We start from the raw sequence: 70,345 nt of genomic DNA, 5'->3' as shown, positions 1-70,345 counted from the left end.
CATGATGGTGGAACAATGCTCAGGGCGTGGCAGGAGCTGAAGGCTCACATCTGGAATTGTAAGCACAAGGCTTTGTAAGAGCAAACTGACAAAACTATGAGGCTTTGAAACCACAAAGTTGGCCCCAACCCCGTGCCCCTGTCTCCAGGGCATACTTCCTCCCACAAGCCCATAGCTACTAAAGCTATCCAAACAGTGCCACCAGCTGGAGACCAGGTGTTCAAACATCTGAGCCATCCTCATCCAAACCACCAAAGGGAAGGCGTTGTTAACTTGGATGGCTAAGAAGTTTTTGATAAGCAATGATATTTGAGAAGTCACTGGAGGTACTAAGAGAATTTGCAGGCCTCCATCTGGGGAAAAATCAGTTCATGGTTTGAGCAACACCCAGGAAGGTGTGGGGAATTCCATAGAGGCCAGGATGAGAGGGGAGGGAAACCTGGGGATCTTCTGGAGCATGTGAGGAGAGAGGAGGGACCGGTCCTGCAGACCCAAAGCTGCAGGATTTCCACAACACAGGGCAATAGCGGGATAACCAAGAGGAGTTCCAGTGAGGGCCCAGCATCAATAGTGTAACAGAAACCAGAGGCCTCAAAATAGACCAATGACTCTTTGCAATGAACACTTGCAAGGAAAGATATATGGATAAAGAGTTTACTGTGTGACTCACTATGTCACACTACAGCTTTCGTGACAAGATTGACTTCCCTCCCTTCTCTTCCTTCTTTTTTTCTCTTAAATTTTATTTTATTTTAATTTATTTTGGGAGAGAGATTACAAGGCCAGAGGGTGGATATAAAGGGACAGGAGACAAGTGGGATATAGATACGGAAAACTAAAGACACAAAGAATGCATAAAAAGAAGGACAACACGACACAAGAGCTGAGATCAACTGTGGGCTGCTGAAAGGATGATTTCAGAATGCAAGTGCAAGATGGTTGGCTTCATGGTCATTTCCTGGGAATGGGAGTGCTGGGAAGTCACAATCTGGATGTATTTTGAAAGTCTGGAAGAGAGTTTGTGTTGTGAAAGGCTGTGTGTATGTGTGAACTGTGCAGACGAGAGCCTGAGATGCCAAGAAAGACATTATAGATGTCAAATATGAAAACAAAGCAACACAAAAAACCCGGCTCTGCCTCTCAGTGGCCATGCTTGCTCCATAACCACTTTACCTTTTAGTTTCCTCCAGGATGAAACTGGCCTTGGATGGTTCTGATCATGTGGAACCTTAGTGAACCTATTGAATGAGATGTTGCTTCCTCAACATCTGGTACCCAGCAATCGCCAAACTAGTCGCCATTATCAGCCGTTTGATTCCTACTCAAGCCAAAAGCAGAATACGATGTCACCAGTTACCAGGCTTGCTTCAGAGCAAGGTTAGGGCAGATGAAACATGCAGACTGTGCTCCTTGCATATCCCCTGTTCTTCTCGTCTTCGTATACTTGAGTCTTTCTGAAAGAGTACACTCTCAGCACAGATCGGTCTTCAGTGGTCCAGACATGGCCACTGTTTCTACTGTGGTGTAATTTCCCCAAAGCCCACCACTTCTAAGACACTGTTAGTGGATGACCTGTCCCTTGTGGATGTACCCTGACTTTACCAAGAATTCAAGTATTTCTATGAAATCAAATTATAGTAGCATCTAAAACTGGTCTCATTTAGACATTTGGGGGAGTTTAATCAACTGTATTACTTTATTTCTAGTAAACTAAGCTTCAGGGCATGGCTGTGCTCTTTAACATAAAAACCTGAAAGAATTTCATTTTCCTGAGGATTATTTGAAAAAGAACATTTTATATTGCATGTGTGAAAATCTCAGGAGCATCTACCATCTATTTAGCAATTACTACAGCAGCTACCATATTAGCCATTGTATGCTGTACAACCTCATTCAGTCCTCAGCGTGACCTTTACAAGCCCTATTATGCCATCCTGGCAGGAGAGAGGCAGACCCCAGGAACTGCACATGCTTTGGTGGTGTTGTGAGACCAAATCCCAGAGAGATGTAAATAAACATCTACCCACTCCAGATAGGACACTGGTGACCGACCAGAGTAAGGATAACCCTATGAGAACCCAACTTGGTGAACCAATGAATCTTACTGGGGTTGCTTACAGGAATATGGGGGAGCTGTTGCTTATAGATGTGAGTCATTTCTATGGAGTTTTGAGTCATCTCTATGGCTCAAATACAGCTGCATCACCAAAACCGCCCTGTAATATGGATGACAGTTCATGTCTGCTGGAACCCGGGAGCGCACTGCACAACTTCCAGGCCGTTCAGTGGGTCTGAGCCCCTTCCACACAGCTCAGCTGGTCTCTGTCTTCCAGGCAGCTTAGTCTTCCTTGGTGTCTCCTAGGCAGCTCTGCTTATCAGAGTGCCTCTCAGCATTCCTTACTGCTTGCTTAAGCTGGTGGAGAGAAAGGCCTGTGCAGCTGGTCCCTTGCAGGGACCTCCTGAAGCTTTTGAATTGCTTACTTCCTGACTCCTAAGGAGCCTCCCTTTAGAACAACCTGAGTCTTGAACAGCTTTCCTTCCAATGTGGAACTTTTTCTCTCAGAGGAAATTGCTACAGGACCACTAGTGGCGCAAACTCACAGGGGGGGGGGGGGGGGGGCAGGGGCAGACTTCTCTCCTCCCTCAGACCTTGTTTCCATGTGTTGGCGTGATTGGTGGAGACGTGGCTTGCTCGTTTTCTTCGGCTTTACTTTGTCCACTGTCCACTACTGTGTAAACGATGGGACTTGTTTAACTTCCACTGTATTTATTTTTGCTTTCTGTTTACTGATCCACTCTTTGTCCTCTGGTGACTTCAAAACCCTTGGAGTAGAAAGGACTTAAAAGTGACCACAATTCCTAAGTATATTCTGCAGCTCACAGGGCTTAAAGGCGGCCATCGCAAAAAAAAAAGGAAAAAAAAAGTCCTCTGGGCCAAATCAAGACTTAAGATAAAAATATTTTGACCTTTTTTTATTATTAGAAATTTTCTATTCATTTTACATACTAACCACAGATCCCCATCTCCTCCCTCCTCCCGCCCCCCAGCCTTCCCCCCTAACCCACCCCCCATTCCCACCTCCTCCAAGGCAAGGTCTCCCATGAGGAGCCAAGCAGAGTCTGGTACATTCAGTTGAGGCAGGTCCAAGCCCCTCCCCCTGCACCAAGGCTGCACAAGGTGTCCCACCATAGGCACTGGGCTCCAAAAAGCCCGCTCATGCACCAGGGATGGATCCCAATCCCACTGCCTGGGGGCCCCCTAAACAATTCAAGCTGAAGGACTGTCTCACCTATCCAGAGGGCCTAGTCCAGTACCATGGGGGCTCCACAACTATTGGTCCACAGTTCATGAGTTTCCACTAGTTTGGCTGGCCGTCTCGGTAAGTTTTCCCATCATGATCTCGATGTCCCTTGCTCATAGAATCCCTCCTGTCTCTCATTGATTCGACTCCGCCTGGCACCCGCCTGTGGATCTCTGCATCTGCTTCCATCAGTTACTGGATGAGGGCTCTATGATGACAGTTAGTGTATTCACTAATCTGATTACTGGAGTAGACCAGTTCAGGCACCCTCTCAATTATTGCTAGTAGTCTAAGGTGGGGTCATCCTTGTGGATTCCTGGGAACTTCCCTAGCACCCTGTTTCCCCCTATTCCCATGATGTCTTCATTTATCATGGTATCTCATTCCTCGCTCTCCCACTCTGTCGCTGTTCCAGCTCGAACCTCAATATTTTGACATTCATTGAAAATAACCCCTAACCCTTTGAAACTAGCTCTAGTGAGCAAACTGCAGGAAGGACAGTGGGGACATTATGAAAAAGAAAATCATTTGCTTGTTTTTCCCAGAGGGCTCAGAAAAGAAGGCCCCTCCCCCGTGAAAATGAGGTTATTGAGACACAAAAGAATCTCCTTGTTACTCAGTGCTCAGTGCTGAAAATCTTTGCACTCCAAGGAAAAGAATTTTTTCAAAAGGAGTAAAGATGCCGTTCGTTGGGGATAATGAATCAAGCGCTGGCTTTGGAATCTGAATGAAAAAACTGCTGAAGCAGAATATGGGCAGCTTCTGGAACATGAGTTAAAATGTGAGCACGCAGAGGCCTCCATTAGCGTGCTGAGCTGGCTGCCCATTTGCTTTCTCATTCAACCCAACCCACAGGTAAGTCCCAGCCCCATGAGAGCCATGCTGTACATTCAGATGAAAGAGAAGCAGGAAATTGACATGTGAAAGGCAGAGAGCTTCATCTCACTATAGCCCCATTTCCCAGAGCTGGAGTTGAAATAGTCTCCAAGCCAATGATTCCACGAACTTAATCATTAGAAAGGTTAATTAATATCTGGGAGGATTCTTTGCTTCTTCAAAAGAAATATCCACCATTATTTTTTGTTGTATCTAGTATCTAGTGTTTTAAACTCATGCCTGATTACCAAAACTATGAAAAGTAATTTTATGAAACAGTTAAACACTGAAGTCTTCATTAAAATCTCTTAAAACATTTAAACAATAATTAAAAATCTACCATGATCATTTCTTTTGAATAGTCTTAAACTACAAAATTGAGAAGCAAAATAAACACAGACAAGTGAAAATAATGTTTATTTCTATATTTATACTTACTTTGCAAACATTAAGACCCTGGATTGCTTTACTCGATGTCTTCATTATTTGATATGTCCCCATTATTTTGTTTGACATTTTTGACCTACCCCTGCTTTCCAACCTCCTTGAACTCCTCAGGGTGTTGATGCTCCAAGACTTGGCAACCAACCAGTCAGTCTGGGCTGCGAAATCTCACTGCCTCTTCCAAACTGAAAAGATTATAAAACTGTCAGGAAGCTCTCTGAATGCTTTGTTTTTATTATTTCTTTATCTGGACTTTATAATTGAAGTCACAATAAGTTTTCAATTTCATGCTCTCTTCTCAGTTTCTAACAGCGGGGAATCTTCTCTCCGTGTACTATTTAAAACTTAGCATGTTCACTAAAAGTCAACTCAGCCTGCTCTGTAGAGCTAGCTTGCTATCAAAAGCTCGAATATGCTTTATTATAATTATATTATTAGAAGTACTCCTATGGTTTCCCCTCCAAGAAGACAACACACAGCGCTTGCTCAGTTGTTGACTCCTGTGCCTTGTTAGATTGCCTTACTTCTACCAGCAAGGATGCTTTTCCTCTTCTACTTGGTAGTTGTGTGAACCACCATTATGATCCATGTGGGATAATAACTGACCTGGCAGTTCAGCATACCTAAACATACCAAAAGTTCATAGCCACTCTTATATTTCCCAAGTCTATTTGGTTCTCTCACACAAAATAAGGAAGTACATCATCTCCTATATGATTATAAATTCATAACAAAACCGTTATATCTACATATATGTAGAAATATATGTCTTTATATAGTATATAGAGATATTCTCTCTACTAATCAAAACAGTAAAACAAAGCACATACCAATATTCTTTTCTTCTCTGTTAGAATTTTTTCCTTTATATTGACTATTCTGAATTTTCATGGATTGGTCACTTATTTCCTTTCATTCTAATCAAATTATCAAATTGGTCAAAAAAAAGTCACATTAAGTGTCCTCATTTATTCTTTAGCCCTATGCTCAGCATCCTAAAAAAAAAAAAAAAAAAAAAAAAAAAAAAAAAATCTTGCTTTCTGGAACTACAAGATGCTCTTTGCACAGCCTGAGTTTTCGATCATCTAGGTCCAGGTTTGGAATCAACTGCTTTCCTAGGTACCTGGTGTTTCTCTACAAGAGCAAAGAAACCCTAATGTGTTACAAGGACATGTGACTTCAGTGGGCTGCTGTTCCTGGCCACTTTTGGTATTGGAAAGTATATTCTTTAATTTAAGATCTTAAATTCAATCACCTGTTTCCAAAATGGTACCACAAATCTTTGCATATTTCTTAAAGACTGACACTTCATTTCAGGAACTCCTATCTGAGCCAGCTCATACATCTAGGTCATGTGTGCAGTTGCTAGGGTATCACACTGCCAGCATCCCTCCCTTAACCGTATCTTACAATCTGGTTGTTGTCCCTAATACATTATCTATTCAAAGGCTAAAGCCTCCAATCTTTCTATTGCTTTTTCTACCTTCTAAGTAAAGGAAGTATCTTTGTGGTAAGTCAAGAATGTTCAGAAATCCTACTTTAAGTGTAGTTGTATTTCTGATAGATAATTTACAAATCTCTTCTGCTCATCAAAGTTCCTGATCAGGGAAATGCCCACAAAGAGGTAGTCTTGTCCCTCAAACAGGGCTTAAGAAGGTTGTAGTGGGACAGACTCTCGTTCACACTTCCATTCCTAGAACAGCATTCTGAAGGATCCCTCCATTGAACAGCAAAGCCTCAGCAAGTCACTTGCTAGGTGCACGTCTGGAAGGTGGCCATTCTTCTCTACACCTCTCTCCTGGAAGACTTTGTGTGGAAGTATGGAACACTAGCCGCCTCCTTAAATAGGACAAACCTACCTCCTCTGAATTGTACTCTGCTGTACAATTGGTACTCAAGTAGTTCCTGTAAGAAATAACCTGAGATTGGGAGAGCCTGCCAGCACCCGATTGGACTAAGAGAGCCTTTATTCAGTGACTGATGGAGGTGGATGCACTCCAGGAATCCAATCAAATGGAGAGAGGAGGGATTCCACAGAGAGGAGACCATGATGGGATGATGTGCAGAGATGACCAACCACACTGGTGGAGATCCATGAACTGTGGACTAATGGCTGTGGAGCTCCCATGGGACTAGACTAGGCCCTCTGGATATGGGAGACAGGTGTTTAGTTCAAAATGCTGCATGGGCAGGCTTTGGGAAGCCCGTTGCCTGAGGTGTGGCACCTTGAGCAGCCTTGGTGCGGTGGGAAGAGCTTGGACCTGCCTCAGCTCGGTGTGCCTGGCTCTGCTGACTCACCATGGGAGACCTTGATTTTGAGGATGTAGGGATTGATCGAGGGTAGCTTGGGAGGGAGGGCTGGGGGTGGGAGGAGGTGGGATCTGTGAGTGGTATGTAGGGTAAGTAGAAAATTTCTTAATTAAAAAATTTATATATATAACCTGAGGTTGGATATCATTCCTAAGACCTCACAGTGGTATCACTTTTACTTTCAGTAGGAGGAAGAGACATTGAGAATCAAATGAATACAGCTTAGGAAAGGCAGTATTGGCTAAGAACGCACAGTTTCACTCCTGAGTCCTGATTCTTAGCTTTACTTCTTTGGTTTTTGTCGTTGTTGTTTTGTGTGTGTGTGTGTGTGTGTGTTTTTCTCAACCTTTTTCATGCCCTAATTTCACATTTATAGATTGGGCTCCCTGAATGGAATTTATTTTCCATTAACCCGGTCAATGCACATTCTATTTAGATACAAACCTAGCAACAGCAAACCCCTATTTTTATATTATAATTGATAGTCACCTAGGAACTACATGATGCTTCAAATCTATGCCCATTAAGCTTATACATCAAACACTCAACTTCTCCTCTTGTTCACCTACAGCTTCCCTCTGGCCTCTTAGGCATGAAATCATTGTCAAATCCATTATCACACTACAGGCTTAGACTAATTGTGTGGATTCCATTCCTTGGGGTTGCTAGCTCTGAAAGGTTGCTGAACTCCTCAGCACCTGGCCACCAGCACACACAATCTTCCCAAGAGGATATCTCACTCTTGGTTTAAATTAACCATTTCCTATTACCCTGTAAGTAGGTACCTTTCAGCACCAATGTCCCTTTCACCAGTAATACCGTGGTCAGATTGGACATTCGTGTTGATGTAGTCAGAGTGTGTAAATAGAACACAAAACATATATGCATACACACGCATACCTGGATATGCATGCAGGTATACATACACATACATACATGAAGTACACACATACATACATGCACACACATATGAGTCAACTTTTGGAAGACATAATTAGTATATGAAAAGGTGATGGGAAATAAAAATAAAGGTATAACTCAAGGCAACATAAGGAAAGATACATACATGCATGAATGCATGTTTAGTACTACAGATGTGTGTGTGTTTTCTTCCACATACTAAAAGTTGTCCTGAATATCACATTTTTAGAAATTTAATTTGAGCACATTGCAATTTTTACACATTCAAACTTTTCTTTTTACACATTCAACTTTTACAAGCAACTTTAACATTTGTAAAAACGTCTAGGTCTGCCTGATGGGAATTGACTTAAGGTTACTCAGGCCTTGAAGAAGCCTCAGGCTCCCCTCTCAAGCACATAAATTTACATCTCTCAGTCAGCATTGCTCAATGTTACTCAGTAGAGATATTCACTAGGCTTTCAAAATAGAAACCATTTTAAGAGTCCTTTGAATCTCATTTTGATGTCTTAATTAATACTTCTTGTTCCTAAAATATACCTTAAATTCTCATATATAGCAACAGCACTGAACTCCGTGATGATGAAAAATGAGACACCAAAGAATGATTTCTAGATGCCTCAATGACATCTGAACAGCATGGACAGAACAATCCCAGCCTGAGTTATAGAATTCCACTCTGTGTCGTCTTAAACAATCCCTTCATTTTACTCCTAAGAAGTTTAGATGGTTCTTTGTAGGAAATAATGGACATAGCTTTCAATTAATGAGAACATATTTCATTAATGAGCTCTAATTCTGGAATCCTTCACTAACCTCAGAATCAAATATAAAACTCCTGGATTAGTAGACAATGAAAAAGTGTGAAAATTATCAGTATCCATCTCATTTCTGAAATAATATTGGCTCCATCTGGTGGCCAAAGTAATAATTTCTAGTCTCATCTATGATTTTAAAAAAATGCTTTCTTTAATAGAAAATGCCCAATTAGATAAAGATACTGAAGAATTTATAATATAAATTTAGTATAGAGAACATTAGCATTTCTACTTATGATGAGTCTTTTCCATGGAGAATATAAATACTCTGGCTTTTTACTGCAATTTAAGAAGAGGCGAAACTCTAGTATAAGAAACTTATGAGACTGCATAGTCATCTCAAAACATATTTAATATCTCTGCTATAAAAACACCCAAAAATCTATTAACATTTTAATCAAATTATTGTAATTATAATCAACTTATTGAATATGTATTGCCGATAAAAAGGTAAAGCCCAACATAAGCTATTTAATAACTGAAGAAGCCCATGGGATCAGTACTGTATTCTCATTATTCTCTAAAGTAAGAAACCCCAATGAATGAGTGCACTGTTCTTAGAGGGAGGGGAAACTCACTTCACTTAATGCTGTAGGTCTTCCCTAGAGTTCTGTGGAACCTGAAGCTTCAGGCTGAACCTTCTGGGCTGTGTCTGCCTGTCTCCACCTCTCCCAAGCTTAGTGACCCAAGCAGCCATGTCAGGCTTTTAGTCGATACTGGAAATTCACACTCAGGTCTGCATACTTGCCAGTGAACCATCTCTGCAAACTCAAAGTCATTCTCTCTAACGGTAATGTGGAAATAACATCGTTGGATCATTACCAAAATGATTCTACAGAATAAATAACAACTGAAACTTGATGCCTGCCTCTGAAATCCACTTCAGTTGTTCATTTCTCACTTTCTTCCCTTATAGCTAGCTGGTCCAGTAATGTTTAGAAGAGCAGGGCACACCCCACCCCCTGAGAGGCAGAGCTATGTGTTCATCCTTGACATCTCTACCAAAAAAAGAAAAATAAAGAAAACAATGGTTATGAAGAAGATGTGCACATGCCTAGCACCCAAATGAACATAAGCAGTGCTTTCTATCCGATTGTGTGTGTGTATGGAGTTTCAGTTACGTGCTCACCTGGTCTTTTTGCTTTATGAAAACGGATCTAGGACTTTTAAAATCTGTTTCTCGTCTATGAAGCTCTATGGGTACGAGCTGATGAAGACACTCACCAAGAGAAAAGGGTCTTGTCTCTGTTAGACCTGAGGAAAAAACAACCTTTCCACGACTGTGATTAAAGCAAGCTCTATTTAGAAGTGCACGCACGAGGGACTGGCCAAAGGACTGCCCCCCCTCCCCTGCGCCCAAGTCAGGATTTCAGAGAGCAGCCCCTCACTGGCTTTTGAGATCCATTTTATGGGGGAGGAGTTAGGGTTGACAGACAACAGCTTTTGAGATAATTGGCTGTTAGCACCTGGACAAAAGAGTAGGGGACTTGGGCTCAAGGCTGCCTGTGGGGTAGATAAATGCAAGAACATATCACGTGATAGGGGAGTTATCACAGTTGTTCAGGGGCTTAGCAAGGCAAAAGGGGTGGGTGTACATCATGGGGTGACAAGTTCAGCCTAGGTTGAAAAACATGCAGAATATTTATTGGCCCAGGGAACAGAAACTTTATTCTTGTAAGGTCTGGAGACTTCATGACAATGCGTAACAACGCGGCTTCTGTTTTGATTTTGGTCTCCTGATCACAGGTCTCACACTCAGCAGCTTCCTGTTCCTTTCATTCCCAGCTTCTCCGGGACCTCCCTTCTGAAGTTCTGGCAGTACCGGTGTCCAGTGTCTGCTGTGCACAGTCCTCGGTAGTCCTCAGGCAGTAGCTCCTACCTGCAGTTCTCCAACCCTTCCAGATTCTTTGTGGCAGGAGGTCTATAATTCCTATAGGATTGTGACATTGTGACATCTGCCATGTCCAGTTCCTGAAAGGCAAAGTGACAGTGAGACTAGAAAGCTCTTGTTCCCCAGTATGTGCTTTTGTTGTGGGGTCCCTCCTGGGAGTCAGTTGTGTGACAAAACTTTTCCCGGGGAAATGCAACACACACACACACACACACACACACACACACACACACACACACACACACATCTACTCATGCCAAATAGGGAGCCCACCACAGGACAAAGTGCAGATACCACCACCAGAGTTTTACTGGGGTTATTTACAGGAGTCGGAGTGAGAAGTTACAGAAGCAAAAATGACTCAAAGACAGCTGCATCCCCAACACCCACCCCAGCACCAGTGACAGCTTTCACAGAAGCTGGGGAACCTGGAGCACACTGCACAGCCTGTAGGCAGTTCAGCAGGCTGGAGAGGGTCCTTTCGGGGCGCCTCAGTTGGTCTAACCTGTTCCACACAGCTCGGCTGGTTTCTGCTTCTTTCAGGCAGCTGGTCTGGTTCCAGAGCCTTCCTTGCATCTTGTCTTGTCTGCGTAGGACTCGCGGCTTTTATTACTTATTCTGACAGGGAGGGACCTAGTGAATCCTGTCAGTTTCAGGGACTGCCTGGAGCTAATTTGAGCAGTTTACCTTCCTTTTTATGGAGCTTCCTTGCAGGGTGGAATGTTTAAGTTTCCGAGGAAACTGTTACACAACAGAGACCTCCTGGACAACTTGCCTTGGCTCTCTGAAAGGCGTTTCCCAAGCAAGTGCTGTTGTGTGACACCATAGTAACTTCTCTTTTATCCAGTGAGCCAAGACATGAAGCCTTCCCAATGAAGCTTGGGGAGCCCTGCCCCTTGAGCTTCCTGACTCAATCCCAGTGCGCTGAGACTGCTCCTCAGACTCTGCTTCTAGTCTTGAGTCTTTCTGATTTGTACTGGCCACCCCTTGAATACTAACCTCTGCCATAGTTAGGATTTCTTTATATTAAATGTTCCCTATTAAATCTGTTGTGTGATTGTCCTGTTTTAACTGGGCAAACACTGAGAGATCTCTCTGCTTCGCAGTAAAAATGTTGTGTAAAGCAATCTATTACATGTAGACACTAGTTATAACTCGCTGATTCTGTGGCACAGGTGGTCTGGTCATACAGTTCTGTGTCCTGCTAACTTTTCTAGACATTTTTTTTTTATTTGAAGAGTAGAAACTAATGCAAAATCGATAAGATTTGTGCAAACAGCACTGGTTTGTATATGTGTGTTGTATATGTATGTTTTCAGAGAAGGTTTAAAATAAGGTATTTGTACTTTGAAGATATTGCTTAAACATTCTAACTGTAATTCCGTATTTAACTATTCACATACAGGTGTTTTCCTTTATGGGTTTGGAGACATCTTGACAATAAAGAGTATGGGCTGTACCAGAGATGGTAAGGCAGGATGATTGTGGCAGTCATTTTCCATATGCATACTAGACCCTTTACACTCAGCCTGTTGTTTGTGTGGGTTTGATAGAGTCCCAGACCTCCATCCTTCCAATGCCAAACCTAACTCCAGAAATGGGGACTGGACACAGCCTGAGTGGTCGGTCCTTCCTTCCTCTTCTAGTGACAATTGGTTCAAGAAGAATAAGTGAAATTTTCTGCAGGAATTTTGAGAAAGAGATGGTCTCAACGTGGGGGTTCATGAGCTGTTAAGACACGATCCTGAATGTACTAGGTACTGTGTTTGCCACTACGTAGGGGAAAACTGTCTGCCAAAACAGCAAACACAGAAAAGCGGAACCAAAAGGTACAAAAAGACTCTTAATGATGTCATTTGACAACTTACCTGCTTTTGGCTGCAGATGCGTGAAGTTTTCAGAAAAAATGAAGCAATAAGCATCCTAAGTTAGTCTGATGTGATATTCATAGGTCACAGACCAGAGTGATTCATCGATGGTGTCAAAGACCAGGTGAGAACTTCATTCAGATACGTAGCGAGCCTGTACTGTGTAAGCAGCACTCCGTGTGTGTTGGACCACGGGACGCAAAGTGATCAAATCCAAAGAGCACTTGGGTGAAGGCTGATGTCATGTCACTAAAGTCTTTAAATAATCAATAACACAGCTACCCGACTCTGGCGATTTTTCTTCAAACATTTTGAAGAAACCCTGGATAAAATAGCCAAACAGTATTTTGTACCACTTGCTACTGTTTTTTGGTTGGTTCTTTTTTTTTTTCCTTTCCAGTCTCTTACCTCCTTCTTATCTTTTACCAGCTACAAATGGTACTGAAAGAGGAATCAGCCTGCAAAGTCCAGCTTTGCTCTCCACCAGCTCGGAGCCCAAGTACCGCTGCTGAAAACTTGACGTTGCCCGCTCCTCTCCGTGTCTCTCTTACAATATCAGCGTTCTGCCCATGCTGACAGGTCTCATGTCACACAATATGACTGATTAAGGGATATATTTTTAAATTTCATCACTGTCTTTATTTTTTTATTTTATCTTTTTTTCCAATTTTTCCAGACTGCTTGTCACCTGCCCCCAGATCCGTGAGAGGTTTGTAGAAAATACAAAAAGCCTATCTTAAAGGAAACACACCATGTGACATCATGACAAAAGCCAGAAAATTGTGTGTTCTCGTGGCCATGCCACTCTTCCCTTGGGTCCCCCCTTTGTTTTCTTTGCCTGGGAGAGTGACAGACAGAAGGGCCTGGCATTTGTCACTTCATGTCAGCACCATAGTATTTAAACCTCTTTGTAGGCTTTTGTTTCCAGCCAAAATCTTTCTGGAAATGTGCCAAATATATATTGACTCGAATAAGTATAAAAGATCAATCCTTGCTGTCTTGTTTGAAGCCAAATATTGCTTAATTGTAGCCTACTGCTTCTGTTAATTTTTATAGAAAAACTTGTCTTTCAATGTTAGAATTTTTCTCCTGCACACCTATTTCTATTTGTCATAACAATCATTTTTGTGCCCTTGTCCATAAAATTGAAAACTCAATGCCAGTATATTTTAAAATTCTATGATAATACACTTTTCCTTATGTTTTCTCTTTTTATCAGGGGGAGGGTGGATGGACCTTATCATATACCCCAGGATGATCTTAAAGTCCTGGGTTAAGACAGTTCTCCTGACTCAGCCTATGTTTGGTTTTGGATTTTGGAGACAGGACTGCTCTGTAGTCCAGGCAAACTTGAAACTCACTGTATAACCAAAGCTACCCTCAAACTCAGCAATCCTCCTGCCTCATACTCTTGAGTGCTGTGATTCAAGAATAAGGTATCTTGCCAACAATCTGCAGATTTTCTTCTGTTATAATAAAAGGTTGTCAAGTATTCACATTAAAGCATGCCACTAAAATTACCAGGGTGAAACAACATACACAGCTGTGAGGAGCAGTCCCTCTAGTCTGAGGCAGGAAGACCATGAGTTCAAGGCTAGCCTATATCAAGATCCGGTCCTACCTGGTTTACAGGACAAGATCCTTTCTCCAAATTTAAAAAACAAAACCTAAACAATAGTGTGTGAAAATGGAGAAAAAAAACAAACAGAAAACAAAGTCAACTGAAGAGACCTCAAGATAATTGTATTAGGAAAAAAAAGGTTAAGTATAGGCTAAGCACAGTTAGCCTCAGACTTCTAAGTAGAAGGGAGGGCTAGAAGCTGCACCAGTATGTTCTGGTAAAGGAGAATAATAGAATAAAAGAAAATACACAGAGCAGATCTTATCAACAGAGAATAGGTCTAGCATTTGATCATCCTGAGCCTGGGATCAGTGAATATGGTAAATTCTGGAGACATCTGTCTGCTGTAGAACCCTAGAACTCTGCAGCTCTAGTAGTTGACTTGATATCTACAGCTGTATCTCTCAAAAAGAGTGGTGAATACTTGGGAGGTCATTGTGGTGGTTTAAATAAGTATGGTCTGCGATGGGATGTTCTATATGCTGTGAATGTGTTGCTCCGATTGACTGATAAATAAAATGCTGATTGTCCAGTAGCCAGGCAGGAAGTATAGGTGGGATAAGCAGACAAGGAGAATTCTGGGAAGAGGAAGGCTGAGTCAGGAGATGCCAGCCTGCCATCCAAGGAGCAGCATGTAATGGCACACAGGTAAAGCCACGGAACATGTGGCAACATAAATTAACAGAAATGAGCTGAGTTTAAGTGTAAGAGCTAGTCAGTGGTAAGCCTGAGCTAATGGCCAAGCAGTTTTAATTAATATAAGCTTCTGTATGTTTACTTGGGTCTAAGCAGCTGCGGACCGGGTGGGACACAGGAAAACTTTCAGCTACAATGGTCCCCATAGAATAATGTGTTTGAGTGCTTACCCATAGGGAGTGGCACTATTAGGAAGTATGGCCTTGTTGGTATAGGTGTGACCTTGTTGGAGGAAGTGTGACACTGTGGAGAAGAATTTTGAGGCCTCATATATGTTCAAGCTACCCACAGTGTGGTACACAGTCTCTTCTGCTATCTGCAGATCAAGATGTAGAACTCTCAGTACCATGTCTGTCTGCATGCCACCACACTTCTTATGATAACAATGTTGGATAAAGCCTCTGAAACTGTAAGCCAGCCCCAGTTAAATATTTTCCTTTATAAGAGTTGCCATGAGCATGGTGTTTCTTCACAGCAGAGAATACAACCTGAGACTGTCTTGAAAGGTCCTCTGCTTCTGAAGATCTTGATACTGTATTTGCCTCCCAGACTCCCAATATATTTGGAAGACACTACCCAGCTTGAGCATTACCTGTTGCAAGGGTACAATTTAAAGAGTGTCAGGGGGATGACAGTACCTGCCCAGCCCACAAACCATTTTATAAGTTAGAAAAGGAAGGAATACTACCAATTCATTCTCCAAAGCTAGCATTACCCTACATCAAAACATGACAGGAATACAAAAGAAGAAGAATAAGACTATATAAGAGAAAGATCATGAGCCCCAACACTGCACAAAGAACTACAGACAGCTAAGGAAAACTGAGAGTGAGAGAAATAGTTTTTCCCAGGAAGTATCCAATGCCAAATGGTCATTCCTAAAAACATACATGCAACATTAATCAGACTGAGAAGTTTATAGTTTATACATATATAATTATACATGTAACAACAATTAATGAAAAAAGAGGCTGTGGATTTGAAGAGGAGCAAGGAGAGGCATATGGAAGGGTCTACAAAGAGGGTAAAAGGAAGGGAGAAAATGATGTAATAATCTCAAAAATAAATATTTTTTTTAAAAAGAAGAGTCCAATTTCCATGGTGAACATAGAAAAACTTTTAACAAAATTCTTAGAAACTAAATTTAAGAATTTAGAAGACATTAAGAAGATCATATACAGAAATGCTATGATTATACAGCATATGTGCTTGTTTGAATGTAATTGCCCACATAAGCTCATAGGGAGTGGCACTATTAGGAGGTGTGGCCTTGTTGGAGGAAGTGTGTTACTGTGGAGGCATGTTTGAGGTCTCATATATGCTTAAGCAACACCCAGTATCTCAGACAACTTCCTGTTACCTGCGGATCAAGATATACAATGCTCAACTCCTTCTCCAGCATTATATCTGCCTACATACCACTATGACACACCATGATGATAATGGACTAAGCCTCTGAAACTCTAAGCCATCCCAAGTAAATGTTTTTCCTTTATGAGATTTGCCTTGATCATGGTGTCTCTTCACAGCAATAAGACTAACTTATTAGCAATAAGACTGACTAAGACAACATACATACATTTAAAATGTATACTATAACACATAGACATAAGGAAAGGAATTGTATGACCATTGTCTTGGTTACATTTCTATTGTTGTGATAAAACACTATACCTTACAAAAGAAAGAGTTTAATTTGGCTCATGGTTTCAGAGCTTTAGAGTCCATGATGTCAGAGTGAAGACATACCTGAGAGTGCACATCTAAATCTACAACCATGAGGCAAGAGAACACTAGGGATCTCACCAGTCTTTTGAAACCTCAAAGTCTGCCCCTAGTGACACACCTCCTCCAACAAGGCCACACCTCCTAATCCTTCCAGAACAGTCTATCAACTGGGAACCAAGTATTCAAATATGACCTTATGACGGCCATTCTCATTCAAAACACTACAATCATATTGTTTCTTAATGATAAGATCTGTTTCTTAGAGGCAACAAAAGGAAGGATCCTATTTTCTAATCCAATCTGTTTGTATCTTTTGATACAGGAACTGAGATAACTAATATTCAGAATTACTATTGAAAAGTATGGATTGATTCCTGACATTTTGTTTTTATTTTAGAGTGTTTGGTAATTTCTTAGACTTCCTTTGCTTAATGAGTATTAAAATCACTTTTTTTTTCTGCTGAAGCATCAGGAATGTGTTTATCTTTCTCGTCAGTCCAAAGTGTTCCCTTCCATCCAGTATTTTCTGTAGTATTGACTTGGTGGTCACATTTCCTTTATCTTGTTTTTGCTTCCCTGGAATATATATATATATATATATATATATATATATATATATATATATATGTAGAGAGAGAGAGAGAGAGAGAGAGAGAGAGAGAGATTCAGATATGTTAAGCTGGGTTGGCAATTATATATTTCAGAGTTTGAAATGTGCCATGATACACCATTTTAAGGTTTCAATTGAAAAGTCTGTTGTTACTCTGTTGGTTCTGCCTTTCTCTCTTGCAACCTTTAAATACTTTCTTTGTTCTGTACTTGAGTGTTGTCACCATCTGATGTTCTATATATCTGAATAAAATTCTCTTTTCTGACATTTCGGAAATGTTCTTCTATGATTTTGTTATAAATATTGTCTATACTTTCAGCATGAAATTTTTCTCTTCTGTGTACACAGTTCATGGAATCTCAAAGTTCTTGCATGTTCCACCCATATATTTTAAAGATTTAACATTAATCTTGACTAACGGTTCCTCTACCTTATCATCACACAAATCCTGACACTCCGTCTTCCACATGATCTACTCTATTGCAGAGGGTTTCCACTGAACTTTTTGTAACTGAAGGTGCCTCGGGAACCACTTTCCACATTGCACTCAACATAATGGAAGCTTTTAATAAAGAAAACTACTATTTTAAAAATACTGCTGGGTGGTGGTGGCGCACGCCTTTTATCCCAGCACTCGGGAGGCAGAGGCAGGCAGATCTCTGTGAGTTCGAGGCCAGACTGGTCTACAAAGTGAGTTCGAGAAAAGGCGCAAAGCTACACAGAGAAACCCTGTCTCGAAAAACAAAAAAAAAAAAATTAAAAATATTATCTTCTGGGTTTTTTTTTTTTAGATTATAATGTAATTGCATCATTTCCCCCTTCACTTTCCTCCCTCTGATCCCTCCCAGGCAATCCCCTCACTCTTTCTCAAATTCTTCTCATTCTTTCTCAAATTCATGGCTTCTTTTTTTAAATTGTTGTGTATATGCATATATATATATATATATATATATATGTCTGAATACAGCCTGCTCAATATGTATAATGCTAATTATTATTTGAACTATTATGTTTTTCATTTCCATCATAATTTCTGTTTGGTCCCTCATCAGTATTTTTACCTCTTTATTGAATTCTATTTTCATACCATGAATTGACTTCCTTATTTCATTTAACTTCTTGTGTTCTCTTAGACAATGGTGTATCCTCTTTTAAGTGAACATATTCATAATCATTCTTCTTAATTCTATGTCTGAATTTTTATATAAGTTGTTTTCATCAATGGCCATTGCTACCAGATTGGTAATTTTATTCTTTTATTCCTCTCTTATATATTACATCCCAACTGAAGTTTCCCCTCCCTCCACTCCTTCAACCCACCCCCACTTCCTCCCTCCCCCAGATCCACTGCTCCCCCATTTCCTGTGAAAAGAAAAAGCAGCCCTTCCAGAGATATCAAAAAAACATGGCATAACAAGTTACAGTAAGTCTAAGCACCTCCCCTCATATCAAGGCTGGACAAAGCAACCCAGTGAGAGGAAAAGGGTTCTAAGAGCAGCCAAAAGAGTCAGAGACAGCCCTCACTCCCACTGTTAGGAGTCCCACAAGAACACCAAGCTATACAACCATCACATATATGCAGAGGACCTAGTTCAGACCCATACAGACTCCCTGATTCTCACTTCAGTCTCTGTGAAACCCATGAGCCCTGCTTAGTTGATTCTGTGGGTCATGGTTTGGTTTTTTTGTTGTTGTTGGTTTTTTTTTGGTGCCCTTGAACCCTCTGGCTCCTATAATACTTCCTCTCCCTCTTCCATGGGGTTCTCCATAATTTTTGGTGCAGACATCGTCATGGTTTTTCATGTTACTTAAATTTTGGGAATGGGATCTACTCATCTGGAGTTAAAGGATTGGTTAAGACACCCCCACACACATACACCCCTATTGCTGTTGTTCTTTTTCCTTTAATTTGGGACATCTCTCTTTTCAGTGAAAGTGTTTGCAAGGTTAAGGAGAGACAAGATTGTAGCGGGGTCATGGTGATGTATTCCTCCACAAGACTGGTGTCCCTGGTCCTAGGCTCTATTTCTAGTCCAACTCTGTAAGTTGAGGACTCTCTGCAGCAATGTCCCTATTCCGTGGTTAATACAGTCTGCTGATAGACTAACAGTTAACCACAAAGGAGACGTTTGTTAAGTACTCATTGTTTTAGGGAGTAGAGACCCTGATAGTACCATGATTTTTAATATGCTGTTTATTGTAGGCATGAGTGGAAAAGAAAAGAAAAGAAATATAAGTAAGCAGTCACAGTAAGACTAGTGATTAGTGTTCAGCTGCTAAATAGGAAGTGGAAGAGGAATGGGAATGATGGAGGCAAAGGAAAAATGGAAAGGAAGAAGAGATATGGGAGTTTTGGTTAATAGTAGACTAAAAAGGCAAGGAGCAGAGAAAGATACTCAGATATTGTAAACAATGTCTGCCTCTGGGCTTTAATAGAAGTATCCTGAAGAGGAAATATATAGTGTATGAGAAAGGAAGAAGAAAAGGGAAGGGAGGAAAAAAGAACAGAAAAGGAAGAAAATGCAAAGCGTTAAAAGGCATGAGCAGACAGCACTGCCTTGCTACATTGACCTTGAGCATTATCGAGATCAGGAATAGCTGTAAGGGGAATGAGAGCTAGGCAGTAATATATGATAATGAAATCCCTAACCTAGTGGTGTTTCTCTTCTCCAAGCTGCTACAGTTCTGTTGTACTGTCTTCCTAAATTTGCTCCATGTTGACTTTTTACCACTTCCATAATTCTTGGGGATTCCCAGCAACACTTTTGTGTGAACATTTTTGGGGGAGTGGGATGGGGATTGGCTCTGTTTTGTGAGTGCAGATAGCTGAAATGAATTCTGCTATATGGATATATAGTGATATAGATGATAGATAGATAGATAGATAGATAGATAGATAGATAGATAGATAGATAGATATGATATGATATGATATGATAAAGAGATAGATGGATGATAGAAGACAGAAGGATGGGTGGATAATTAGGTAGGTAGGTAGATACATACATACATATATAGATGACAGATAGGTGATACATAGATACATAAATATGTAGATAGATAATAGATAGATAGCCACTTTTGTTTTTTGAAATGGATCTTGTCACTAAACCTGAAGATGATCAGAACAGCTGGCCATTGATCTTCAGACACCCTCCTGTCTCCACACCCCCAGCATGGGGTCACAAGTGCACTCCAGCATACCTCTCTCTTTTTATATGGATTCTAGGGATGTAAACTCAGGGCTCCATGTGTAACAAGTGCTTGATTTAGCAAACTATCTCCACATTCCCTATGGCTTTCTAACTGTTCTGGCCTCAGCTGAAGAAATTCAATCCTGGGACTTCCAGGCTTCCCTGCTCTTGTTCTAGAGATCTCCCCAGCCTCACCACCTTTCTATCTCTTGACCAAAGCAGGTCCACATTGGCATGTTTTGGTCCATCCCATGGGGTTTTATTTAAGGAACAGTTTCCAAATTTAAAGTGATAAGGTGCTCAGATGCACTTCAGGTCATCTTTCTGCAGCATGCTTTCTCAGCATCACTTAATAATTCCCCCAGAAATCATGAGTCAAATTCATTACATCTATTTTACCACCAGGAGGAAAATAAGATTTAAAAAAGCACTTTGTGGGAGGAAAAGAGGAGAGAGGGGTGGGGAGAGTTGGGTTTTGAAGATGTTAAGGTGTACATTTCCAGCATGTTCTGAAAAAAGGCAGTGATTCAGGAGTCTCAGAAGGAGGAAAGACAGAACAGGAGTGGACAGTGGGATCTGATAGGAAATCAAGCTTTAGAGATCTCTAACAAAGAGAATGAATCAAGGTTCTGGATGCAGCAATGAGAAGGAAGATGTTTGCCTGCATCCCAGAAAAGGCAAGAGGGATGTGAGAGAAAATGTGACTTCTGGGGAAAACTATACCAGTCAGAAAAAATGGCAGAATTTTCAGAAAAGTGGTGAGGATATGGAGTTGTGCTGATGACTGACAAAGAGTTCTAGAAGGCATGGTGGGAGGATTTTAGCAACTGAGTGGAGGTAAGGAATGGGGGGTCACAAAAAGAAGATGCAGAGCCATGGGGGTAGCTGAATGAACAGAAATATGGGGGTTGTAAGATTTTTCTTTTTCCTGATGGCTCTATCAGAGCTATGAGTACTAAAAGAGGAATAAAGGGTCTTGGAAAACCCAGATAATTAAGATTTCCACTTGAGCCTTAATGATGGCATAATTGAGTCTATAGAATGATGAACTTACACTAAATCCTGCAAACCACATAGAAACTCTAGAGAGGTAGATCCTTTTGAATGAAGATATGAAGATCCAAGAGGCTGTCCTTACTCTAAACATTATGTCATTCCTCTGACATCTGCCAGTACAAACAGAACCTGAACTTAACAAAATATGGATCCAAGTGGTGAAAGAACTGCCTCTCAATCTCCTTTCAAAATTTTCCTGGTTAGAGATTCCGACTGATCCAGTTTATATCTGAGTCTAATTATCTGTGACCAGAGTCGGTGGGTACCGTAGGCTTTGTTGTATAAATACCACCAACAGGTCATCGGGATTATGGAGGGAGACAGGAAAGGTGTCTGTCTACTGGCAGATGCTCTAAAAGGTGAGCAGCATGGGTTTGATTAAAAAAAAAAAAAAGAACTTGAAAAGATGACTTTAAGACTAACATCGGTCACTGTATGGTGACAGACATAGAATCATTGATGGGAAATAGCACATGGGATTGTCCAACTTTTTTGCTGGCTGCTACTTGGTGAAAAGTTTAACAGCATTGAACCTTCAAAGTCTTTCCCTTCCCTAACCTCCATGAAGCAAAGTGTTATTACTGAAGAGGAATTAAGATTCTTGTGATGTCGGATTGAAAGAGAAGAGGGAGAAAGATGACCTGAAAGTGCTAAAAAGCTTTTGGAGGAAAGAAATATTCAAGATACACTTGTGTGTACTCCCTGTTATTTCCTGGTGTTTAATAATTACAAGAAAATGATGTCAGCCGTTTTGAAACATTCATGGTCACTGGGTATTCTTGTACTGTGACACCAAGCTCCGGGCACATCAGGTGGATTGTGACTTCAATGAATTCCAAAGTCTTGGGAGGTAAAACCTGAATCCTTTAAGCAAGAAGACAACTGGGCACCTAAGGACAGACATCTCATGCATCTGGACATGCACACTTGGATCTTGGGTGGTCAGGGTCAAACAGGAAATTACATACCTAAAAACACGATAGAGTTAAATTAGTTACATGCACACCGAAGGGCAAGCAGGCTCTGGTAGACTAAGCCCCATGAGATTCAGCACTGAAATGCACAGAAAGAAGGAAGACACACTAAGTAGAAATAGCAAGAATTGTGGGATTTTGTTTGAAAGAAACCAGAGAAGAGTATTCCAGGAGCAAATCATTTGAGTCTTAAAGAACTCAAGCCGTACAATTTGCATCCTACACAGGATTAGCATGCATGGGTATACCTTTGGTGGGTATCTGGGCAACCGTCTCCTGGGGAACTCGTCTTAGAGATAGTTGGCTCTGTTGCTGAAACAATTTCTTTGTTATAGGTGGTCTTAAGTTCTCAGTGGGTGTGGGAATGATATTATCTGCAAAGGGGAAAATGGTTTTAAGGAGGAATTTTTAAAATTTTCTCCTTTTGTACAAGTGCATACATACGTATACATATATATGCAGGCATACATATAAGCAGAATTAAAACCTTATTTTGCAGAAATGGTATGCAATGATTAAGGAAAATAAATGTTCAAAGTTTCCTTAATTAAAAAAATTTGTTGAAAACATCAGTATGTGTTAATCTGCAGTTAACAGTTAATTTCCTATGTAGGACTTCAGAATAAAATAGTAGATTATTAGAAACTGCCCTGTGCAATGCAGAGGGGAAAAAAGACAGGGTAAAAAACAAGACTGCTCCTATGAGAGGAGGTGAAGAGAAAAGCAACAAGCCTTGGTGAGATACTCCACAGAAAAGCATCCAGGAGCATCCAACTGAAGTTCTGTTCTCTCCTGGATGAGGATGCTGCATAAAGAGTTATCTGGAGGAAGTCCAGCCAGGGCCTGGATGCACCACACGTAGAGATGGGTGGAGCAGTGTGGCCAGATAGCCTGACGCCGAGGCTCTCCACCAGCACCCTGGAGCAAATAGCAGAAGAAACCACCGGGACCATTGCCTGGGCCCCGCGACAACATGATAAAGGGGGAAAAGATGCCAGACAGTCTCCTCAAGCCGTATCAGTCAACGTGCTGTCCAGAAAAGGAATGCCCAGCCACTAAGGTGAGCCTCGTAACCAGCCCCCAGTGTCAGTCTCAGGAAGTCCCACATGGAGACCATGAACCCCAACACAGAAAGGAGGCTGTAAATGGCAAGTGGTGGGGTGTGCGGGGTCTGAGACTAGGGAATTCCAGCAGAAGTGGAGTCCCACCCGGGATTCTCTGGCTGCAAGAGGGACACACCCACTAAACTAGTGTGAATTACTGAGACTCTGGCCCTCATCCCACCTGCTAATGCCACTACAAAAGATGGTGGGAGGGCAGGGGGAAGCTTAGTTCATCCCAACTAGGCAGCGATACTGACTGAGAGTGTACCTTGTATTTCATTGTTCCTTGTGTAGTTTATTTTTGTTTGGACTTTAGCAGCTTGTTTAATTGTTCTGTGTCAGCGTGTATCTCTCTTGAATAGGCTTTCTCAACTAACCTTTCTTCTCCATACCTACTCTATAATAGTTTCTGTATATTCTATGCAACCTCTCACCCATACACTCCCTGTTTTCTTTTTACTCCCTCTTTTTCTATTTTTTCCAATCTCCTCCTCACTTCACTGCTTAATTACTAATATACTGACTCCTAAAAAAAACTATGTTGCATCTTTCCAAGTCAGCGCTGTGGTGCCCTGTGGCCGGACCTTATCAAGAACAGGAGTAAAGATGTACACGTGTCCCCTACTGCAAGTTAACACCAGGACGTCTGTCTACCATCGGCCTAACAGTAGTTGGGGGATACCCTAACCACACAGGGAAAGACACGGATTAAGTGACGGCATCTCATCAGAAAAGCTCATGTAAAATAAAATAGTGTGAGAAAATGTGAAAAGTCAAAACTGGAAGATGCATCTATCAGACAAGGGATTCATACCTAGAACATATACACAACTACAAACGTTAAATACTGAACGGCACAGTTCTCCCTATAAAGAAATAGGATAATAAAGTGGATAGACAGTGGTCATACTTATGGAGGTTTCTAAGGAACACTGAAAATAGATCCATATGACTCAGCCATACAACTCCTGGGTATATAGTCTAGTCGACAGATTCTAAGATAAATACTAAGTGCATTCTCACATATGTGGGACTTAGAATTTAATTTGTTTGTGTGTGTGTGCGTGCGTGCATGTGTGCGTGCGTGCGTGCGTGCGTGCGTGCGTGTGTGTGTGTGTGTGTGTGTGTGTGAAGGATGTATGAGTCATGAAACTAGAAAGGGGACCATGGTTAGGAGCACTGGCTGCTCTTGCAGAGGATGCAGGTTCAATTCCCAGCTCCTACATGGCAGCTCACAACCATCTGGAACTCCAGTTTCACAGGAACATATATCCTCTTCTGGACTCCCCAGGTAGTGCAGGCATGTGGTACATATATACATACAGGCAAAACACCCAATTAAAATTTTTGGTGGGGCATGGTAGCACGAGCCTTTTATCTCAGAACTTGGGAGACAAAAGCAGGTGGGTCTCTATGAATTACAGGCCAGCCAGAGTTGTGTAGTGAGATGCTGTCTTAAAATAAATAAATACTTTCATCATCCATGATATGGAAAATTACATACACATTTATCAAATCATCTCTCCTCAAGACTTCCTTTATCTGCCAGTGAGTTGTTAAAAAGCATCCAATAGAATCCAGTCCTTAGTGGGGACACATAGGCAGTGGACAGAGCTCCCTAGACTAAGGACACTGATGAGGCCCAGCTTCAATCATAACACTGAGGACCGGAGAGAAAGCCCACCTTCTGGCTCTTGTATTTCAAAGAAACTTGTTCAACTATAAATGCTTATGATTCTGGGTCAGGTTAGTATGATAAGATGCTATGTAGTTCTTGTAGAATATAAAGTATTTTAGGATTATTTTCCCAAGGATCTGAACATGAACTCTTTAATGCAGTCTAATATTTTTAAATATTGTGCCACACTCTCCTAAGTTCTGATGCTAAGCTAAGCTGAGGGATGTTGAGACCTTGACCTGCTTTTCAGCCTTTGGCACCAGAGTTAAAAACTGTGCTTTATGAAGAACTAGGAACTGACAGATAAAATTTGTCATTGTGCTAGGCCCATGATACACTTCCAATAATATGCTGTCTTCTTTTGTTTAAGGAAGTTGAAAATGAGGATAACAAAAGCAATGGCCACTTAAAACAAATCACAATTCCAAAAAAAAAAAAAAAAAAATTATCAGTTACGTAAGAACTGAGCTGTGCCTTTGATGCTGTTGTGTTGTGTTTAGTTTTAAGGAACTGTTCCTTCATGGGGCTAGTGAGGCTTGTCCCAAGCACAATAGCTAATCAAGTGGCTGGATTTCAATCACTTTTATTCTCAAGTTTCCTCTTAATTTCAGGGACAATTATGATTTTACTTCCTGTCTCTGTTTATGCCCCTTTCCTGCATCAAATTTTAATTTGTTCTTCTGATATGCAAAGCACTTTTTAACTATGAAAAATAAATTTTACAGATAAAGTTTTCCTCATATGAGTAAGAAGAGAGGAAGAGAGGAAAGGAAGGAGAAGGGACGGAGGGAGGGAGAGAGGGAAAGATGGAGGGAGGGAAGGACAGAGGGAGGAGGGAGGGAAGCAGAAGAGAGAAAGGGACTCATAATGCCTGCAAAGACAACAGTTAAAATGTCTGTTCACAGAAATAGGGGACTCGCAACTCTGTCTGAGGGGAAAGATATTATTTGGAAATGTATGCACACTGGGAAAGGGCATCTCACATCACTTATAAAAATATGACTAAGCAGTGAGGGAGTTGTCCAGCTGAAGAGACAGTGAACCCAGAGACATCACCTGAAACCCAGGGCTCAAGCTATGAACAGCATCATAAATGGGTAGAAAGTTTCAAGTCATTGTTACTTTGAAAGCAGAGTTTGTTCTTGGCACTGAGAAGCCACTAAACACTTCCATGTGTCGAGTGATGGGATCAAGGCCAGTTTCTATAGCAAGTATTAAGGCAGCAGCCCCTAAGATAAATTTGGATAATGAAATATTGGCAATAGAAAAAGAAATTAGAAAATAAATGCACCAATATATATAATGATGCAAAAAGAGCCTAAACAGGGACCAGAGGACAAACAAGGATTGGAGTGGAGGGAAGGACAGCTGTGGTTACAAAGAATGGAGGAAAAGTCAAGGCTTCATCAATAGACTACAAGCCATCAAAGAGTAAAGACTTCTAGTTGAGCTGACAGAGCAAGATGCCAAGTAAAACATTCCTTCTTGTTTCAACCACCAAGCACACCCAACCATAAAATTAAATCTGCAGCTGAATTCCAAGTCAAAGTTGGTGACAGGAAGTGAATGTAAAGCCTTACCAAAAGATGGGATCCTTCCAGGACCAATGGTGACACTATCCAGAAAGCTCACTGGGAGCCGGATCTGGACTGCTGATGCTCAACAAAGAATGAGGCAGCTACCCCGTGAGCAAGATGCAAGACAGGGATAGGGAAAGCTGCACTGCTAAGCACTTAAATAACTTCAACAGCACACCAATATCCCAGAGCCAGGGTAGAAAATATTTACCTGTGAATGGTAAAAAAACAAAACAAAACAAAACAAAAAAGAAAGAAAGAAAGAAAGAAAGAAAGAAAGAAAGAAAGAAAGAAAGAAAAACACTGCTTCAAAAACCCTCCAGTGAAAAATCCCAATGCTGCAAACACAAATCACTCCAAGTTTCACACACACAAACCCATGACAGAGGTTTCAAAGCACATAGTCCAGTGGATCACTCAAGAGAGACTGATGGGAAAACCACACCTGTGAAAAAAATGCAAATGGTTCCAGTAAGAGAAAAGTTGTCAGTGAAGGGGCAGTCAAACCTGAATGACCAGGAAAGTGGTAAAAAAACTTCCATGGGAAAAGATCTTCACCAACCCTACATCTGACAGAGGACTGATATCCAGAATATATAAGGAACTCAAAAAATTAGACATCAAAATGCCCAACAGTCCAATTAAGAAATGGGCTATAGAACTAAACAGAGAATTCTCAACAGAGGACACTCAAATGGCTGAAAGACATTTAAGGAATTGCTCCACATCCCTAATCATCAGGGAAATGCAAATCAAAACAACTCTGAGATACCACCTTATGCCTGTTAGAATGGCTAAGATCAAAAACACTAAAGACACCTTATGCTGGAGAGGATGTGGAGCTAGGGAAACTCTTCTCCACTGCTGGTGGGAATGCAAGCTTGTACAACCACTTTGGAAATCAATATGGCGCTTTCTTAGAAAATTGGGAATCCATCTCCCCCAAGATCCAGCTATACCACTCTTGGGCATATACCCAAGGAATGCTCAACCACACCACAAGAGCACTTGTTCAGCTATGTTCATATCAGCATTGTTTGTAATAGCCAGAACATGGAAACAACCTAGATGCCCTTCAACTGAAGAATGGATAAACAAAATGTGGTACACAATGGAATACTACTCAGCAGAGAAAAACAATGACATCATGAGGTTTGCAGACAAATGGATGGATCTAGAAAAAATCATCCTGAGTGAAGTAACCCAGACTCAGAAAGACAAACATGGTATGTACTCACTCATCGGAGCATACTGGATGTGGAACAAGGATGACTGGACTGCTACTCACATCACCAGGGAGGCTACCTGGAAAACAGGACCCAAAGAAAGACACGGGGATCGCCCAATGACAGAGAAATGGAATGAGATCTACATGAACAGCCTGGACATGAGTGGGGGTAGTGAAGGGCAAGGGTCGAGGGAAAAAGAGCTTGGGGGAGCGGGAGATCCCAGCTGGATCAACAACAAAGAGGGAGAACAAGGAATAGGAAACAATGGTAAATGAAGACCACATGAGAATAGGAAGAAGCAAAGTGTTAGAGAGGCCCACAGAAATCCACAAAGATACCCCCACAACAGACTGCTGGCAATGGTCGAGAGACAGCCCGAACTGACCTACTCTGGTGATGGGATGGCCAAACACCCTAATTGTCATGCTAGAAACCTCATCCAACTACTGAGGGATCTGGATGCAGAGATCCATGGCTAGGCCCCAGGTGGATCTCTGGGAGTCCAATTAGCGAGAATGAGGAGGGTTTATATGAGCGAGAATTGTTGAGACCAAGGTTGGATAAAGCACAGGGACAAATAGCCAAACGAATGGAAACACATGAACTATGAACCAATGGCTGAGGGGTCCCCAACTGGATCAGGCCCTCTGAATGGGTGAGACAGTTGATTGGCCTGATCTGTTTGGGAGGCATCCAGGCAGTGGGACCGGGTCCTGTGCTCATTGCATGAGTAGGCTGTTTGAAACCTGGGGCCTATGCAGGGTTGCTTGGCTCGGCCTGGGAGGAGGGGACTGGACCTACCTGGACTGAGTCTACCAGGTTGATCTCAGTCTGCGGGGGAGGCTTTGCCCTGGAGGAGGTGGGAATGGGGGGGTAGCCTGGGGGGAAGGTGAGGGGGGCCGGAGCGGGGAGAACAAGGGAATCCGTGGCTGATATGTAGAACTGAATTGTATTGCAAAATTTAAAAAAAAAAAAAAACCTCCCATGGCCACTTGCATTATCTTCCTTAAACCAAGGAATTAGACCCTCAGAGCAGAAAGTCTGCTACTGAGTGGCTTTAAAAAAGTGTGGAATCAGAGAAGCAAAAACCCAAACTTCTCTCCTTAAAAGCTCTGGCCAGTCTCTGCACCACACATTGACAGGACGAATTGAAAATGGCAGCCAAGAATGATATCTGAGCTGCCAATCACTGCACGAATTCGAGTGTGGGACTTGCATCTAGTCAGCCAATTACCAGTGAAAACAAAACTGTCATCCTTCTTTGAAGCAATAGAACAGAGTCCAGAGTCGACACAGCACAGTACTCTCAATTTCCATAATCCTGTCCAAAATTATTCAACAAAGAGTCTAGAAGTATGAACGACTGCCAAGGGAAAAGGCAAAGAAACGTCCACTCTGAGATGACCTATGCATAGGAATTAGCACGTACAGACTGTAGAAACGGTATACTTCTGCTCAGTCCCCAAAGCAAGCGTTTACTTAATGGTCTTCATAACCAAAGGCAAACAGCAGAAGAAAGAGTCCGTGAACTCAAATACGAATCAACGATAATCCTTTGGGTAGAAAAAGGGAAGGAGAAGGAAAATGGGGAAGAATCTATGAGAGAGGAGGGAGGGAGGAGAGAGATTATCCTTTGCAAAACAAGGTTTCAGAGAGCTGTAGAAGGACTTCAAACATCTATATGGAAAACTGAAGTCCTGGAGAGGAAGTAGAGAATGAAGTTCAACATCATTAAATGTAAAACACAAACTATGTGTAGATGTAATCTGAGAGCATAAAATTGAGGAAAACTATAAATTTGCACGTCCAAGAAACTTAGGGAAGTCCAAACATGATTAATTGGAACATAAGCCATACCTAAGCACATCACAATCAAACTACTAAAAATAAAATACAAGGATATCATTAAGTTAGACAGAGAAAAATGGTGTATTCCACATAGGAAAATGAATTAAGTGACCCTGTACTTTACAATAGAAACCATGAAGAAAAGAAAAAATAAAACACTATCCTTAATTTATTTAAAGTGAATACACTAGTGATTTAGAATTCTAAATCTAGCAAGAATAAGACAAAATAAAGAATTTTCCAAATTTTTTTTTCTTGGTTTTTCGAGACAGGGTTTCTCTGTGTAGCTTTGTGCCTTTCCTGGATCTCACTCTGTAGCCCAGGCTGGCCTCGAACTCACAGAGATCCGCCTGGCTCTGCCTCCCGAGTGCTGGAATTAAAGGCGTGCGCCACCACCGCCCGGCGAATTTTCCAAATTTTACAAGAAACAAAAACTGTAAGAGAACTTACTGCCTCCAGATATATGCAAAAAAATATTAACAATAATTCACTAGGCTTAAAGGAAATTATACATGAGAGAAATGAAAAACAGAGACTTTAAGACAAAGCATAGTACTAAATACAAAATAAAGATTTTGTATAGGTTAAATGATCAGTAAGGTTAGATTTATCAGAAAGCTCAAATCTACCAGTAAGATATGAGAACCATAAATTTATATTTGCCTAATAACAGAGCTTCAAAACACAGATAAAATTCAGTAGTCATAGAGGAACACAACGGTCCGCGATTATAAAACAAAACAAGCATACTTTTGCCAAAGCAGAACTTTGATAGAATAAAAAACTGAGAGGAAAATCACTGGAGTCTGAAAAGCTACAAAACATTGCAGGGAACGGATTGGAATTTATTGAGTGCTATACATAAAAAAAATCTCTGTTTAAGACACAAAATGTTGCACACTCCATGATTTCATTTACACAACATGCAAAAAAATAAAAGTTAAAAAACAAAAAATAGAAACCAGATCAATAGCCTCTCAAGGTAGGGGCAATGAAAGAAATAGAACACCAAAGGACATGGGGACTCTTCTGGGAGTGATAAAAATGTGTCATATCTTCATTGTGATTGTTGCTTACTGTGTGTGTAAGTGTTGAAACCAGTTGAACAATATACCAAATGAGTGTTAAGCATTTGCTGAATAATATTCATGTTTTATTATTATAGATTTGAAAAGGGAAAAGGTTAGACAAGGGTTCTTTTTTTTTCTTATCTTTTATGTTGCTTATATTTCATTATAATAATGACCACTATATTTTTTTACAAAGTCCATAAATTAATTTTGAAAGTAAATCAACAGTGAGGAAATGAAAATGACATGGCAGGGTCTATTTTTATAAGGGTAAGAGCAAATGAAAACAAAAACAATTATTATTGTGTGGAGTATCGGAAAAGGGGAAAATTTTTTCCAAAAGAGGAAAATCTGCATAAATGTAAAATAGAATTGCAGAGGGACCCTGTACTTTGTCCCCACATATTCCTGAACCCTGCCTTCCTCTGTGGCAGCGACTGCCATCCATGAAACAAAGCTATGCAAATATGTACAAAGATTTTCCATTAACCCAGCTTGTTTCCTCTTCACTGAAGCCAAGGAGAGCTGATGACTGCTTTCAAAGAAGAGAAAACAATCTTGCAAAATAGATTATTTCAGTCCACAAAATACTACGTTAAATACATGTCCAATAGATATAGTTCTAGTAAACCAATCAATAAATGAACAGAGAAATGGTTGTTCTCTGATACTGCTCGTTAGACTTCATTCACAGCTCCACATTCCATCTGCCTGGCCCTCCTTTTAAGCTGTTTAAATTGGCAATGACTTGGTTATAAGTTTTCTGAAATAACAGAAGGGCCAATATTAATCTTATTCTGCAGGTGAGGTTTGTACTTCGGTGTGTGTCATGATACCTGTGCATAAACTGAGGCACACACAGTTCTCTAAGTTACAAATCACGAACGAGATTCTGTCTCTCAGCCATTCCCAGAACTGAATTACACTGTCCAACAACAAGTAGGTTTTCCTCAGACACTGTGCACTAAGGAGCCCTTGCTTTTTTTGAGTATCCCGATCATCTCCATTTAAAGGTTTATTGTTTGAAAAAGATGTGAAAAATAAATAGTGATAAGAAATATAAAATCGAGAGGGAGGGTGAGATTGAATGTTGGGCTCAATGGTCAACAGAACAATTGCCTAGAAATAGAAAGCCTGACATCTAAGCGATGCTGAAAATTTCAGTAAACTTTAGTGTTGTTCATAAATAATGTCGTAAGTAACATCCAGGTTTTAAGTGATATTTTTACTGGATTTTGTTCAGTTTTATCAAAAAATTATCTTTTTCTTTTTCCTTCCTTTCCTTCCTTCCTTCCTTCCTTCCTTCCTCCCTTCCTTCCTTCCTTCCTCCCTTCCTTCCTTCCTCCCTTCCTTCCTTCCTTCCTCCCTTCCTTCCTCCCTTCCTTCCTTCCTTTCCTTCCTTCCTTCCTTCCTTCCTTCCTTCCTTCCTTCTTTCCTCCCTTCCTTCCTTCCTTCCTTCCTTCCTTCCTTCCTTCCTTCCTTCTTTCCTCCCTTCCTTCCTTCCTTCCTTCCTCCCTTCCTTCCTTCCTTCCTTCCTTCCTTCCTTCTTTCCTTCCTTCCTTCCTTCCTTTCCTTCCTTCCTTCCTTCCTTCCTTCCTTCCTTCCTTCCTTCCTTCTTTCCTCCCTTCCTTCCTTCCTTCCTTCCTTCCTTCCTTCCTTCCTTCCTTCCTTCCTTCCTCCCTCCATACCTCCCTCCCTCCTTCCTTCCTTCCTTTCCTTTTCTTTTCATTTTTAGACAAAAACTCCAAAGTCTGTGTAGTGCAGGCTGGCCTTGAACTCCTGATCCTCTTGGTTCAGCTGTGTGCCATCACACCAACATGATCACTGTTAGAAGCCCCTGTAGGTGTATGTAATTTTGTAATTACTTGTTTTATGGTAGTATTTTTGGTTCAAACTTGAAACAGTGGTGCTTTTGCCATTAACTAACTAGTGCAGCACCCTTAGAACAATTCTAGCAGAAACCTGGGTCGCATCTGTAAGCTAGGGGTCCTTATTTCAGGTTCAGAGTTGTGAGAGTCCTACCAGTTCTAGGCCAGTTACACCTGTGTTAGTGATTTGACTGCAGCCTCACCAGATGCATCTGTCTTCAAGAAAGGAGAAAAAAACCCTTTGTTTCTTCCCATAAATTTTCTTCATCTTACCTTGAGTAACCAAAGAACTGACCTATGCAATCAACTTGCTGTGTATATTTATGATTCTTTGTTTTCCTATAAAGTAATGGTATACCATAATAATAAAATATTATGGCATAGGAGAGAAGTAATTTCTAATTATTTTATTTGAAGTGGTTTGAGCGGACATTTTTACACACATAAAAATAAAGATGTAGTTATTTTAAGGTTTAAGAAATATTTTTTAAAGCTGTTATTTTCATTTTTCATTATGCATGCATTTGTGAACATGAATGCAATGTCTCCAGAAGCCAGAAGAGGGCATCAAATCCTGTGGAGTGGGAGTTTATAGGCAAGCCACTTTCCATGGGTTCTGGGAATCTAACTCTGGTCTCCCGCAAGAATGGAAGGCACCCTTAACTGCTGAGTCACCTCTCCAACCCTAAGAAATATATAATACATATTTGTTTTTCGAGAGAGGGCTTCTCTGTGTAACAGCCCTGGCTGTCCTAGAACTTGCTTTGTAGACAAGACTGGCCTTGTATTCGCAGAGATCTGCCTGCCTCTGCCTCCTGAGTGCTGGGATTAAAGGCGTACACCACCATGCCCAGCTAGAAATATTTTTTAAAGTATATTAAGAGACAGCTTTTGCAATACTTTGTGTATAGCCGTAACTGTGGTAGTATACAGAAAAAAATCATGATTTATATAAACTTTATGATTTCTTTAAAATGTAGTTTAGAGAATATAATGAATTTCCAGCGAAAAACCTCATGTGCTGAAAATGGAAGCTTGCTATTGTTCTAAATTCTCAGTCACCAGACAGCTTTATTCGAATTCTGTACCAATAGCCAACACCATTCATGGGACAGAATAATTGCTGATAGCAACAGAAATATTTTTAAACTACCCTCTTCTTTTTATTCACATCTGTTTGGTGTTTGAATGAATTTTCATTTTGTTTTACAAAATGTGCTAGACTGTGTGCTAAGCAGCAGGGCCTGTATGTGGATGGCAAGAGAGCCGCAGACAGAGGGACTATCATGAGACAGGACAGACGCCACAGTGACCTCTGTGGACCCTCGTCTGTGGGGTAAAGTATGACGGAACTCTTTACTAAACAGATCCCAAACATAAACTGTACACAGAGACGTGTGCCTTATCATTATCAAATCATCACGTATTATTCACGGAGCCACAACTAGCATTAAAATACGTACTTAATTCTTTTTTCTAAAACATTTTATCACATGTATTTATGTATTCGTCTGTGTGGCTGTGTTGGAGTGTATGTACCATGTGCACTTGTCGAGGTCAGAGCAAAACTTTCAGGAGTTGGGTCTCTCCTTCCCTGGGTTCCAGCACAAATTATCAGGCCTGGTGCAAACCATCTTCATCCAATGATCCATCTTGACTTAATTATTAAGGTTCTTTACAGTTTACATTATACTGTCAACTGCCTTTTGATTTTAGTACTGTCATAACTATATTAATTATGGGGAAAGAATGTAACTCTTGCCGGGCGGTGGTGGTGCACGCCTTTAATCCCAGCACTCGGGAGGCAGAGCCAGGAGGATCTCTGTGAGTTTGAGGCCAGCCTGGGCTACAGAGCGAGATCCAGGAGAGGCGCAAAGCTACACAGAGAAACCCTGTCTCAAAAACCAAAAAAAAAAAAAAGAATGCAACTCTTAACTAACTTATTAATTCTCTTCATCATTAAGTAGGAACTATAGATAATATACAGAAATCATTTTTAATTATGTTTATTTATTTTGTGTAGGGGAAGGGCATGCATACCACAGAGTACATATGCATAAATCAAACATCAATTTTCAAGTTTGGTCTCTCCTTCTACCATGTGGGTCATGAACTCAGGTCTTCAGCTTTGGTGCCAGACACCCTTACCCACTGAACCACCCTGCTGGCTCCAGAAAAGTTGAAGTTTACATAATGCAAACATTAAATAAGAGAACTCCCATGTAAGTTATAATACAATCCATACTTGTCCTTCTGTAGGAAAGGAATTTGATTTCTGAAAATTACTTTCTCCTTTAAGGAAGATAGTCATAATGCTGGACTCAGATCCCACAGGACTTTTGCCCCTGGGGACAATGTATTTTGTGTAGCAGTTAACAAGGCACTCTCCCTGGCAGAGATTCCTTCTGATTCATGAGTTCATCACACCGGCCAAGTCTACACTGGTATTTGCTGACTTTCCCAAGTAGACCAGCTCTTATGAACTTGAGAAAGGTCATTAGTAGTGAGAAATTCTTGAAGCCATAGAATATTGAATGGTTCTTAAATAAAATTCCCACAGTGTGTTAGACCACAAGGGTGCATTCAGTTTTTAACCTCTTTGGTCACCCTGCCCCATATAAAAATCTGGAGGTATCCAAGTTCAGTGGCACAAACTAGTAATCCTAGCACTTGGCTGGTGCAGACAAGAAGATTGTAAATTGGGGACCAGTTTGAATTACATATTGAGGCACTGTCCTTTTGAAGAAGAACATGAAAACAAACAACAACAAAATAACAAAGTGAGACCAAGCTAGTGTCTCAGTCCCAAGCCTCAGGGCTGAGCTATCTCCCCTCATACCTCACACTCACTCTATAAGAGGCTCTCTCAGTCACGTCTTTAAAATATACCAGACTACAGCCAGCCCCCATCACTTCCACAGCTGCAGCCACTCAGTTCAGTCCACAGCTGTTTCTCTTCTAACGGGCTCTTACGGATTTTCCTGTGTGCATCCCTACCCTACAGCAACCCAGTGCCCATCCAAGAAGCAGACGAGCCTTTCAAAAGTCTAACTCAGATCAAGTGTCTCCTCCGCCTAAAAATTCTCCAAAGGTTTTCCATGACCTTCAGGGCCTTTTGTAGTGGAGCCCTGACTGTATAGTAATTCACCTTTGTTAATGTTCTCCCTTGGTCACCAAATTTGTTTTCTTTCTCACTCTAGACCTGCCAATCTTCCTCCTCAGTCGGGGCCTTTGCATCTGCTGCTTCATTCTGAGTTTCTTCTCTCACTGTTTCCACAGCTGCCTCTTCATGATCAATCACAGCTCTGTTCAAATGTAACTTCTCATAGGAATCTTCCTCTTCGATATTTGCCCAACAGTTCCTTCCTTCCTTCCTCATTCCCAAAACATATTTGTCTTAGTTTATCTTTGTCCTGATACTTACACTTGACATTATTTTATTGATAAATTATGTTTATCATTTTCTCTTTATTGGTTATCAACTGCTTGGCGATAAATATGTACCAGCTTAAACCAGTGGTTCTCAGCCTTCCTAATACAATACAGTTCCTCATTTTATGGTGAACCCCAACCACAAAATTTTTTATGGTGAACCCCAACCTCATTTTATGGTGAACCCCAACCACAAAATTGCTTCATTGCTCCTTCATAACCATAATTTTGTTACTCTTAGGAATTGTAATGTAAATATCTGTGTTTACTGATGGTCTGAGGTGACCTCTATAAGGGAGTCATGACCCACAGTTTGAGAACCACTGGCTTGCAGCAACAGCAAGCATTTTTTAATTTCACATAACTTTTGTGCTTGGAACTTGGGACTAGCTTATCTGGGTTATTCTGGATCAGAATAATAATGTGAGCCTGCAACTAGAGATCCTCCAGGTCTGCAGTCCTCTGAAGACTTGGGTTCAAGAAAATGGACAGGCACTGTTATCAGGTTTACACTACCCTTCAGTTCCTTACCAGATGGACTAGTCCATAGCTGCTAGAAGATTCCTACAGTATAGCAGCTAGGTTCTTAAAGGGCATGTGCTGCAAGAGAAAGTAAGCCAGAAGCCACAATGTATCTTATGTTCTAACCTTATTTCATAACATACAATCATCCTGGCAACATCCCTAATCAGGGAGAGAAGAGGCTAGAAGATGTGAATATCACTGTTCAGCAGTTCCTGAGGATCCATGTGGGATGCTCACTATCACAACCTGGAAATCACTGACTCTACTCTGTTCAAAAAGTTCCCTCCAACTAGGAAACAAACTGAATGTTTGATTGATCATTGACTACCATATTGATGGGTAATTTGGGGCCCAGTTTTCTGAGTTTGGTTCCCATATGTCTTTGCAAAAACTGGAAGTTGAAGGAATAGTCTCTTCCTGGTTTTGACACACCTTAGTCACATATACCTCTTATGTCACATATTCTCCATGATCTTTAGTATTTTACCTATTAAAGGTTGTAGTAGGACAGGCCCATAGGGTTGAGGAAGTTGGCTCAACCCGTTGTAAGGCCTACACATAATGTACTTCTTTGTGAGCCAACCTGGAGTCTGCCTGAGGGCCTAGCAACAGGCACTGTCACAGTTCCTGATTGTGCCCAGCCAGTGAGGGACCACACAATGCCACCAGATTGCAACACAGACTGGATGCCAGGAGGAGGATATATAAGGCCTTCCTCATTATTAAATAAAGGAGTTTGTTGTTTGCCTTCAACTGACTCTTGGTGTCTGTGCCATTGACACCATGCCTTCTCACCCCCTCCCCCAAGGGAGCCATTAGGATCCAGCAATAAATGGTAATAATATCTATCATGACTCATTCCTATATTTTTCTAAGAATTGTGTAATGACAACTTCAACTTGACCTCAAGACAGCAGGTTCTAGATTCAAAACTTGGGCTTTTAAAAGTGTGATATATTAATTCTAATCTCCCATTAGTCTTTGAGAGGAAAAAAATAGCTTAAACCAACATTCTTCTAAGCCTCAGGACGTCAAATGTCTATGGTTTCAGCATAAAATATCATGGCATACTTCATAGGCTGCTAAAATGAAAAAAATAATAACAAGGTTATGCCATGTATATAAAAAAAATGCTGTATTTCTGGCAAACTCACAATGCAAATTGGCCTGTCTATACAGCATCAGTGCGGTGTTTGGGATAGAGATGGGGAAAGTCCACAGTGACACCACACACTGCTGGAAAGAACCCGAAGGACAACTGAGGGTAGAAATGGCCATTAAAAGCAGAGTGACTTCAATCACCCAGTCTCCATCACTTCACCAGTGCTACTTCAGCTAATTAAAACATTGCCAAGGACTTTTGAGGTTTCTGTCTTAAAGGCCCAGAAAATTCAGGAATGTGTGAGATTTAATTCTTTATTCTTTTTTAGCTGGGGGCCCAAGAGGGCACCCTTGCACCTTTGTATAAAGAAAAGGAAACTAGCCCCAACTACAGGTCGCCCATGTTTTGTGGATACTATAAATATTGGCTTGTTTTGGAATTCTGCTCAGCTTCCCTCAGGCCCTGTGTGTACTCAGAGACCTCAGCCAAGAACAGCCTCCTCCCCCAAACTGTAAGAAGCCTTCAAAGGCCACCAAATCACTAAATGCTGAGGACTCTCGCTAGGACTTCTAGCTCCTGAGTTCTCATTTATCCTCTCAGCTCTTGTTTTAAAAACTGATGGAAATCAATAAGGACCGAGGCAGCAGTAGGTGGCACATCTGTGAACCAGGTACATCTGCTTCTTCAGGATCCTCTTTGAAAACGAAAATGCGTAGCTTTTGTCAAAGCTATCAACATTTGAGATCTCTTACTGGTTCTGTTTATTGAAAAGCAAGCTTTATTTGGGGCCCCGTTGAAACAATTTGATCATCATAGTAGTCAACACAACTAGCAAATGCATGCAGAAAAGAGAGGCACAGGGAAAGACGGACAGATACGAAGACAGAGAGACACAGAAAAGATAATGCTTAATAGAATTTCAGTGTTTTTAATCTCATAAGAATGCCCCATTTTCTATGCTTTTAGGAAATCGGAAACATCTTTCACTGTTTAGAATGAAATCTCGGATGTGAAGTTCTAGACAGTGATGTAAAGGATGTATTTGAACAAACATTTGTGGAACAACGAGAAGTATCATTGATTTGTTTGTCGTAGACCATTTGAAGAGTGAGGGTCTTTGTGGCTTGTTGGCAAGTATTCCTGCCAGTTGGTGCTGGCTATCATCAGCTAAAAAAAAAAAAAAAAAAAAAACCATTTCAGCACATCAACGCAGCTCTGAATGTGGGACCCAAAAGAAAACAACAGGACTGAAATGCGCTACCAATTGCACGGTATTGCACATCCTTCATATTTGATGCGTAATCCCTCAGAAGCCCCTTGAAAGGCCTGCTGAAACCACCAAGAGCGCCCAAAGAGCAAGTCCCAGGGGATTAGGGAGTTATTTCTGCTACAGAGAAACACATTTTCTCAACTGACCTCGTCTCCATGAGGAGGGGTTTTTCCTAAATGCTCCAATCTCTTCCTATCCTTTTACATCCCTTTCTCACTCCCTTTCCCTGGGAGAATAGGTTGGTTAGCTACATGGGGAATTTAAGTTGAAAGTGGACCCAGTCAGCTCAGGTGTGCCCTCCGTTTTGGAAGATGTCCTCTGGTTCTTCTTCTTTAAGCCCTGTCAGGACCCACCCTCTGAGCCAGAAAGATTCGCTTGGCTCCAGAATTATAAATAGAATGGTTTTCTCAGGGTTAGTTAGCAGAATAAATTTTGTTCAATTAAGTAGAAATTATAACTTTGAAATTATTTTGAGTTTCCATCTGTCAACTTTAATATTACTTGTCAAGACCCTAACCAACACTGTCCAACAACCCAATTAACAGAACATTTTGTCAAGTTTCCATAGACCTTCATATTCCTTAAACTGAGCCCAGGCTTGCAGCTATATACCAAATTTGACAAATTATGCTTGCTAAGAGGGTGGTTAAGGTTAAGACTTACTGTTAATAAGTTATTAAGCCAAAAGGGTACAAAAAACTCTATATTTTAAACACTGTGCATCATACAGCCGTGAAGGTCACTATTTTTGCAAATTCCTAAGCATTTTATTTCACTTTCACTAAAGCAATCCTTTTATATTTTAATTAATATAAAATACTGAATTTTCTATACTGAAATTTTGTATAATATGTTCACAGAAATCCATGTCTTCAGCAGAGATCTCTTGACAAACATGGTGATTCTTATAACGAATACACTGTATTTTTTATAATTATTTAAAATTAGATTATTGAGACTTTATAAGGAGGTAAAATTTGTATTTGGCCCAAGGGCTAATATGGGGGGAGTATTGTAGCAAACAGAATAGATTTTTATAAGCAGCAAATGAAGTATGCACAATGATGCATTTCTTCACTTTATCCAGTCACCTGCTGTCATTTCTTTTTGTGTCCTTTGACTTCACTCTTCCCTTTGCAATCGTTCTCACAAGTTCCACTTCCCCAGTGCCAGCCACTGTTTGGGACTCTAGTCTGGGCTAGACAGAACGTGGTCTGGGATTGTGTCAGTCACTAAAAACTTCCGCAGTTCAAACATACAAGTGAGTGTGTGAGACTATGCTGTCCATTCAGTTTGTAACTCTCCAATTCAATTGATATCTTTTAGGAACCCAGGAGAATCATATACATTGAGTATACTTCATTGAGAGAGACTGCTCATTGTAGTTACATTGAAATTAATAGAAAATAATCATTTCCTGAAAGAAAATTTGATATCACTTACTATGTGTTTGGGTACATAGCATGGTCTGAATTTACTAAATATTTAACATTTTAGACTGTAGTCAGTCCCTGGACTAACTTGAGACATTTTATGTCCATCATCTTGAATCCCTTGTGCACAGTATGTATGTGTTTGTATGTGTTTGTCTGTCTGTATGTATTTATGTGTGTGTGTGTGTGTGTGTGTGTGTGTGTGTGTGTGTGTGTGTGTGTGTGGTGAAAGAATGAGTTAAGGTCGCTAACCCAGGCTCATCTTCCCCTGCAATATACCTGAGAATCTGAATCTAGTTTTTTCTGGATTTATTTGAGATTATGACAGACATCACTGTCTCCTTCTTAGTTCTTCAGGTAGGAACTTGACTCACTCCTTTAAAAGCCATGATGGTTTTCATTTCCTTCATTTTTCAAGATACTGTAAGGAAGAGAGACAGATCTACAACTTTTAAAATATTTTGTGAGGGAGACCAGCTCCCTATTTTCCCCCAGGGTACTCTTGAGGAGAGAGAAATGAGAAGTATGTAGATAGAAATATAGAGGAAAGAGACAGTTAGAAACCCAGGTTAGCTCGGGAGGGCCTGGGTCAAAACCCACCAGCCCCTTCTGTCTCTTCTAAAGGGCTTTTAAAGAAGTGAAGACCATCCCAGACACCTGGTGACTTTGCACATGGTCAAGCCATCCCCTAATGCAACCCTGCTGTGTAAAGCCAGCTCAGATCTCACTGGGAAGCTTTTGTGGGCTACCACACTTTTCCCCTAGAACAAATTGATGCTTTCAATAGTGTCATGTAGATGAAGAAGAAAATGTTAAAGGCAACATTTTCAAAAACAAACAAGCAAAAGCCCTTTGTTTCAAAGGTAAATGAACCCAGATGAAGTGGAGTGAGATGCGGGGAGATGAGTGAATGGAAGCTGCTGGCTGGGGTAAGCAGTGGGTGCAGAAATGGAGTGGTGGAGACTTTTCATCAGAGAGTTAAGTGATTTTTAATTTACTTGGAGTATGAGGGAAAAAAAGCATGAGGTTCTTTCAAGACAGCCATTAGGTTCTTTTGCCAAGATTTCCATTTATTTATGGAAAGAAAATTTATGATTACTTATTTTAAAAGAAGGATTCAAATATTAAAGAACTTTTAAAACACAAAACCACTGTTTACTGTTCCTCAACGCATGAACTCACTGTCACTCCTCTGAGCCATCATCTCCTTCCAGCCTCAGAGAAGACCAGCTGTGTGCAGTGCCCTTCATTGTTTTTTACAAATGTAGTCCAGCACAAAATGGCTATTTGAGTCTTGATCATATGCCCAGCATCTAGAAACCCGTATGACACAAAATAGGCATTAAATACATGTTCAAATAAAAATAAGACAACTCATAAATGGCTAATTATCCTTGAAATCTACCTGTCCTTGGGTCTCACCAGTTTGTATATACAAGTAACAACATTTAAATTAGTAAAATGGAAATAATAATTGTAGTGTTGAGTTCCTACTATGGGTTTCTGCCCAGTGTTTAAATTTTCCAAATTTTCCCAGGTGTCTGCTGTTTCAAAGAGCAGCTTTCTGTCTATCATGCCACCTCCAAGGTCCTCAGAACCACATAGAAGAAAACTAGTTCTTTCATCTTTCTGTTTCTCCCTCCTCACTGTGATATCCTCAGCTAGGAGTGTCCCACTGCAACCCCACTCTGGAGTAAAGAAGTCTTTGAAAGCCCAACTGGTATACAATCCTTTCCCTTGCAATGTGCTAGCAGATGGAAGTCAACAGGTCAGCCTTGTGTGAGTTAAATGCTCAAGCAGGTATCACAGAGAATTCAGTATGTTCTGGCCCAGTTCTGACTTTTATACCTTTGTGCTGGGGGAAAATAGTTTCCATAGAAATCTGGTCTTGATGGGGAAAATAAAATACTTTAAATAGCTTCTAAAATATCAGTAGATTAGATTAGTTTGTTTTATTAATTAACCTATTTATTTATTGTGTGTGTGTGTGTGTGTGTGTGTGTGTGTGTGTGTGTGTGATGAATTTCCCACTATTTCCGCAGCTTTGAACCCAGGTGATGGCGGAATGTCTTTCTGTACTCTGTGAATATGTGTTGCTCTGATTGGTTGATAAATAAAATGCTGATTGGCCAGTAACTGGGCAGGAAGTATAGGCGGGATAAACAGACAGAATTGTGGGAAGGCTGGAAAGCTGAGTCAGGAGATGCCAGCCTGCTGTCCAGTGAGCAGCATGTAACGGCACACAGGTAAAGCCACGGAACACATGGCAACATACAGATAAACAGAAATGGGTTGAGTTTAAATTTAAGAGCTAGTCAGTGGTAGGACTGAGCTAATGGCTGAGCAGTTTTAATTAATATAAGCTTCTTAGTGATTAATTTTATAAGCAACTGCGGGGTCCGTGGGGCTGGGCAGGACCAGAGAAGACTTTAGCTACACCCAGGTCCTTGTTATCATCATAGTCTCTAGTACCCCATGGCTGAACTTGCTTGCTAGAAACCATTCTGCTCCTGTGGACTATCTCATTCAATCCTTAAAAATGTTTTGCTGTTGTTGTTGCTTTCTTTTGTTTTGTTTTGAAAGTGGAGACAACTTATCCAAGAAGTTCATGGAAGCTGACGAAGATTACACACCAGTGGTCGGCAACAGCAGATTCCAACTTGAACACAAGCATATGCCCTTCAACTTCGAACTGCTCTTGTGGGTCCCAGAGTTTTGGAAACAGTCCTGTCCAGGACCTAAGTTCGGCTGTATGTGTTGTCCTGTATGATAGTGCCTGTTACTCTAGCCCACATGTAGTAAGTAATCTCTCTAAAGCTGCAGCAGAGAATCAGGCTTTCTCCCACTTCATTCACAAACTACGTGCTTTTAACTGCCCATCACATACGTCCCTTGTTGCTGTCCAATCGCATCTGTTTGACCACAGCTTGAGTATCTGCCATAGATGGGTTTCTGGCCTTACTTTTTACTGATCATTGCTTAAGGTTGTTTAAAGTCTTTTTCAAAACTCAAGACAGGAAATTTCCGTTTTCTTTATATCATACACACATGCTGTTTAATTTGTGTATCTGGGTTCTCTTCTTTCAGCTTCAGTCCAAACTTGGCACATTGCTTGTAAATTATACAAAAGCCTGTGAAGAGACTGGATTTGAAGGCAATCCAAATGACATTTCTTTACTAAGGACTGTACTCAAACTGACCTCTTCTTCTGCCTCACCCAAATGTCTATCCGTGTGTCTGCAAAGAGCCCATGAACCATGGTGCTCTCTCTTGTTTATTTAATGGGCTTCTTAGTGGCACCATGCCTCACCACTCTCCTTAGCCCTGTGCCCACCGTCTCAGTGATTAGGACTAACCTTGAACTCTACCATGTTCAACTATTGTCTCTAAGTTGCAAAGAAGTTGTCAAAGAAGTTGAATCTCCACCAGCACTCCTTCCCTAGTCAGCCTGCTAAAAGGAAAATTCTTTCTATCAACATGACTTTGAACCAGCTACACACGCTAAAACTATGGCTGAGATCTTAATTTTAACTATAAGGTACAGAAAACTCTGCACTTACTCCTCTTCTTACCATTATTTCATGCTTTTCTTCCACATAGAGCATCATCTTTCTAATAATTTTTGCTGTCATTGTTGTTTAAATAGGGTCTCACTATGTAAACCTAGCTGGCCTAGAACTCTCTATGTAAATCAGATGGGCCTTGAATTCTTAGAGACCCACCTGCCTCTGCCTACTGAGTACTGAGATTAAAGGTGTGTACCACCATGCCTGGCTTGTCTTTCTAGTTTTTACTGTAATAGTTTTATGAAGTTAAAAAATCAGCTCAAAGTGTACAAACATATATTTACTATTATTTTATTTACACTAATATATACATTTGGGATTTTGGAGAGTCAAGTTTAGTTTATTTTCACCAATGAAAATAGATACTACCATGGTGTCTTCAAGAATACAAATTATTGATATATAACTAATCCTATTTTTCCAAAGGAGAAAATATACATTCACGAAGTGATGGCTTCCTACAGGATCTCAGAGTTAGTAGTTTCATACACTTTTGGTGAGCTCATAAAACTATATAATAAATTAAAGTTATTCTTATTAGTAACACTTTTTTAATATATTGTTTTTTAATGAAACTAAATAGGATTTATTTATTTTCTCATGAATTATCAAATTCTGTTTTTGTAGATCTCTAATTCTTTTGTATCTTAATTCCCTTTAGTTTCAAATCTAGCTATTTGGAAGAAGTAGATTGCTGCTCTTCCTTGCTTACTGATTGAAGAATTAAGACTATGTATTTCTTGGAAATACAGTTTTGGTCACATTTTTAGGTAAGTAATTTTTTATTAATCTAACTATCATCTATCTATCTATCTTTCTATCTATCTATTGTCTATCTAGTTATCATCTAGCTAGCTAGTTTTCTGTTACCTATCGTATATATAGTTGGTACACAGGATGTATTCTTTAAATATACTTATTGCTATTATTACTTTATTAAATACTATATTTAATAATAAACGTCTAAACATGACTTTTAAAGCATGTTTACTTGGGAATTCTAGAGACTAAAAATGATAACATTTGTGGAAATTGCTCAATAGCCTAAGCATTCCCAGAATTCTCAGTGTGTTACAATGTTTGATTATTAAGTTTGACTCTGGCCAAGAAGATGATAATGTGCTTTTGTCCCTATCGAGATTACCACCTTCTACCCCAGCCAGCCAAGATTTCATGCCAAATGACAATGGAAACTAGTGACTACAAGAGGAGACAGCAAAGAGGGGCATAGTGAGTATAGAGGAGCTTGGCTCCTGGGTCAAACCTAGAGTCTAGAGGTGTGATTTCCCTGAGAAGAGACAGGCAGATGAACTCTCCATAGAGCAGATTAATTTTTATGCTTATATAGTATATTACGTTTATACACTGAATCTTAGACACTTTCACACACACCCAGTTCCCCTCTCTCATCCTTTGTCCACTCCCACTGTGACTTTATTCTCAAGAAGTCCCTCTTCTATTTTCATATCATCTTCTTAGGTGTGCCCCACAGAGTCTAGAGTTTCTTGCCCAAGTGTGGATGGGAGGTTATTTCCTAGATCAAGAATAACGTGGCTATACCACTGAAGAAAACAACATACCCCTACCACAGCAACTGGTAATTGCCAAGCAACATGATCCATACCTTAAAAACCATCATGATTTTTGTTTTCTTAATTTTTCTGGATATCAGGATATAAGAAAGGGAGGTATGGGGCCTAATGAGCCATTACCCCATCAATGATGAAATGTTGATGGCCCAATCTTGTACAAGTATTGTACAGATAACTTATGCAGTGAGTTCATGAGTAAAGACATCTTTTTATTGCACATTTCTCTACCCTCTGGCTCTTAGATTCTTTCCATCCCCTATTCTGTGATGTTTGCTAAGCCTTGGGAGGGGTAAGATATTTAGAAGAAGCTTCTTGATTAGCTCCTCCATTTCTCTGTGACCAAAGTATATGTCTGTTCAAAGTAGGGCCTTGTACTAGCTGGTTTTGTGTGTCATCAAGCTAGAGTCATCAGAAAGGAAGGAGCTTCAGTTGAGGAAATGCCTCAGTGAGATCCAGTTGTAAGTCATTTTCTCAATTAGTGATCAAGTGGAGAGGGCCCAGCCCATGGTGGGTAGTGCCATCCTTGGGGTAGTGGTCCTGTGTTCTATAGGAAGGCAGACTGAGCAAGCCATAGTAAGCAAGCCAGTAAGCAGCTCCCCTACATGGCCTCTGTTTCAGCTCCTGCCTCAGGGATCCTGCCCTGTTTGAGTTCCTGTCCTGACTTCCTTCAGTGATGAACAGCAATGTTGAAATGTAAACTGAATAAACCCTTTCCTCCCCAACTTGCCTTTTGGTCATGGTGTTTCATCACAGCAATAGAAACCCTAAGACAGGACTTATCACCAAGTTCTGGTGGATAACCAAAAGTAGTGGCAATAGTCTGGATTATTTTGAGCCTCTGAGGCCTCCTTAGTCAGCAACTCACAGAGAGCTATCACATACCTACCACTGGAATTCTTGTTTAATCACTCGTAGCTTCTGGGAAGAGCATTGTCTAGCCATGAAGAGTACCTCTGTTCAAATTCATATACATATATATGTACATATACATATATATCGTGTATACTTGCAGGATTGCATATGGCTTTTTTCATATATCCTTTGTTTTGGTTTTACTTCTCCTTTTTCTTCTTCCTCCCTATCCTTCCATTCCCCTTTCCTTGCTTAGACCTTTCAGCTCCCCACCCGGTATTCCTCTCTCCACTTTCATATCTAATGTGTTCTATTATCTCCCTTAAGGTCTCTTCACCTCTTCCCTTCTCCCTCTAATAACCCATTTCCGCCTTCCTGGCCTTTACCAGAACTCCATGTTAAGCACATTAACTCTAAAGAACTCATAGCTAAGATCCACATCTAAAGGAAAACTTGCAATTTTTGTCTTTCTCAACCAGTATATTTACCACACTTATCTATTTTTTCTGTAAATCTCATAATTTCATTATTCTTTACCATTGAATAAAATTCCAGTGTGTGTTTGTGTTGCATTTTTCATTATCCATTCATTCATCACTTGATGGGGATCTGGGCTGCTCTATTTCCACACTATTGTAAATAGAGTCACAATGAATGTAGATGTTTAGGCAAATCTGTAGTAGAGCATGGAGTCACTTGAGTATATGCCTGTGGGTAGTATAGCTCTGTCATATGGCAGCTCCAGTCTTAACTTTTTGAGCAACCTCTACACTGATTTCTATAGTGGCTGTATTAGTTTGTACTCTCACCAACAGTGAATAAGGGTTTTGCTTTCTCCACATCCTTGTCAGCATTGTTAGTTTCCTGTTTTCTTGATAATAACCATCCTGAATTACAATGAGTTGACATCATGAACTAGTTTGTATTTTTATGACAACTAAAGATGCTGAACACTTTTTAAAGTATTTATTATCTATTTGTATTTCTTCTTTTGAGAACTGTTTAGTTTTATTGACCATTTTTACTATTTGGATGTTTGCTACTTACGCTCATTGTATATCCTAGACATGATTCCTTGGTCGGATGTATAGCTGGCAGAGATCTTCTTGCATTCTGTAGGCTACCTCTTTACTCAAAGAACAGTTTTCTTTGCAGTATAGAAGCCTTTTAATTTCAGAAGTTCACACTTGTTGACTGTTGGCCTTGCCTTCTGTAACCAGAGTCCTACTGAGAAAGTCCTTAACTAAGCCTATATATTTAAGTGTGCTCACTACTTAATCTTCTTGTAGTTTCAAGTCTAACATTAAGGTCTTAGATCCATTCTGAGTTATTTTTGTGCAAAGTGAGAGAAAATGATCTAGTTATATTCTTTCACATGTATACATACAGTTTTCCTGTGCCACTTGTTGAAGGTATTGTCTTTTCTTGAATGTATAGTTTTTGCTTCTCTATGAAAAGTCAATAGTTGCATAGATGTGTACCCAAGTCCCCTATTCCATTTCACTGATCTATAAGTCTTTTTTTCAGTACCAAACTATTTTTATTACTATGGCTCTGTTTCGTTTTTTTCTTTTTCTGTGAAGAATTGAGTTGACATTTTGGTGGATATTACATTAAATTTATAGATTAATTTTGATAGTATGGTGGTCATTTTCATGTTAATCTTCCTAATACATGACCATGTGAATTCTTTCCATTATCCAGTGTCTTCAATTTCTTCCACTCCTACTAGTATTCATTTATTTCCTTTTCATATCTTACTGATTTAGCAAAGATTTCAAACACTACATGAATAGGTTTAGGGAGAATAGGCATTCTTTCTTTGTTCCTGGACTTCATTGAAATGTTCCGATTTTTCTCCATTTAACATGATATTGGCTAAGGGTTGTCATATGTAGCCTTTATTAAGACATTTTTCATCCATTTCCCATATCTCTGGGGTTTTATTATGAAGGAATGTTGCATTTTGGTAAAGATAGTCTATATCTATTGAGATGATTTTTTGAGTTCTGTCTTTGATACTATTTATATGATGAATTGTAATTACTAAAGTTATGTGTTGAACTGTCCCCAAATGTCTAAAATGAAGCCAGCTTGACCATGGGGTGCTGGTTAGTTTTGTATTAGCTTAACACAAGCTAGAGTTATCCAAAAGGAAGGGAATCTCAATTGAGAAAATGCCTCCCTTAGATCCAGCTATAGGACATTTTCTTAATCAGTGATTGATTGGGGAAGGCCCAGCCAATTGTGGGTGGTGCCATTCCTGGGCTGGTGGCCCTGAGTCTTATAAGAAAGTAGGCTGAGGAAGCCAGGAAGAGCAAGCCAGTAAGCAGCACTTCTCCATGGCTTCTGCATCAGCTCCTAGCTTCAGGTTCCTGCCCTGTTTGAGTACCTATCCTGGCTTACTTCAATGAGAATACAACTCTTTCCTCCCCAACTTTCTTTATGGTAATGATGTTTAATTACAGAAATAGAAGCCCCAACTAAGACATACAGCAAATGATCATTTAGATGAGTTTTTATAGTTTGGTTTGGAATTATTTTGTTGAAAAATTTTGCATCTATGTTTAGGGAACTTAATTTACAATGTTCTATTATTGTGTTTTTATCTGGTTTTGGAACTGGGATAATTAATCTGGAATTACAGAATAATTTGAAAATTACTAGTCTTGGTTCTCCCATAGGATTCTGCGCAAAATCCATCTCAACCTGGCCTTTTTTAAACATTTGAGATATTTTTAATTTCTGCTAAATATCACTACTTCTTAAAGGTCTAAACTATTTATTTTTACCTTGATTTAACTCTGGTAGGTCATATGCATCTAGAAATTCATCTATTCCTTGTCTAGTGGAATACAAAATTTTAAGATATGTCTTACTTCTCTATTGCCGTGATGAAACATCATGATCAAAGCAATTTATAAAGAAAAATACCTTACTGGGCTATGGTTTTAGAGAAATATAGTCCATGAGAGGGGAGCAAAAGCATGGAGGCAGGGACAGCTGGGAGCTCACATTTTGAGTCACAAGTAGGAGGCAGAGAAAGTCACACTGAGAATGGTACAAGTCTTCTAAAACCTCAAAACCCATCCCCAGTAACATACCTTCTCCAAGAAGGCCACAACCCTTAATCCTTCCTAAGCAGTTCCACCAATTGGGACCCGAGGTTTTCAAATCTATGAGCCTCCAGGGGTTGTTCTCATTCAAACCACCACATTCTACTCCTTGTCCCCTATTGGCTTGTGATGAAATCATAAAACAAAATACATTTAGTCCAACTTCAAAAGTCTCCATAGTCTCTTACAATCTCAATACCATTTTAAATTCCAAAGTCTAAGACCTTCTAATGCTCAAGGCAATCTATTAATTGTAACCTCCTATAAAATCTAAAATCACATTACATACTTCCAGCATATGATGTCACTGAATATACATTTCCATTACAAAAGGGATGGTTGAGGACACTGTGAGAAAATAAAATGGCAGAATATTAATAGAACCAGAATTCCAAAGAGGGTATATGTGTGTGGTGGCAGGGAAATGTTAGTCAAAGCAGAATTTTAGAGAATTGTATAGGAAACAATATAAATGTGGAGATATATCTTAAAGAAACTACAACTAGCATTCATTTAGCTAAAATAATTAAATATGGAAAAAGGAGCTTCTAATTATAGAATAGTGAGCTGAATGTGATGAAAGACACAAAAATGTTCCTAAACCAAAATTTCAAATTTCAGTACTTACTTCATCATATGTAAATGCTGTCTTAGGTATGAAATATTTGAAAGTTAGAGGTTATAATGTAGGATAAATTACAACTCAGAATCTAAAAAGTATGGTAAATGGAACATGTTAATATAATTCACAAAAGTAGCTATTTATCATATAAAAATTTGTACTGTACTCAGAAGCTATGTACCACGTCACAGATCATTTAGTAAATACTATATAATGTCTCTAAAAATAGATCGTGAGAGTTACATAGGTCACTTTTCCAAGAATAAATTCATCCTATATTCCTGTAAAATACTCTATTATCTTAAGAAAGGTTCTACTATAGGGATTGCAAATTGGCCCTCAAGTCTCAGCACTGAAATACAAAGTGGTTTCCTTTTTGGCTCATAGCAGTCTGGTGCCTACTAGGAAGTTGTCTTGGAGCTACATCATCTGAAGCCCCCAGCTTTTCAGGCTACTGCAATAAATAAGAAAGCTAAAGGAGGTAGATTGAGCAGCCTTGGCTTGAAGTTAAACCAGCCTACCTTGGTCATTAACTTACCTAGGCAAATGACCTGCAAAGGAGGGTGAGTACTGTCCTGAATCAGAATGGATACTTTGGGACACCCTTGCTGGTGTAGAAATGATCTAAAGGCTTTCCACGGATATAGATCTCTCTGCACACCATCCATTTTCACACACATTTTCATTAGGAGCAAACAATTGGCCCCTTGATTGGCATCTATTCATTGGTGTTTTCTCTCCTTGATTCTTCTTTTGGAAACAAAGTGGCATTTTCTTAGAGCTTAATATTTTATTAATACTGCCTTGTAGAGTGGCAGTTTCTTTAAAATAATTTCATCTGGCACATGTTACTCTTGAAATAATGTGGACAAAGTATTTAGTAGCAGCTATGAGTGAACTTCCCCTTTGATCTTAATCTCTGAAGATTTGGATAAAATCTTCACACAGCAAATAATGGTAAGGTAGAGAGAACTGCCACAGACCCAGGAGTCGGGCTATTCACAGTGCTCTGGGCAAGCATGGTACAAGACCCATTTGAAGAGTCCAGCAAAGTCACCCTAGTGTGTAAGACACAGTGACTCTGATTGTCAATCTGAAGGAAAAAAAAAACTATTTTTTTGTAAGTATTTTTAAATGTTTTCTTTATGTGCCCATAAGTGCCTGTACGTGTATTCTGTGTGAGTGTGGTGGCTGTGGAGGCCGGAAGTGGGCATTGGATCCCCTGGAGCTGGAATTACAGGTGATTGTGAGCTGCTTGATGTGGGTGCTAAGAACCGAATTTGGGTCTTCTGGAAGAGCTGCAAATGCTCTTAACCAGAGTCATCCCCACAGCCTCAAAATATCCATTTATTGAAAACCATGATCTGCTTCGCATTGATGTTAAGGACTCGAGAAGATAACAAGTAGAAAGTAAATTAGAGCAGATTTTTGTCTACAGCGTTCTATTTGAAATGAGGTGGAAATGAGCTAATAAAAGAACTTAGCTGCTGACCTGAAAACATGCATAAGCACAAGAATAATAAAAGGAACACAAGCCCCGGGGCTTTGGTACAAGACCAGGAAAGGGAATTTTAACAACACAGAACCATTAGAACTTGTGATGGATGTCTCACCACACAAGGAACCAGGAGTGGAAAGTTCCCAATCCTGAAAGTGCTTCAGCTACTCAGTACTCTTTCTTCAGTCTCTTAGAAAGTAGCATCACTAATTTTTAAAAAACATGCCAGAATTCATGCATGTAAATGACCAATGTTTCAACAGAAGCAGACACTGTTAGAGGTTATGGGTTAATTTGATCGATACTAACATTGCCCAAATATTTTTGTGAACTCTTCTTTTTTTAGTTATCCTTCAATGCCAGCGTCATGTTCTCTGGAACAGTGACAAAGCAATGACCCAGAGGGAAGAATTTAATTGAAGTCACCAAATGTCATTCAAAGTTAAGTTTGTCGCCTAAGGCCAGCTACTGAGATAATAAATGTTACTTTGGATCTTAAAGTATACATAAATTATATCTCATTATGTCCAGTGAATGCAATTTTATTTTGCCTTCACACAATCATTAAAGATACTTCATCCAACTGTTTTGAGCAGAGGGACAGCATTAATGCTATTTATAGACACCCCAGTAGATACACCATAAAGGCAGCTATATTTACTTCAAATTCTATTTTTAAAATTACACTGTGTTTTACAACAAATATTCTATTTTAACAATCTAATCAAATAATACTATATATTATATTACATTTCTTAACTCTTCCACCATTAAAGAAAATCATGTTAATTTGTATTTTGACTATCTCACAAATAAACTATATGGCTAGATTAAATACCATCACAATTTTCTAGGCAATTAACATTCAAAGATACTTGGAAATATATAATAATTGGTGGTGTGGTTTGAAAATGCATGAAGTGAAAGGGAGAAACAACAGAATCCTAATCAATGTCAGGCACTCAGCCTAACCAACACCAGAAAACTGATGGGAAAGCCAGGCCTCATGTCCCTAAATAGTCCTCTTCCACCGCGTATCAGGGCCCTTTTCATTCAGACCCACACTGAATATCCTGGATATCCTGCAGATTGTCTCTCAGATCTACAGCAAAATCAGCCCCTGAAATCCCCAAGGCAGCCTTTTATCCCCGCCGTGCTACTGCTGGACCTCACACGAAATGTCCGATCCCAGCCACTGGGGAGGAGAGATGGCCCTGTGCACATGGTGAAGCACCAAGAGGAAGCTTCACCCTTTCCTTCCCCAGTTGTGTTTGAAGAAACCCAGGAGAGGCTCAGAGCCCTGACTTCCTGGACAGTGCATAAAAATCTTAATCTCAATAGTGTATAGTAACTCATACTGTGGCCACACTATATCTCATTCAACTGCTCATTTAAATGTTTGTAATCAATAGTGTAGGACACTCGTTTATGGACTGGTAAGTAAAGTTGAAGGCTGAAATTGCTAGCTAAACGTACTATGGTATTTTAAGTTGTAATCTCCATTTCCCAGTAATTCCTAAGAGGGTTACAGCAATTTCTCCCATGAGTCATGTAGAGGATTAAGTTCAGCAGTCCTGGAAAGTGTTGACATCCTTCCTTCCTCCTCCCTCCCTCCCTTCCTTTTTCTTCCTCTCTCCTATTCCATCTTGCTTTCTGTCTTTGTATGTGCGTTTTTGTTTGATGCGCACCTGTGTGAGTGTACACAGGTGCAGGAGTTTATGGGTGTCAACTTGGAGTTGACATCTGGTGTCTTCCTTGATCGTTCTCTGCTTTACTGACTGAGGCAGGGTCTCTCACTGAGTTCAGAGGTCAGAGATTCAGCGACTCTAGCTATCCAGCTTGCACTGGGGATTCCTGTCTTTGCCTGCCTCCCCAGTTCTGGGAATCCTGATGAATACCTTGCCTCCCTGTCTTTACAACTTTTATGTGGGTTTGGAGAATCAGAACTCTAGTCCTCATCCTTCACCGAGTCATTGCCCCAGCTCTAGCTTTCTCTTTTTATAAGTTTGTATTGATTGCATGGATGGAAATGTCCATGTAATTTTTTTATAGTTTGTACTTTGTATTTCACTCATGAAAAACAGAATATTTGTTGCCCACTTTTATTTTCAGCTTTGTTTATTTTTGCAAGCTGTATGGATATTCAGAACATGACTTAGTATCAGATTTTTCCCCCATTTCCTTTTTTGGAGCTAGGAATTGAACCCAGAATCCTGTGCATGCTGAACAAATTATCTAACACTGAATACTCCTATGTCCTTTTATCAGCCCTCTGACAGCATTCTGATTGCATATATTTTTCTCTATCAGTGCTTTTGTATAAAGAGTATATGCAGTTAAAGTTAATATCTTCTAAGTGTCTGCCATACTTTAACGTCTCTCCTCTCGATCAAAAGTACACAAATAATATTCTTGTGTTGGTCCTATTTTAGTATTGAATTTTTACATTCTGTTCATATTAAAATATCATTTAAAGACAGGTTCGAAGAGGGAACTGTAGAAGCCAAGCAACTTTTTAAGTTCAGGAGCCTTAAGCATGTGTTACAGCCATCTCTTCGATTTAACTCTCTCTCTCTCTCTCTCTCTCTCTCTCTCTCTCTCTCTCTCTCTCTCTCTCTCTCTCTCTCTCTCTCTCCTCCTCCTCCTCCTCCTCCTCCTCCTCCTCCTTCTCCTCCTCCTCCTCTTCCTCACCCCCTCCTCCTCCCTCAAAATATCTGCCCTAAGTATTTCCATCATATTAGAAAACAATGCAATCCTTTCCCTTTAAAACTCTGAGTATAAAATCTGCTTTTACTCCAATAGAAGATGTTAAATTAATTGCCACAGCAGTTCCTTCTCTCTGCTGCTGTCACCCAGTGCCTGGTGTTGAGGACACATTGGCTAAGGTCCGGCAGGGGCACTTGTACAGCGTTGAGTCTCCCACAGGGCGTTTCCACACTTGGCAAGGAGACATTACTTCTCTGACCCAAGCTCTCTAGAGTTTGTAGATGGAAACTTCATAGTAGGAGAGTAATTTTTCACACACTAATCATTATTTCAATTAGCAAATGAGAAGGAAATGATGAAGGAATGTTCCATGGAGGCTTCTCTTTCAGTCCCCTTGTGGGAAAACATTAGAAATCTAACTTTGCTTCCTCCCATCCCCCGCCCCTGGGTTCGTGTGTGATTCTGAGGAAGGAAGTGTTCAGGGCAGAGTCAGTTTTTTCAAGATTTTACAACTAAATGACGTAGGGCACTGGATTTTTCTTTTGCTGCAGTAACAACTGCAAATGGATATTTATATAGAGTTAGGTCAGACCTAAGAGCTTTAAGAGTTTATTTTTAGATTTCTGCTTGGCCAAGAGGGAAGTATGGTAAATGAACCTTATGTTCTTAAATGGGCATGCAGCTGGACTCCAAATATTTCAGAAATCTGATAGGAGGCGCTCGAGAAAATCAGCTTTATTACAGAGCCCCAAACAATGACAATATTACTTCTGTTTGTTTTTTCTCTTTTTTTTCTCTCTTCCTCTTTTTCCCTTACTTAACTTTCACTTTTAATACTCATGGGCTCTACATTTTTTGAAGATAACAAAGAACACCAAGATGACTTATGAGAAACATAAATACAAAGTCTCGTAACTCTAGCTAGTCATCACTAGCAGTGTGCTTTCCAGTGTGCAAACTTCTAGCCGCATGTGGCTGGTCAGGCTAGCACTTGAGACATGGAGCACTGTTAATTACACATCAATTTGAAGACTAAGTGTGAAATAAAGAACATAAATCAATATAATGAATATGATTAATTATGGAAATTGTAACATTTAGAAATAAGTGGTTAAATAAAATATATTGTTAATTTGTACCTGTTCTTTTCTTCAGTTTTATTTTTTAGTGTTGTTAGTTTTGCAACGAGATCTCAATATGCAGCTGTTGTACCCATTTCGCGAAACCCTCAGAGACCACCAAGGAGCCGGTTTCCAATGCAAGCACATAAGGGTCCTTTTATTCAGGTTCAACCTGGGCCGCCACATGGCAGATGGACGAACCTAGGTGTAGAGGGTTTTGATAGGGAAAAACCACAAGCCAGGAATTGGCAACTTGAGATTGGGTAGAAGGGGAAAGGTGATGTTTTGAAACTATTGGTCTAGACTTTGGGCATGAAACCACAACCTGCTGACCAGGATTATCTGGACTGCTCAGCAGGATTATCTAGATATCTTCAAGGGCCATAAACCACAGACAGGATGTCTGCAGGAGTATCTCCTTTCCTCTATAAACAGCAGACAGGATGTCTACAGGAGGATACTGCTCTGTATCCATTCAAGTTATCATGGTATATTCCTGAGCCTGTAAAGTTAAGTCTAGGCCTTCACATTCCCCCCTTCACAAGTACCAATGACAGGACTCAATCATGAGTCCTACCTGTCCAGAGGTTTAAGGGTATTGGGACTTAAGAACCATTAGCTAACAGATTTTTCTAAGGCAGTGACATCTCTATCTATTGCCATTCTTTAAGGCCCTGTAGTTCTGATCTTTGAGTACAACCAGATTATAATCTTATATAGTACCTCTTTGGTTCTGCATAAAGAAGGTCAAGTGTCTTATTGCAGAACCACTTTAGTTAATAAATTTATCAATTGACAACTCTGAACCTACTTTTCTAGTATGTCAATGAGCATTATAGTTGGCCATCTTGCCTCTATGCCAGAGTTTTTTTTTTGACCCAGCATTTCAGCCTTTTCTGAACAGGGAACATGAGACAACATATTTTCTTCTGGAACTGCTTCAAGCTGGTACTGGGGCACTGTTGTCAGGGCCCCATAAATGCTGAAAGGCAGGTCAAAGGCTGGGCAATGGGGCATCTGTCAGAAGCATGTGGCTGTCTGACCCTGTAGAGACAGGGAACAATCACGTTGACTGAGCTGGTCCATAACAGCTTTCAGCAAGTCCGGAGCTCACAGTTGTCTAGAGTAGTGGAGTCAGCAACTGAAACTTGGAGGTGTCTGCCAGCCAAGTAGAAATCTGTTGAGACAAACTTAAACTAGGAACAGAAGTTAAAATTTATTAACTTATTTGGAACCCTTAGGTCCATACCCTTAGGAATTGGGAAAAACAGGAGTCCCAAGACCAGGAGAGAGGAAAAATACCTTCCTTAGGAATAAGCTGCACTTCTCTGGGGTCCTTCTGACCTCTGTGAAGTGGATCCAAGTTTTATGACTCTTTTAATCCTCTGAGGCCTACACAAACTATTTTACAAAATGACATAAAAGTTTTAGATACATTAGTGTTACCAATCTGTACTGAAATCCATATTGTAGACAAAGCAGGTAATGGGTATCTGTAAAACAGCAGAAGTGGACTCACACCTTTGAGTCCCAATAAGAACTACAGATTTGAGTTAAAAACTTGTGTATTTTCCTTCTGTCCAGAGAGCCAGGTATAAAATGGACAGAGATTTTTGGCCTGATAAGAAGCACTTTTAGGTTTATATTTATATATATTTAGATGACATCTAAAATGTTGAGCTTGTGACTGAACAGTAAGTAGTCATTGCTCTACTAGCTTATCAGAACTCTATTAAATGTTAAACTCTAAACTGTTATATCATAGAACAGGAGAGCAATCTGAAACTTTTTATCTTAAATCATTTTCTGAGATCCTCAAAGCTTAGAAACTTTCCTATCCTCAGACCTTTCTTAGACTGATATCTGGACCTTTATGACTTATTTAAACTTTTATATCTTAGAACATTTTCTTAAAACTGAGCTAACATGCTGGCTATAGCCTTGCAGAAGGATCTGGTTGTCTGATGCTGCCACGCTGACAAAGTTAGAGCTAGCCTAGCCATCAGTACTACCAGAGATCTGAGAAGGATAAACTACATCTGAGTGCAGACCAAGCAGCTTCCAATCCTATATGTGCCAGGGACCAGTCCGTAACCAGGTCTCCATAGTGTTGGAGGCACCAGTCAGAACAGCATCAATCTTCTTCTACCATCAGGCTCCTAAGGCAGAGTATTTTTTCCTGTGGAATAGGGACAAGGAAGACTGACCTTGATTCCTCCAGGTAAAAGGGAGCATCAATTCCAGTGTCCTGCTGCTTGTCCACAGTCGGGGCTGGGTCCTGGCGGCAGACGTTGCATTGGGGCATCTTGCCCTGTGGTCAGTGTTGCCATAATCCAGGCAGAGATGTTTTAGTGCCTTATACATAATCTTCTTTAGAGGCCTTGGGTCACTGCTAGGATCCGGAAGTCTGTCTGATATAATAAGCTTTTAGATCAACATTTAAATGCCATATTCTGCAGATCTCTGAAGTATGAGGGCTGTCCAGGTATATCTAAATAGACAAACTTTGTTTCTAGTTACTTGTTTCAAGCTCAACCCTGAAAACATATGCAAGGGACTGAGTAAACTTATCCCTGTAATATTACATCAGTACTTACTTACCCTGACTACAATTTTTAAAAACTTGATTATTTATGACTGACTATTTATGTTTTCTAACAGTCTACAATAAGTAGCCTTAAAAATGATGATTTTAAGTTGAAGCTCTTCTAGCATCAAATACAGGTTCAGTAAAGAAACCAAAACAAAATATCAATATAAAGCATATATATGTATCAATTTATTCAAATAACTTAAGCTTAACAAACTTAGCAAATACAAAGAGGCTAGACAACATTCTTGAGCCTGAATGTACCTTGGGCAAGGAGAAACATTCTCCAAGTCATTGGTTCTCAACTATCTCAATGCTATTTCATAACTGCAGTTTTGCCATTGTTGAATCCCAATGCAAACATCTGACATACAGGTAGTCCTAGGCCACCCCTCTAAAAAGATTTTTTTTAACTCCTAAAGGATGAAGACTCATAGAGTCAGAAGCTATTTCAAGCCCTTTGTCAGACTGCTTAGGTCATTGTCTTGCTGCATCACAGGAAATGAACATCCCAGTTTCTGGTTAGCATTTGGAGCTTATGGCTGAGACCCTAATTTTTAGCCTTTTATTCTAAGTCCAGATATTAACAATATAGAGCATTTTATAAGCTGAAAATGTCCCATATCCTTATAAACTTAAATACTTTAAAAACTGTTCTTAAAAGATTAAGATCTCTCAAATGTCTTCTGTAATATCAACAATAAAGTACCTTCTCTTACTTTAAGGGGGAGAAAACATGGTATCACCACAATCTGTATAAAGTAAAACCAAGCTCCAAAGTGCAAACAATCCCAAAGTTCAATATCTGTGATTTATTTATAATCCTTTTGATTCTTTAACTTAGAGGCTTGGATGATTTCTTTGACCCTACCCTTGGCAGCACATGCATAGCCTGTCTGCTCCATTTCATTATGGCTGGTGCTTCCCGTGATCATCACCTGGCACTGGCATTTTTCAAAACTGCTAAGGTCCACCACTGCAACTAGACTCTTTTTGGAACTCTAACCCTGCCATACATTTGCAAACCTCAGCTGTTCCCTATGATTCCTTTATGTCTTTAAAATCATCATCATTTTACATGGGTAAATCTTAAATTACAAAGTTTAGCTGCCAGAGCAAGGTATATTCCTGTGTATAAAAGCATTGATGTGCAGCTTTAATATTTATTAAATACCTTATTTATTAAACATATGTTGCCATCTATTTAAATTCTCTAGAAGCTTGCTGTTGAACACTTGGTAAAGACATAAGTACTTAGGTGTTAACCTGAGTAGATCTTTATAACCTCAGTAAAAGATGGCTGCCAGCCATATGGCTGTCCATGAGGTCACCAGCCAAAATGGAGGAAGCCACGTGGTTGCTGTTTAAAGCACGTTTTTCTAAGCAATAATTACTTGCACACATACACACAGTTGGATCCAAGTCACATACATATACATATAGTTAAAGCTTGTTTACATTTATACATATAGATAAATCTAAGTCACATGCCTGTCCATATACACACATACATAAGCAGTTTGCAGAATCATCGGCTATTTTTAAAATGAAAACCAACCAGAATTAACTTTTAAATTCAGTATTTGCAGGTATAAGAAACCATAACAAACATAGTTCACATCGCACCCCCTCTGACTTTTTATACCTTTTCATGTACCCTCAAGCCATTCCTTTGATCCCTCAGACATTTATTCCAGACAAAATGCTTTTTCTTCTTTTAAAACTCTTATCAAAATCTTTCTTGTTATTTCCCTCAGTAATCTAGAATATATTTTAAAGCTACAATATTTTAGACAAGAACAGAAATACATGCATATACCATAACAAGAGTAACTCTCAATTTGCATCAGCCCTGTACCACAGACAAGAAACTGTTGGTTAGCGTTATAACATAGCCACAGTAACTTAGTAACCATAGGCAGTGACATTCCATTCTTGGAGCCAGACCTTGATCAGGTTTTAGCCCTAGGGCAGGTCTTGGGAGCCCCATCCAACAGCATGGGAGAGGAAAAGATGAGGAAGGTGTGCACCATGGGGAAAGAAGATCACTGTTAACCTCAGATTTTCAAGTGCAGGAGAGTGGCAGACTGGAAGGGACTCCCTGTTCCTGGCTGGGCCCACAGACCTGTAGGCCACTTCAGCTGTGACCCTGAAGGGGCAGTTAGTTCTCCACCAGCCCCTGCCCGGTTCAAGCACACTTTGAACTCCTCGGGGCCCCTGCTGGTTCTGCCAGCTCTGCCCTGGCAGCTCTTTACATGGGGGCCCAGACAGAACCTGCCGGCCATGTTTGGGCTCCACGGTGCTCAAGGCCCACCCTAGTGCTCAGCCATGCCTAGTCTCCCTGCAGCCTCTGGGCGGACCTGGCCACCACCCACACCTCCACTGGGCTCCCTGAGCAAGCTGGGGCCCTGTGGTGCTCACAGTCCGCCTAGCCCACTCAGCGGCGGTCTAGGTCCCTGCAGTAGCCGCTGGGATGCATAGCTGCTGCCCGCCAGACTCCTTGCAGCACTGTTCCCTGCCCGCTGCCCACGCTCAGGTCAGAGGGCAAGGAAGCAATGGGAGAGTTCTGTTAGTCTGTCCCAGTTCAACCAAAGGGACCTCAGTCCCTTCCGCTGGCCATCCAGCCCACAAGTCACAACACACACATAAGCTCAGGCATAAAACAGCACAAAACACGCTTACATGTGGCCACATTTCTCACATACTTACATATTCATACAGGTAGGATATTCCAACAACATAAGACAACAAAACACCTCTCCTAGCGCCTGGAGACAAAACCAAAATGACTTCAGCCTCATGCTGGTCCGTGGGAGCAATCCATGTCATCTATACTACAGATGTGGGGTTCTACTACAGATGCGGGGGTTCTCCACCCCCCATTAAGGGAGTCTGAAACGTTTTTCAGCCCCTTGTGATCACGGTCTGTGGTGCGTCCACCCATTTACCGTTCCTGATCACAGTCACCAACCTAGGCATGCCACAGAGACGAAACTGATCACAGAAAGACACTTGGAGACACACTTACCGCTTACCAGCCAGTCAGGAACCCTCCGGTCTGGAGTTCCATGGGGTCATGGGGTTTCCGGCCATGCGCCATATGTTGTACCCGTTTCACGAAACCCCCAGAGACCACCAAGGAGCCGGTTTCCAATGCAAGCACATAAGGGTTTTTTTTTTATTCAGGTTCAACCTGGGCCGCCACATGGCAGATGGAAGGAAATGTGGCGATGGCCATGAGCCTAGGTGTAGAGGGTTTTGATAGGGAAAAACCACAAGCCGGGAATTGGCAACTTGGGATTGGGTAGAAGGGGCAAGGTGATTTTTTGAAACTATTGGTCTCGACTTTGGGCGCAAAACCACAACCCGCTGAACAGGATTATCTGGACTGCTCAGCAGGATTATCTAGATATCTCCAAGGGCCATAAACCACAGACAGGATGTCTGCAGGAGTATCTCCTTTCCTCTATAAACAGCAGACAGGATGTCTGCAGGAGGATACTGCTCTGTATCCGTTCGAGTTATCATGGCACATTCCTGAGCTTGTAAAGTTAAGTCTAGGCAGTCACACAGCCTGGTGGGCCTCAGACTCATAGAGAGGTCAGCACACCTCTGCCTCCCTGATATAATAATTAAAGGTATGTGCCCACTCACCAGGGATTATTTTTTTCTTTTTTAAATGTGACACAAGAAAAACTTCAGTTGCATGTTGAATTCACAAAATCTTTGCTCCACAGTGTGATAGAGGACAAGAATGAAAAGCCAGACTCTGAAGTAAATGCACCTGTGTTCAAAGTCTGGCTGCGGTTACACCAGCTGGGTGAACTTGGTCAAGTCACAGGCAGTCTGCATTACAGATTCCTTATTTATAAATTGTGCACTCTGCCTCACAGGTCCTGTGAATGGGAAGTATGCAGAGCCCAGCACAAAGCAGAAATTCAGTAAAAGGTGGTTGGTTTATCCTTTCTTCAGAATCTGGAGGCTGGGAGGCCTTTTTAGTGGTGCTCTGCACAAGAGAAGCCCTGAAAAGGAACAAAAGAAGTTTAAATCAAGAATCTGCTGAAGCGACACTTCCTCTCTATCCCACCTTACCGCGGCCGGTGTATTTCACTGGGATGAAATGACACATTTCCAAGATTTGTAGATAACCTATCGGATAATTTTTTTAATTGCCTCGGCAGTTAGATAACACTATAGGTGTGTCCTCGCCATCAGTAGCTTTTAGTTACAGTAAATGGCTGGCCTTGGATATGAACAATAAGAGCACATCTCTAATGCCCCCAATATCAGAGCAGTCCTAGCTTTGGCTGAGCCTTGGCTACTCATTACTCTGAGTGTTTTGTGTGTCCCATCTCTCTTAAATTCACACAACAACAGCACTTGTTGAAAGCAGAGCCAGTGCGAGGTGGCGATTGCTTGTCATTCTGTCTACCTATGTTGAGGAGTGCTAGCATTCCTTAAGCAAATCTCCACAGGTCTGCATCACAGAGACCCTGCCCTGTAAAGAAAGGTCTTGTTCTCCTGCCACCGCGCAGCTATTACATGGGTGGAAAAGAAATAGTCATTAGAGTCCTCACATTGTATCTGCTAGAGCATGACTTGAGAAATTAAGTTATTTTCCTCCTTTCTTACAGGCCAATGAGCGCGATGTTTCTGAGGCAAACAAAAGACCACGTTTCATTTATTACTCATTTCACAATGGGTAACACAACCCTGAGCACACAGTGACTGCTGACTTAATGGGTGTTGAGTGGATAAGTGTGTGTATACCAAAGCTTTTCCCAGCCAAGGGTTGTCATCCAAACCACCAAATGTATGTGACCATTTACTCAATTATCCCAAGTATGCATGTAGAAAATACCAGCGTGGATCCAAACGAGTAGGGCTGAGTCATCACATACACTGGATGCCTTAGGACAATAAGGTGTAATTGCCTCTTGGCATTCCACAGAGAACCATACTTGGACTAACCCATAGTCCTTCAGAACTACCTTGATTTCAGTAAGGTAAGGAGGCTGCTCCTGAGCTCTTTGTATAAAGGTTTCTGACTAAGAAAGCAAAGACTTTTTAAACCTTTGCTTTTAAAAACACTAAACACTATGTAGTTAAAACTATGTATGCCTGAAATATTTATTACCTGATCATGTGAAAAAAAAAATGGATCTCTGCTTTAGATGATGAGAGTTAGTGTTTCGGGTCGAGGACCTCTGAGAAGCCATGCCAGGATTAGATGTGACTGTTTTCGTCAGTGAGAGGACCAACAACATACTGATTGAGATAGTGCTGGTGATGCGGGGGGCCACATGCTCAGGAATCCAGCAGCTTCCACACCCAAAAGGATGGCGCAAACTCATGGGTCAGCAACCAGAAAGGCAAGTAGCAGTCAGAGCTTGCCCAGCTCAGAACTTAGAGCAAATATGTAGTTAGAGGGGGAAAAAAAACACTCACAAAATAAACAGATTACAAATGTGGAAGACTAAGGAATCGAAAGGTCAAGCAAGGCTGATTTTCAAATGTGTTTTACTTTTTAAGGAAAAGGTATTTCATTAGGTCTATTGAGAAGTGTAAGAGCAAATTAGGCAAGCAATTGGGAGCCTGTGGATCATAGGACGATGTAGAAGGCTTGTGGAATAATCAGGGAAAGGATGGAGAGTGGTATTGACAAAGTCCACTATGAAATCTGAACTGGCTACAGTAAAGATGTCCCTGTTATTTATGGAGCTAGAAACTCCATGTCTGTCACCGCCTCCTTACCCTGTTGTGCCTGGAAAAGAGGAACCATATAGGATCCCCACACTGAGACCTAGTAGACATTCTCACACTACCCAACATTCACAGTATAACAGGAAGTAGAGTAGCTTCCCAAGCTGTGTAGCTCAGGAATATTTCCGTGGAAAGCCTCCCTGGCAATATTAATTTGGAAAGATAAGGTATCACTGACCCATAGAACAAAACAGAAGCTTAGTGTTTCTGGATCCTTGACCTCAACAGTGTGTCACATCAAGTATAATCATTTTGAATTCCTTGTAAAGTGTTTTAAAACAGTAAAATAACTGATTTCTTGTCTATAAGATAGATGAACTATGTGATTTAAGGCCATAACCTAAATTGGATGGAAAAAAAGGGATATGTAGTTCTCTTAGCACACAAAACCAGGAGAAATGAGGAAGCTTGTGTTCCCCTTGGAGCCTTCGTAAAAAATGATACCACGTGTCAATTCACAAGGTCCAGGTGTCACAAGGTGAGGCACATGCTTCTTTTGTAAGACTAGATTCCGGCCCCAAATCTAGGAGAGGAGAAAAAGGCAATCACCCCCCCCCCCCGCGCCCCAATGAATAGTAAATGTGTCCAATGTGGTCTGCAAGGGTTAAAAACAAAGTGAAGAGCTGAGCAGAGAGAAGATTCAAACAGAGTTCTGACAGACTGGCAAACACCTCAAGGAGGACCTGGATCAGAACTTTAGCAGAAAGTTTATCAGCCTGGCAGGCTGCTGTAAGAAAATACCACAAACTGGGCAGCGTATACACAGTTGAAACTTACTTTCCCAGTTACAGAAGCTCAGAAGTCCAAGACGAATACAATGGCAGATTCAGAGCATCGTGATAGCCAAAATTTGGCTGGTGAGTGGTCCCTACTCTCTATGTCCTCACATGGCAGCAGGAGAGAGCATGCTTCCTGGGGACTTTTGTAAGAGGAGCAGTTGCATTATGTATCTCTTCATGACATGGGTTCCTCAGAGGCATCATTTATATTAATAACATCACTTCTGGATTAAGATAACAACATGTGACTCTGGAAGGATACGAACATTAGTTCAGAACTGCCATTAATGAACTGACATGGAGAGGTGATATTAAGCTGTCTGAGCCTGGGAATTAGGATCCTTTCCCACTGATAACTTAGTTCCACATACAGTAATTTTAAGTAGAAAAATGGCGATAAGATTCAAATTGTATTTTTTTTAAATCACTTAGAATAAGAGACAAAGATGAAATGAATGGGGGAGGGGAGACTTAAACAAAATGATTAATTCCTGGGGAAGGTATGGTGGAAAGTCTGCTCTAATCAAAACAATCTAATCTAGTGCACATTTTTCCACTATGCACATGATACCTGCTTCCATTTTTAACTGACTGTTAGCGATTCCCACTGCAGACATCTATTTTAAACTGGACCACTCTAATTGGCTCCCCTGAATTACAAGTCCTCTCAGAATATGAGGTGATTAACTACACCTATCCTTTAACTTCCTAAAGATGTCTCCCTGCACTGGGGTTCCATGGCCACTGCATTGTTTTGTCATTTGAGGTTTATATTCTGTGTCAGAAATAATAGCTGAAAAGCAGTTGTTTTATGAAAATAATGAGCCCTACAAGAACTTTTTTAGCATTTGCTGCTGACATCTGCCAGTCTGCTTGGCAGTGCATAACAATAAATACCTTTCTTCACTGGAAATGACAAATTTAAATACGACTTCGCTTTCAAAATGCATCTGGGAGAGAGTCAGATGCACAGAATACATCACAGAATATCACAGGTACAACCGGCACAAAAGACCCGACTCTTTTGATACAGAATTTCGGACCATTGGGTGGTAAGAAAGAAAAGGTGGGGGGAATACCAAACGACGTGCCACAGGCAGCTGACAACAGGAGAGGTAACTGTGTAATTCTGTGGCTTTAGGGAACAGGAGGAGTGTCTGGAGGAGGAGTGGGGGGGGGGAATGGTGGTGCAGCATCCAAAAAATAAAGTTGCTGCCCTGGACCCAAGATTTACAGATGATCAAAACTTCCTTTTCCCTCAATTTTTGTTTTGTTTTGTTTTATTTCTAGAACTAAATGCAAATTGCTAATGGTTGATCCTGCATGATAATGGTTAGTGCGGTTCACAAATTTGGGGTTCTCTCCTTAAGTGTTTGGGAAGTTTCCTGTCCCTATTAGTCAGAAAGAACCATGTAACTCCTTTTGATCAATGAACTGAAAAAAGAGAGCTGTGTGATGTGTCCAAGTAACAGATGTTCGTTTGTTTGTTTGTTTGTTTGTTTGTTTGTTTGTTTTTGTGATAGGGTGTCATGTACACAGACTGGCCTTGAATTCCTGACCATTCTGCCTCTACCTCCCCAGTCCTCCACCACTTTCAGCAGAGGAAACCTCTCAGAGGCAAGGGTTTTCTTGCCCCTGGAGCCTGGTGCATGGGCATGACTCCCATAAGTCTACCAGAAACCAATGGCAAATGGGTAGGGACAGAGTATAGGCAATAAACATGTGTGTTGTTTTACAGTAAAACCAGCCAGACTCAAAAAAAAAAAAGAAGAAGAAGAAGAAGAAGAAGAAGAAGAAGAAGAAGAAGAAGAAAAGAAGCAGCTAGACATGAGTGTCATCAGTGAATAATTCTGAGAGTGTCAGTGGGTAAGGGCTGAGTCACAGAAAGCAAGTATCCCTGGAGACTAGAATGATGGTGGTACTCTATAGTGAGGGATGAGAAGTGTTGATGGTATGTATTGAATAGCATTCTCTGGATTTGACAGGGTACCCCAGAAAGAGGTGACATTAGAAAGAGCCGGAGCAGTTACAAGCAATATATAAGGAAAGAAAATGAAAACTATCCAAATTTTTACCTTTTGAGGAAACAGAAAGCAACTTCATCTCTCTAGTAGACAAAATATAAAAACTAAAGTCCCGGAGGCAAAAGCCTAATAGTACTGTTCTAAGGGCACAGTGTTGGGCTGTAGCCTGCATTATATCTGCCTTGCAATGCACATCCTGAAGTGCTATCTTCCAAGATCTCAAAACATATCTCTACTTTGAACTACCGCCTCTGTAAAGGTGATTAAGTTAAAATGAAGCCGTAATCCAATATGACTAGTGCCTTTACAAAGAGCGATAAAACACCAGACGTCACAATGACCAAACGCGGGTGTCAGTTTAAGTAGTTGGCAGGATTCAGCATATTTGAGAGGGTTACCAAATGACATTAACTCTAAAGGGGTGGATGTAACAAAGTTGACTGTTTTCCTCCAATATGGTTGAATCAACCCAATCAACCAAGGGTCTTAATAGAACAGAGGTCTTAATAAAAAGGAGTTCACCCCTTTATTCTACGTCTCACTGAGTCATCTGAGACATTCGTCATGTATTCTGGGATTGAGGTTTACAGACCAGCTCTCCTGGTTCTCAACTCTCCAGACACAGGCTTCATTAAAGATTACATTGGACTACCTCTTTGCTGAGATTGCAGCTTTCCATGGTGGATAGTGAGAACTCTCATCCTCTGTTTTGTGTTAGCTAATTCAGATAGATAGATAGATAGATAGATAGATAGATAGATAGATAGATAGATATAGATATAGATATAGATATAGATATATGATAGATATATAGGTATAGATAGATAATAAAGACATGATAGATTATAGATAGATAGATAGATAGATAGATAGATAGATAGATGATAGATAGACTGATAGATAATAAATAGAATATCCATATAGATGGATGATAGATAGATAGATAGATAGATAGATAGACAGATAGACAGACAGATGTTAAATAGATTAATGGTAGATAGATAAATAGATAACCCTAGATCTCATATCAATTCTGTTTCTCTGGAGAACACTAAGACACCAGGATTCATACACATAGAAAAGGTCATGTGAGCCGGGCCGTGGTGGTGCACACTTTTAATCCCAGCACTCAGGAGGCAGAGCCAAGTGGATCTCTATGAGTTCAAGACCAGCCTGTGAGTTCAAGCCAGAGCACAACTATGTGCAAACTAAGGAGAGAGGACACAGAAAACTCTCACCCTGCCAGCTCTTCATTTTCAGTTTTCATCCTCCAGAACTGTGAGAACCCAGATTTCTCTCACTGACACTGCCAGTGTGGGGTCCACTGCTATGGCAATCTTAACAACTAATTTAAAGGGAATGGTCGTCTCACTGTTTAATAGAACAAAGTACACTAGAAAAAAGTAGTAAATGTTTCCAGGTAGATCAGATATCACAGAAGAGTTTTCAAACTTAATTCAAAAAAAAAAAGGGAAAGCCTGAAAAACATATCAGACACATTCAGCTGTTTGAATCAAATGGACAAACAGCCATATTTAACAGCTTGACAGGAGGCAGCTGGATATAGAGCCATTTAACTGCAGAGAATTCACTAAAGGTGCAGTTTACAGAGGCATGTCAATGTTAAGGTGCTAGTTAGGGACAATGAGTCTCTCAGGAACCATCAACCACAGGGCTTCACATTCCAGGAGTCATTGGCACAGGGATGGTACTGAATGGCAGATGTAGGAGATGCTTGGAGCCATGACAGAAAGGTACTAGGGACCAGAAAGAGAGCAAGGCAGCCATTGCAAAGACTATTTCAAAAGTAGAGAAGGGAGTTCCATTCATGCCTACCCTTCCTTTCTATCACCCCTGTCTCCCATTCAGCAAGCAACAAAACACAGAGGATAAGAAAGCCTAAATAATGTGGATCATAGAGGTCAGCCCCTAGGACATGAGGTGTGCAGGTTAGTTTTTGTTAACTAGACACAAAGTACTTAGGAAAAGGGAACCTCAACTCAGGAAGTGCCTCTTTCAGATTGGTGTATGGGCATGGCAGAGGGGAAATTTCTTGATCAGTCATTAATGTGGGGAGCCTAGCATGTCTGTGGGTGGTAACATGGCTGGGAAGGTATTCCTGGGTTAGAGAAGAAAGCAAGCAGTGCTCCTCCATTTTTTTGTGGAATAATCTTTTTGTACACTGTGAAGATGGTCTTTGCCAATGGGGCCTTCTGATTGGTTTAATAAAAAGCCAAATAGCCATTAGCTAGGCAGGAGGTATAGGTGGAAGAGTCAGACAGAGAGAACTCTGGGAAGAAGAAGGTCAGAGTCACCAGGAGATGCAGGAGAAGCCAGGCAGACACAAAACGAGTCAGACACACAAAATGGGATAGAGGTAAAAGCCATGTGGTAGAACATGCATCAATAAAAATATGGGTTAATTTGTTATAAGTGCTAGTTAGGAACAAGCCTAAGCTATGGCCAAGCTTTTAAAATTAATAATAAGTCTCTATGTCATGATATGGGAGCTAGCAAGAAGGACAGAAAAATCCATCCATACTCCATGTTCTCGTCTCTACTTCAGTTCCTGCCTCTGGGTTGCTGCTTGGGCTCTTGCCTCCACGTCTCTTTATGATGGACTCTAACCTGTAGGGTATAATAAACCATTTCCTCCCCAAGTTGCTTTTAATCATAGTTTTATCATAGCTAAACAAACTAGAATGCATACTGTAAGGTGGGCAAAGAATAGTGTTCATAGACAAGAAAAAAAACCCTGACATATAAATTTACTAAATCTTTAAAAAGTTATATTGTCAAAGAAAGAATAGGCTTTGATTAAAGAAGTCACCAATACTTGAAATGATGCAGGGGCCCCTGTTGTTCCACACATCAAAAGCAGAGAAACTTCTCACGGCTTCTCTATGAAGAATTTGACCTAATCAAGCAAATACTTCCCACCACCCAAGGACCACCTCTTTTACCCAGTGGGTAAACTTTTATCCAGTTTCCCTGGCCCCACGATCGCCTGTGACTTCCATTCTTTCCATTTCTGAATAGCTGTTTATCATTATACTATCATTGCTCCTCTGTCTTATGTCAGCAGTGGAGAGGACAGGTAGCTTGTTCTTATAGTTCCTAGTTCTGTGGTTTGTAAGAAACCACACTGAACATCCATTGTTGTGACTGAATAGCACATAGTTGATTCTTTTTTCTTCAGTGGGGCAGTGAGTGTACATATTATGTGGGAAGAAAAAAGAACAGAGTGTTTACTAACCAGATAATTGGCAGGGAGCAGACATCAGATATATTCTTGTTCTTCTGTTTTCCCATCCAATTGGATTTAGCCGGAAGCATGGCTTGCTTGAACAAATAAACTGTTAACATATATCACTTTTAGGTGGAAGCGTTACAAGCGGGCTCTAATTTATTGCACTTTCTTTTCTCCTTCCTTTTTGGTACGCAATCCATCAGCTCCATCTGATTGGGTCACTAGGGGTCTACAATAAACAGAAGTGATAAAAGCAGATCATGAACAAGGAGCACACTTCAGTTGTTTGAAATCACCGAGTGTTTAGAGGACTATATCTTCTTACCCCATCTTGACTGGTTAAGAGTAGACACTGACTAGCTTATTTAGCACTAACCACTGAAGAGGACACAATAACTTTAGAATCCTTACTATCAATTCCT

General features: G+C 40.5%; 1 long non-coding RNA gene across 1 annotated transcript; it reads right to left on the bottom strand.

Annotated features, from left to right (window-relative positions):
• Nucleotides 1–10,078: 10,078 nt before the first annotated feature.
• LOC131893693 (uncharacterized) lies at nucleotides 10,079–26,905 on the bottom strand. The gene is made up of 4 exons (XR_009374734.1): nucleotides 26,671–26,905; nucleotides 22,558–22,683; nucleotides 12,431–12,752; nucleotides 10,079–10,642 (listed from the first exon to the last, which is right to left on the bottom strand). It is a non-coding gene; the product is annotated as an uncharacterized LOC131893693 (long non-coding RNA).
• Nucleotides 26,906–70,345: the final 43,440 nt, after the last annotated feature.

The sequence above is a fragment of the Peromyscus eremicus genome, chromosome 16_21, assembly GCF_949786415.1.
Source record: "Peromyscus eremicus chromosome 16_21, PerEre_H2_v1, whole genome shotgun sequence".
NCBI classification, from domain to species: Eukaryota; Metazoa; Chordata; class Mammalia; order Rodentia; family Cricetidae; genus Peromyscus; species Peromyscus eremicus.
Note: the sequence above shows the minus strand (reverse complement) of the source record. Positions and strands in the feature narration are given on the sequence as shown.